Consider the following 69,037-nt stretch of genomic DNA (forward strand, 5'->3'; position numbering starts at 1 on the left):
CAGACCCAAGAATCTCAGAAACCTGTAGGAGGATCAGTACAAACAAAGCCATATCCAAGCATCAAATAGTAAAAGTGATGAAAACCAAAAATCAAAAAAATACTGAAGACAGTGGGAAGAAAAGGCACTTTTCATACAAGGTACAAGGTTCTTGCAAGGATGAGAAAATCCCTCACTTCTCAGCAAAAACAGTGGAGGCCAGAAGACAGTGGAGCAACTTCTTTAAAATTCTGAAAGAAAATTTGCCAACCCAGAATCCTATACCTGTGAAAAAAAATCCTTCAAAACATGTTGAGGTAAAAACCTGTTCAGAAGAGCAAAAGCTGGAAGAAATCCTCCCCTGCAGATGCGCACCGCAGGCAACGTGCACGGATGTGCTTTAGGTTGACTAGGATGAGGCCAGTAGACCCTGACCTGCAGGAGGGAGTAGAGGGCATGGGGGAAGGTAAAGGAGCAGGTAAATATCAAAGACACATCCTCGTTCTTCTGTAATCGACTCGTAAGACCACTAACCTTTAAAATGGGTTACTTGGTGACTAGGTCACGTAGGAACATGTGATCACTGTGGCTGCCCCAATTCTCTTGGTTTTTAAGTGTGATTCTGAACTATAGTAGTGAAAGGAGTTGCTTGTGACAGGACTGAACTTGTGGCCTCGCCCGGCTTGTCCCTAGGCCTTAAGGTCACTCCCACCACATGGCCACCGATCGGCTCTGGGTCCATAGACTTGTAAGTTCTGTCCACAACTCTGAGACCCCACTTGGTCTTCATCCTGGGAGGGGATTTCATTAACATGGTGTCTGAGTTGTCCAAAGCCTCCATGGCAGGAATCACCTGTATCCACCTCCAGCAGGCACAGGAGGACCCACACAGAAGCAGAGGGTGCCCCTGGGAGCTGCCTGGGATGGAGGGAGTAGCTCTGCCCTGAGAGATGGCTCATCCCCCTACCATGTGACACCACCATAGAAGAAAGCACTGTGGCCAATCCGTCAAGAGAACAGACTGGAGTGTGAGGAAGAACGTGCCATGCACACTCCTGCCCACTGCTTGCCAAGTGCAGGAGCATTCTGGAATTTCACGCCAGCTCCTCACTTTCCCCCACACTGCCTCTGCAGGGGTGAGACTGATCAGACCCTCAGAGTGGGAGAGGAACCAGACATGAGTAGCTCAGGCCCCCTCCGTGATGGGTCCTCCTGGGCTCCGTCTGCAGAGGAGGTGGCCTGTGGTCACTAGTGCTTCTCGTGTGAAGTGGGCACTTCTGAGGTGTGGTGTCAGGAAGCTCACTGTGGTCACACGCCTGAGCCATGCTCTGCAGAGGCCGATGTGGCTGATGTTTTCATCCATCTTCTCTGTCCCAGCTGGTTCAGGACTTCAGGATGAGTCACGTATTGAACCCTGAGCCCAGTGTAATTTGGCACAGTGGTAACAACCATGGATTCCAGAGTGAAACTAAGCAGTCCAGATCCCTGCGTCTCTGCAGTGGCGTGGAGACGCACCCATCATGCAAATGATCTAGGACTTGCATGATCTGTAAAATGGGGTATCGGCCACCCTGAATGCTGGCAAAGATGAATGGGATAACCTCGTAAGATGCCAATCACAGCCTGGCACAGCGCTAGATTTCTGTGCATTATTGTTCCCCCAATAATCATCATTATTATTCCACAATATGGAGCCCAGGAGCTTGGCTCTCGTTACTTGGGAAGACCCTGATGATGACTGAGCTTCTCAGTCTAAACGGGCCCCTGGTGCAGTGAGTGTGACTGTGCTTGTGTGAGTTCCAGACGGCATTTACAACGGGGGGACCTTGAACATCCATGAGGCGGGCCCCTGGCCTCACTGACAGCCCTTCACCAGCTAACCCCGGCTCTGTTTCCAGGAAACACACGGTCTGCTGAATGATAGGGCACCCCCAGCTGAAAGAGTTTCCTGAACTGAGTAACCTCAACAAGAAAACCCAGAAAGATCAACCGGAGAGGGCAGAGGAGGAAAAACCACCCATGAGGAAGATGCCAGGGGGCTTGTTGCCAGGATGCCGGTGGCCTGGGTATAAAGGCCACCCAAGGAAGCAGGCTCCAGACCAGCCCTGTCCTCTGCGCCCCCCATCTGTCCACACTCCATCATGTGCCACACCAGCTGCTCTTCAGGCTGCCCGATGGCCTGCCCTGGCTCCCCATGCTGCGTCCCCAGCACCTGCTACCCACCCCGGGGCTGTGGGACCTCCTGCTGCTGCTCAGCCCCCTGTGTGGCTCTGCTGTGCCGGCCCCTGTGTGGGGTGTCCACCTGCTGCCAGCCGGCTTGCTGTGTGCCCAGCCCCTGCCAGGTGGCCTGCTGTGTGTCCGTGAGCTGCAAGCCTGTTTTGTGTGTGGCTTCCTTCTGCTTAACCTCCGGGTGCTGCCAGCCCTCCTGCCCCACCCTGGTCTATAGACCGGTCACCTGCAGCACCCCCACCTGCTGCTGAGTGAGTGGCCTCCTAGGACCCTTGTAGGTGTGAGGTCGGAAGCCAGCAGGCTCTCTGAACTCCTGCCAGGCCGTCCCCACATCCTCTCACAGCAGACTTTCGTCACCTGACCAGACCACCTGCCTCCTTTGCAGCACGGTCATTAGATCCCGACCAGTGAGTCCATGTGCTTTTCTACAGTTTCCCCAGGTTCTCAGCCTGGGTTATCCACAGGGCCCTCTGCACTGTCTGACTTTGGGTCTCTTGCAAATATCTCATAAATACCAGATGCTGAGCGCTCACCTGAGTCTGTGTGATGCCTTCTCCTCAGCATCTTTGCCACACTCCTTCTTCAGGAGGTTTCTTCCCCAGGATTCTGGAAAGTTCCTTCCCTGCAGAGAAGGCGCAGGTACCAGATGACTGCTGGGCCTGGTGAGCAACCTCCCAACAGCACCGTCTCGGGCTAGTGGGCCACGCTCCTGAGCTTGGCCTGATGGGAACCCCCAACCCGTCACATCAGGCGTCCTTTTGTCCCACTTTGTTCCTTAAATTTATGAGGTCAGTTCTTACTCTCTTCTGGGTGAGATTGAGGACAAATCACTAATTTTGTAGTTTGATCCATTTTAGGTAAAACAGGCCTTCTGCTTATTAGCTGGTATGTGCAACCCACTGTTGTCAAGAAATTAAAATATTAAACTGAATTTAAATCTATAGCTACTCCTTCATCCAACTGGATGGGAAAGAGGTTTGTGGTGTTGATAAACAAAAAATCAAGCTTTTAAGGAATTAAAGTGAGCTTTACTCAGAAATTTTACCGAGGACTATAGAAGAGCGAGGTTTCTAGCCCAGGGGCAGCTCTGTCAGAGGCTCGGCTCCCTGTTTCAGCTCACACCAGCCCGGGGGCAGCTCTGTCAGAGGCTCGGCTCCCTGTTTCAGCTCACACCAGCCCGGGGGCAGCTCTGTCAGAGGCTCGGCTCCCTGTTTCAGCTCACACCAGCCCGGGGGCAGCTCTGTCAGAGGCTCGGCTCCCTGTTTCAGCTCACACCAGCCTGGGGGCAGCTCTGTCAGAGGCGCTGTTTCAGCTCACACCAGCCTGGGGGCAGCTCTGTCAGAGGCGCTGTTTCAGCTCACAGTTCATATGCAATTGGTGGGAAGTCAGCACGTGCAGATCACATCAAACTGGCTCAGAAGCTGCATCGAAGCAGAATCCCATCCAGGTTTGGGGGCAGGAGCACATCTGGTTATGGACCGCGGAGGCGTCATCGCTCGCCCTGTAAGACATTATCTTGTGTGCAGGAAAAGGCAAGGACTAGCATCGTTTATCTTTTAAAGAATGTGGTGACTCAGGCAAGAGACATCAGGGGCCATGTGCTCTGTCTTGTTTTGTCTCAAAACCATCTCTGGAGAGCTGAGATGTGAGACACTGGGGCTTTGTGAAGTTTTGCTGGCAAGAAAAGCCAGCACACAGGGCTTCTTACGTTTGCTACTTGGTCTCACGAGTTCCCACTTTTGGTCATAAATCAACTGCCTGGTTGCATTTATAAGACCAGTGTTTATCATCCCATGTGGCTAGGAAAGTTCTTTCCTAGGAAGATCGATAGTCTACAGTTGTAGTTGTAAGGAATGAGTGCTGGGCTGAGCGTTTATTTTTGCATATTTATTGGAAAGCACGCTTCGAATCGCATCTATTTTTAAATTAGCATGATCTGTGTTTTTTTCCTAATGCGATGTTTTCCTGCACCTAACACGACACCTTAATAGGACAATTACAAGGATACTGCAATCATTCATAACAGCACATATTTAATTACGTCAAACTGAGTTACAGGTAGGAAAAAAATGTGATAACCATTTCACAAAACCAGAACATACGTTTGTATGTTTTTTCATTAACTGTATTCTTTCATTTTATAAATTTTTGTATCCATACTTATTAGAGTCTTCTCCATGAAAAGAGCTGATCACAAATGTTTTTAGAGAAGAATTCAGAACCATAGCTGTGGATGACAAAAACTTGGAATAGCCATGGTGAAAAGTTGATGGAAGTTTCCAACTGACAAGGAAATGTAGCATTTTAAGATAATAATCAGAATCATACTGACAGTGTCACATCAGGACTATCAGACTTTTAAATTTCACATAATCTTTAGAATACTCACATTAATAACATTTCCATACAAACATAACTTTAGAAAAGATTTAACATAATCGAAATTATGACACTTTAGATTTTTTATGAATTTATATAATTTTTGAAACATTTTTATCAACAACATTCCCATAAATGTAACTGAAAAAAGATCTAGTATAACTTATTATTTTACAATATTTTCCATACAATTTACCAAATAAGTCCTGGAGAAACCTGTCAAAGATGTAAAAAGTTTTAAAACATTTGATCAAAACAGAATTACAGGTCATTTTAAAATAATAGATATTTATTTAACCACAGTGTTAATCAAAAGTCCTCAAAAGCAATATAGAAAGTGCCATGGAACAATTCAGATACATCAAGAAAAACCAAGTTACAGAATCAAGTGATACTGGAGGAAAAATGCTGCTTTTCTAAACTTTCAGGATAAATATTTCAGTGTCAGGCCACATAGCAGAGTTAGAATTGCAGGAAAAAGTTAAAGGAGCTGATAAAAAGTTGAAGGAAAGAATTATCATCCCAGGTCTTCTCAAGAGAAGAAAAAGCTGAAGGTAATGACGGATGACTTGAAAATCACATGTGGCAGGGTACAGCAGAAGCTGGATTTCTGAGGCATACATCTAAGAAGTTTTAAAAAGAAACCGATTTCAGAATTAAAAACCAAAACCTCTTGTAATTTTTTTTTTTTTTTTTTTGAGGCGGAGTCTCGCTCTGTCGCCCGGACTGGAGTGCAGTGGCCAGATCTCAGCTCACTGCAAGCTCCGCCTCCCGGGTTTACGCCATTCTCCTGCCTCAGCCTCCCGAGTAGCTGGGACTACAGGCGCCCGCCACCTCGCCCAGCTAGTTTTTGTATTTTTAGTAGAGACGGGGTTTCACGGTGTTAGCCAGGATGGTCTCGATCTCCTGACCTCGTGATCCGCCCGTCTCGGCCTCCCAAAGTGCTGGGATTATAGGCTTGAGCCACCGCGCCCGGCCTGTAATTTTATTAACAGCAAATCAATCCTTTAAGAAAACCTTGTTGCTTTAACATACGGGATCAACATTTTTAGTTTTATGTTAGTATCTGTTTTAATATCAATGCTCAATCTGTAGAAAAACTATTATAAATAATTTCATTTTAACTATAGCCAACCTAATCATATACAAAATTCCTTTCATAAATTCTCTTTTCAAGAGCTTTATCGTGACTTACACAGACCAGTTGGAACATGCCCGGATTTTCTGCTTTGTCCTAGTCTTCCTTATTCTTTTTTTTTTTTTTTTTTTTTGAGACTGAGTCTCTCTCTGTCGCCCAGGCTGGAGTGCAGTGGCCGGATCTCAGCTCACTGCAAGCTCCGCCTCCCGGGTTTACGCCATTCTCCTGCCTCAGCCTCCCGAGTAGCTGGGACTACAGGCGCCCACCACCGCGCCCGGCTAGTTTTTGTATTTTTAGTAGAGACGGGGTTTCACCATGTTAGCCAGGATGGTCTCGATCTCCTGACCTCGTGATCCGCCCGTCTCGGCCTCCCAAAGTGCTGGGATTACAGGCTTGAGCCACCGCGCCTGGCCGTCTTCCTTATTCTTAAATAACCAGTCATTTTGCTTAAGGATAAAAATTCACTGTATAAGATTTTTCTCATACAAAATTATTCTCTTTTCTTGTTAATCTTCCTTACCAAAAACACGTCTTCATATCCATAACTTTCTTCACGTTTCTTTCTCCTGCTTGCTGGTCACTTTCTACCTTGTTTCGTGTTTCCTTCCTAAATCCATATTTTGAAACAACTTTTAAATAACCTTTGAATTTGGCAAAGTATTCTTTTTCTCAATAAGGAACACCATTTTTATGCCTTTCTTATAATTGTTTCTTCTTAAAGCACATCTTATTTTTGGCAGTTTTTATACATATAATTATATATACTAATTAAAATTTTGAGTTCCTAGTAATCTTAAACTTTATTGAAAACCTAGGAAACAAGAAATTTTAAATTTTCTGTCACATAACAGTATTTAACATATAAGAACAACTTTTGCATTTTTAGAAACATGTTTTCTTATAATGTAAATTTTTAAATTGAAAATGACTCAGGCATGTAATGTGTATCTATTATTTAATTTAACATAATTTTTAGATTTCAAATTATACAAAGTTTATAGATGTTTATCTCATTTACATTTGCCTAATTTATTTTTAACAATTGTGAAAACTGACAGACAACCTTAGTCATTGTTTCAAGTTATTTCCTTGTTAATCATTTTTATACCCTGTGAATATGGTTTCACCTAAATAAGAAACTTAAATGTATGGGGATTTTGTTGATAACTCAGAAGATACAGTTGTTTTCATTAAGCCAACAAGATTAAATTAGTCTTACTTATAAAACATGACACAAAAATCATTCTGGTTTTGGCTGGGTTTATAGTCTTCTAAACTTTATGTTAAATTCTGACATCTTAAAATATTTATTAGAGACAAATGTAAAACTGTCTAATGAGTAAATCCAGGCAAAAACATATGCTGACAATTTTGAAGACATTTTAATTTTTACTTTAGTTACTTTAAAACCAGCTTATTTATTAAAGATTTACTTAGGTCATGTGAACTTGGAAAATAGACTTGATAATTTATGAGTGCTCATTTATTGAAAAGTCAATTTGATATCATGTAGACACAATATATAACATAATAATACATGTACATATACATAAACACATTCAAACAAACACACAAATAAAGATCTTATACTTTTCATTTTAGAATTTTAGTCATGAACTAGTAATATGCATTGGTTTATAAAGAATGGTTGGATCCAAATTATATTTCTGACAAAACTGAGACCTATTTACATGGCTAAACTTTGTTTGCCCAATAGATAATCCAATGAAGTCTGTGGGTCAAAATTTTGGATAAAGCGGTTTCCCTGGCAGTTTGAATTTTTAAACTTCTTTTATTCTTTCCTTCAGTTTCAAACAAGTTTAGGGTTAACTTTTCAATATTTATATTTCAGCTAGAACTGGCTGAATTGTATAAGAAAAAGTCTACAGGCAGCCTTGAATTAGTAATACCGTAAGAAGTTAATTTTTTCTCAACACCAGTAGAAAAGTCAACAGATTCAAAGTAGGCAGAAAAAAAAATAGAGCACTCAGAGGAGTCTACTTGGGGGACCATCAGGGAGTGTCGCCCTGTCTTCCCCCCGAGCATCTGCACAGATTCTGGCCTCAAACGTGGGTGTGTCAGACCCAAGCCATGGTGGTCCCCTCTTCAGAGAGCTCCGTCCACCTCTGGGGATCTCTGTGGATTGTCTCTTGGCCTGTAGGAGGTCACAGGCCCCAGGCACTTCCCTCAGAACTCCTTTCCCAGCTTCTAGCCCCATTTCCCTGGACTCTTCACCCTCATTGGGGGCTGGAGCTGGAGGGCACGTTGACATCCAGGGGCTGCTGTGACAGAGCCCCACGCCGGCCACGTGACACGGCAGAAGCTCACGTCTCACAGTTCTGGAGGGATGAAGTCAGAGGCGAAGGCGTTAGTGGGGCCGGTTCCTTCTACGGTGGTGAAGGAGAGTCTGTGCCAGTCTGGGGGATGGCTCTCTTCTGTTTTCTGGGCCTGTTGTTTTCTTTGGCATCCTTGGCTTGCAGGGGCATTGCCCAATCTCTGTCTCCATTATCACATGGCGTTCTCCCTGTGCCCGTTTGTGTGCAATTTTTGCCTTTTTATGAAAACAGAAGTGGTGTTGGCTCAGGGTCTCCTCCAATGACTTCACTTCAACTTGACTACATCTGCAAAGATCCTGTTTCCACGTAAGGTCATGTTTACAGTATGAGGGATTAGCATTAGCATCCAACATATACCTTTTCTTTCTTTTTTCCTTTTTTTTTTTTTTTTTTTTTTAATTTGGAGAGGGTCTTGCCTGGTCACCCAGGCTGGAGTGCAGTGGTGCGATCATAGCTCACTGCAGCCTTGACCTCCCAGGCTCAAGCCGTCTTCCCACCAAAGTAGCTGGGGCTATAGGTGCATGCCACCATGTTCAGCTAAATTTTATTTTATTTTATTTTGTAGAGGTGGGGTCTCACTGTGTTGCCTGGGCTGCTCTCGAACTCCCGGGCTCAAGTGATCCTCCCTCCTCGGCCTCCCGTGGTGCTGGGATGACAGATACGCGCCGCTGCGTCTGGACCAACATGTCTTTTTTTAAGGGGACAAGGGGACACTATTCAGCCCAGGAAAGGGGTCGGCGCAAAGCCGTGAGAGCAGCACGGGCTCCTCTGTGTATCCGTGGGCTGTGGCATCTTTCATCGTGGTTCCTTGGGAAGGAAGAGTCCACTGAGAATCTGTGTGGCTGGGTCTCTTCAGGACACAGCCCGAGCCCGCTGCACACACAGCAAGGCCCAGCACTGGGCCTGAGGGTGGCCCAGCTCTCATCCAGGCACTGAGGCTGTTGCAGAAGGAGGGAGTCCTGCGTGGGGGATGCCTGGGCTAATTCCAGGAATGGGAAGCCTGGCCCCAAAAAACAAGGGCTGCCCTGATAGAGCCAGCCTGGTCCCTGGGGCGTGAGTGTGGGTCACACAGGAGAAAGGGTGTGGGCGTGTCCTGGGTGTGAGTGGGATTTGCCTGGAGGGGGTGCTGTCCTCAGTAGAAGGGGGCTGTTGGCACACGTGGGTACCAGGGGAGCCTTCTGGGAACCAAGAAATCAGCTAAGAGGAGCACTGGCCAGTGTACCCCTCCCGCTGAGAGGCCCATATCTAGAAAGTTCCGTTACCAGGATGCCCTGTGTTGACAAGCATATGAGGTCCAAGAGGACTCCTTAGAGGTGCCCCTCCACAGACCGCTGCTCGTCCCTCCTCCCAGGCCAGCAGCCTCGCACAGGGGCTGTGCTCTCACCCTTACAACTGGGCGAGGGCGCCTGCAGGCTGGAGGGTCCCTGATCATACCCTGATGGGCATGCACTGGCCACGTCCTCGCCTTACAGACACCCTCCCCCTGTCCCCAGGGGCCGTCCGGCTCTGTCCAGCAGGTGGTGGAGGGGGCTTTGTGGTTTCCTGTGGTTTCACGGGATGCCTTTGAAGGCAGCAACTGCCTCTGACTCAGTGGGTCCTGCATCTCGCTCACAGCTGGGAGGGGCACTCGGAGCTGTTGCTGTGCTGTGAATAACTTCACGCAGGTTCACAAGGGAGGGGGCCCGGCCGCTGCCGTCCTAGTCTCTCCTCTGCGTCTGACACAGCAGCTTGACTGTGTGGGCTCAGACAGCTGCATGCACACACGGCCACCAGCAGACCTGCGTGTCAGCTGCCACACAGAGCACAGGGTCCCAGGTGTCACAAGCTGTGCCCCGCTGGGGCTGTCCCTGGCTTTCCCCTCGGGAGCCATCAGGAGGCTCAGAGGCTCTCGTGCCCTGGAGGCTGTGGCCCTGGGTGCGTCTGCCCGTTGGCTGCACAGCGGCTCGGCCTCAGCAATGTTGGTGCCCCCTGTGCCGACTCCCCTGTACCTTAGACTCCCTTGTACCTTTGGTTAATGGTGAGGTGAAAGCGTCTCCCCATCTTTTTTAACTCTTTGTGCTCTGAAGGGGCTATGAAGGCCTTTGTCCACTTATTTATGGGGATGATCGTATTTTTCTTAATATTTGAATAAGCAAGTAATGGACATGGGTGGAATAAACTCTGGCAAACAGAGATTTGTGAGCCACTGCAGGTTTAAATTCAGCTACTTTCTGGTTAAAGGTTCCCTTAGGGTTTTTGTTCTGTCGCCTCTTCCCTGGGCCCTCCCAGCCTCCTGAGGAGGTGCTGACCTGGCTGGTCTCACTGGTGCCCTCATCACTCTCCAGTGCTAGGGGTCCACTGAGACTACAGCCTTATCTCCCACTGTCCTAAGTGTTCGTCGATAAGGTGTCTTTTTGCTCTGTCTCCTCACCCAGGCCTTAAACCCTGAGTAGGATGAGTGATGTCCAAGTGACCCCAGAGCCCCTCTTGGGGTCCACGGAATTGCTGGTGCTTCAGAGCACACAGGGTGGCCCTCAGGCTCTCGGGGAAGCCCTCTGTGTGGGCACCTTCTCCACGGCCCACACACCAGGAGGCCAGCATGGTGCCTGGGGCTTCAGGTCCCAACTGAATGGGATTTCTTCTTCTGCCCGACTCAGCTTTAGCTTGGACTGGCAGGGGACAGGCGTGGACAGGTGGTCCAAAGCTCACCAGAGGCCGAGACCGCTCAGCTCTGCTCCCCTCCCTGGCTCAGCTTGGAGGATCATCCCCTGTGGGCAGGGCATGGCTTCGGCTGCAGGAAGGGTGTGGAGATGATCACATCTGCTTTCAAATCCTGCTGTCTCTTGGGTGTTTGATCTCAGAATGAGAGACATTGTCCTGTCTGCCTTCAACAGGACAGTGGTCCCACACCCCAAATTTGGAGTAGGCAAAGGGGCTCAGGGGAAGAGCAGAAAGTACACACCAGCCCGTATTTCCTGACTCAAGAATTTATTGATTAGAGCAATTCTTTGTCACATTGGGTGCAAACAACACATTTGGAGAAGGGGGCTCCAGAAGGCCACAGTTCCCCTGCTGAGGGATTTGTGGGTTGTCTCCTCCCAGAGAGGGAGGAGGGAAGTGTGATGTGCTCAAAATCCCCTTCAGGCAGCAACTATGTGGCTGCTGATGGAGCTGGTGGATTCTAAGGACTCCAGGGGCTCCTGAGACTGGAGAATCCTGCTTGACAGCAAAGACACAGTCAGTAGATGAGCGAGGATTGAGCACTCAGCAGCTGGACTTCTCGCCTGAGCAGAGGCCTCAGCAGGCCGGGAGGGAGCACATAGGGCGGCAGAGGAGGGACACGCAGGAGGCTGGGCGGCAGCAGCTGGGCTGGCAGGAGGAGGCAGGCACGCAGCAGGTGGACCTGCACACGGGGCGGCAGAGGAGGGACACAGAGGAGGAGGGTCTGCAGCAGGAGGTGGTACAGCAAGCCGGCTGGCAGCTAGACTGCTGGCAGCATGAAGTGGAAGCCCCAGAGCAGACGGGCACACAGGAGACAGGCTTGCAGCAGACAGGCACACAGCAGGCCCGCTGGCATGGGGAGGAGGTGCAGCAAGCTGGCTGGCAGCTAGTCTGCTGGTAACATGAAGAGGAATCCTCAGAGCAGATGGGCACACAGCACACAGGCTTGCAGCAGACAGGCACACAGCAGGCCTGCTGGCAGGAGGAAGAGGCACAGCAAGCTGGCTGGCAGCTAGATTGCTGGCAGCATGAAGAAGCAACCCCATAGCAGATGGGCACACAGCAGACGGGCTTGCAGCAGACGGGCACACAGCAGGATTGCTGGCAGGGGGGGGAGGTGCAGCAAGCCGGCTGACAGCTAGACTGCTGGCAGCACAAGGGTGTGCAGGAGCTGGTGCAGCCTGATTGGCAGGGGCTGGGCTCACAGGCCGCCTGGCAGCAGGGGCTGGACACACAGCTCACTGGGGTGCAGACCAGGGTCAGGCAGGAGGCCGGGGTGCAGCAGCTGGGGGCACAGCACGGGGGCTCGCAGCAGCTCTCTGGGCAGTCATCCACCTGCCAGGAGTCAGAGTAAGCGCTGGAGCAGACGGACATGGTGGACGCGGCCATGCTGGGGTGGGAGGAGATGAGCTGGGGGAGGTGTGAGTGAGTGAGTGTGTGAGTGAGCGAGTGAGTGAGCTGCTCAGGGCTGTGGGGCTTTTAAATCCCTCCCTGGCGTGTGTTGTCCTGACAGGAGGCTCCAGAAGCTTCTCTTCCTTGTTGGTGTTTAGAGCTGGTGGCTGGAGATGCGTCATTTGTGCTGGTTTATCTCTTTGTTTTCCCCTCATTAAACTTGTGTGTATGTTGCAGGGCTCTGTTTCTTCATCGGTTTTTATTTTGGCCCCAGAAATGTGGTGGAAAATATTTCAAGAAAGCTTTTGTTGAGTTGAGGTTTTAGAGATGAACGTTTCTCCAAAGGGAGCAATTCTGGTTCCACCTATCCTGTTTCTGGACTGATTAGATATATTTTATTACTTTTAGCATCTTAAAACATAAACATGGAGAAAAATGTGCACCTCGTATGAAATAAAAATGGCACAGAGGATAAGAGGAAGCTGGCCAAGCATGGTGACTCATGCCTGTAATCCCAGCACTTTGGGAAGCTGAGGTGGATGGATCGTGAGGTAGGAGTTTGAGACCAGCCTGGCCAGCATGGTGAAACCCTGTCTCTACTGAAAATAGAAAAAATTAGTCAAGCATGGTGGCATGTGCCTGTAGTCCCAGCTACTCAGGAGGCTGAGGCAGGAGAATTGCTTGAACCCAGCAGGCGGAGGTTGCAGTGTGCTGAGATCACACCATTGCACTCCAGCCTGGGTGACAGAGCGAGACTCTTTCTCAAAAAAAAAAAAAAAAAAAAGGGAAGCTAAGTGGACCTCCCTTCAATCCCTCACACTTTGTCAGGAGAATGCTCAGCGATTCAGAGATTCAGTGTCTGGTGGATCCACACTTCATCTTTGTCTCTTCAGCTCTTCCATGCCATCCTCAGAGTCCTCTCTTTGTTTTATTTGAAGCTGCACTCTGTATTATTTCAATTTTCGTTGTGCCTTGGTGAAAGATCGAGTACTTTTTCATATATGGTGATTTTAGGACATACATTTTAAGATTCCTTGCTTGTCTGAAAATATATCAACTTTATCCTCACGTTTATAATGATAGTTTAGCTGGGTATAAAATTCTGGTTTTAAATTACTTTTCCTCAAAACGGTGAACAAATGTCACCATTTCTTTGTGATGTCCAGTGCTGCTGGTGACAGTCTGATGCTGGTCATTTATTGTTTTTTCGTTTCTCTGTCTCTTTCCTTAACTCTCTGGGAGCATTTGGCTTTCTTTTTATTATTCTAAAATGTCACGTTTTTGTTTCTAGGCTTATGCATTATTTTACTTTCTGTGGTTAGAACTTATTGAGCCTTTCAATATAAAGACTCATCTCAGAAGTGTTTTTCCATTTTTAATAATAATTTCATCTTTCCTGGTCTCTCATTTTATGACTTTTTATTTTCATCTAGTGATGAAGGAAATATATCACCTATTCACTCTGATGATGTTGTTTTGAGTTTTTAAATGTTTTTTCCTTGTTTCATTGGACATCAGATAAAGTCTACCCATTGGTGGCAGTTCATTCAGCTTTCTGAATAAAAGACTATTTTATTCCAGTGTATTAGTGTCCTGCTCCAATTTACTCCCTAACCTGTTTCTGTCTGTTTGTCTTTTCTACAAATATATGAAAGACCTTACTGAGCCTCTCTTTATTGTTAAATAATTTTGATTTCTTTTTTTTTAATAACTCGTTAAATATCCTTTCAGTGATTATTAGTACGGATGTGTGAGAACTGTGTGCTTAATCCACTTTCTGGGACTGAAGGACTTGGCGCTGCTTTCAGGAGATGATAGGAAAGCCAGGAAGTCCAGGGTGACATCGTATTAGTGGGTGCACTACAGACACACACAGTGTACATGTGGTCTTTTTATGTCAGCCACAACATGAGGTACAACTTTGGAGCCCTGCACTCATTGGAGACATGACTTTTTGGATCATGGAACTTTCCACGGGGGGCCAGCAGGGCAGCTTCTGTGGACAGTCAAATGATCAAACCATTTCTTTTTTTTTTTTTTTTTTGAGACGGAGTCTTGCTCTGTCACCCCAGCTGGAGTGCAGTGGCCGGATCTCAGCTCACTGCCAGCTCCGCCTCCTGAGTTCAAGCCATTCTCCTGCCTCAGTCTCCTGAGTAGCTGGGACTACAGGCGCCTGCCACCACGCCCGGCTAATTTTTTGCATTTTTAGTAGAGATGGGGTTTTGCCATGTTAGCCAGGATGGTCTCCATCTCCTGACCTCGTGATTACGCCTGGGATTACAGGTGTGAGCCACCACGCCCGGCCCAAACCATTTCTTAAATCAAGCAGATGCTCTGGGGGATCTGAGTGAGCTGAGTGGCAGGGATTAAATGGCCCTGGTTGGAGGAGGGAGGTGCCAGGAGGGTACGTGAGTCTGCAGGGCAGGGTGGCCCACAGCCGGGTCTTCTGCAAGTGACACACATTTGAATTCTTCTTTTCTAAAACATAGTCTTTTGTTTTATTTGACTCCCTTTTGTCGTGGCTGGCTGCCCAGCACAATGCCGGAGATGCGATGACAGCAGCCGGCTGGTCTTATTTCCAAAGTTAACAGAAGTGCCTCCCTCCGCACTAAGCCAATGTTTGCTAGTTTGTAGCACAGCCTTGGTCTCGTGCATGCAGTGTTTTCCTACTTTAGTTTATTGTGAATTTTGCCTCAGGCTTTTAAGGAAGGAATGAGTTTGTTCGCGCGTGTGTGTGTGTGCGCGTGTGTGTGTGTATTAATCTACTGAGAGTTCCAGTGGCTTTTCTGCTTCTATTTTATGAGTATAATGATATCATTTGTAACTTGAGCTATCTAAGATAAACATTGCTTGATAATGGCTTATGATCCCTTTTTCCCCAGCTTTATTGAGATATAATTGACAAGAATCATATAAATTCAAGGTGTACAGCATGACGTCTTGATCACACATTGTGTGATGATTACCACGGTCAAGCTAATTAATATGTCCATCACCCCACATAGTTACCTTTATTTTGTGATGAGACATTTAAAATGGACTCTTAGAAGATTTCAGTGTTACTATGTTGCATTCTGTGTTACAGTCAACTGTCCTCATGCTGCACACGAGGTTTCCGGAACTGACTCATCTTGCACAGCCGAAGCTGTATCCTGTCACCAGCATGTCCCCACTCCCTGCACCCCCAGCCCCTCAAACCACCACTCTACTCTCTGAGTGAGGTCTGCAGTATTTGTCTTTCTGTGGCCTGGGTCACTTCAGCTAGCATCGTGTCTGCAGGTTCATCCATGCTGCCACAGATGACAGGATCTCCCTCCTCTCTGTGGCTGAGTCATATTCCCTCATGCATATGCAGCACATTTTCTTATCCACTCATCTGTTGATGGGCACTTAGGTCGCTTCCACATCTTGGCTGTTGGGAAGAGTGCTGCCGTTAGCATGGCAGTGCAGGTATCTGAGATCCGGCTTCGATTTGTCTTGTATAAATACACAGAAGTGGGATTGCTCACCCCATGGTAGTTCCATTTTTAATTTTTTGAGGAACTTCTGTACTTATTCCCATAATGGCTGCACATAGTGGCTTAGTTTGTTAATGTAGGCTCATAGACTCTCTTACATTATTTTTTAAAATGACATTGGTCTACAGTCCTCTCTCTCTCACTGTTGCTCCTGATTTTGGCATCAAGTTGTCACCAGTCGTACTAGAGGAATCCAGAGGACCTCTGGCTTCTTCTGACCTCTGGAATATTTCAAGTGTCACAGAGAAGTCTTTATATTGAAGACTGATGGTATACACCTTTGAACCATCTGAGTCTGCCTTCTGAAGAATGACCTTTTTCAATACCACGTCCATATTTTCCTGGATATCATTGTATTAAATTTTTTGTTTTGTTATTCAGTGTAGGTAATTTATATTTTGTAGAACACAGTACATTTCATTTATATTTCCAAATTTTAGGATAAATATACCCATACTATTTTCTTATACTGAAAAAGGAAAATCTCTGAATCCGTGAGCATACTTCTTTTTCCATCTTTCATGTCTGCTTATTTTTATTAGACTTTATTTTATTTAGATTTTCGTTGATGGACGTCTGTGGATTTTTGTGGACATTTGGAAAGAGGGGGTCATGTTTCTTCTTGTTGGAGATTGCTTAGTAAAAGTTTCAGAAAGCATCGTGGGTGGTAAACTATCCAGCTCCCTGTTGTTTAAGAACAGCCTTCCCACTGGGTGCGGTGGCTCAAGCCTATAATCCCAGCACTTTGGGAGGCCGAGACGGGCGGATCACGAGGTCAGGAGTTCGAGACCATCCTGGCTAACACGGTGAAACCCCGTCTCTACTAAAAAATACAAAAAGCTAGCCGGGCGAGGTGGCTGGTGCCTGTAGTCCCAGCTACTCAGGAGGCTGAGGCAGGAGAATGGCGTGAACCCGGGAGGCGGAGCTTGCAGTGAGCTGAGATTCAGCCACTGCACTCCAGCCCGGGCGACAGAGTGAGACTCCGTCTCAAAAAAAAAAAAAAAAAAAAAAAAAAAAGAACAGCCTTCCCGCTGACACCTGCCACAGCAGAGTCTAGGTGCGGAATTTCTTCCCTCCACCTTGGTAGAGGCTGGGCCACCAATGGGTCTCGTATTTGCATAACTTTGATCTTCTTGTGAAGCCTTTCCTTTGTCTAGAACCTGGCACTATTGTCTCCTTCTTATACTTCATTCATTTCACCAGACCCCTCCCCCAATGCTGTCATCAGCTGTGTCCATCCCCTCGGTCCCATCTTCATTTAGTTGAAGGAACTTTTATTCCCATATGGGTTTGATGATTTTCTTCCATTCTTGGATTTTCTCCCCACTGTGATCCTGGTTAGGATCACAGACCCTGGGTCTCCTGGGCTCTTCCCACTCAGATCTCAGGCTCTTCTTGGCTTTATCTCTGTCCTTCTGCATTGGGTTTGGGTCAATCCTTGCCTGAACTTGGGTCACTGTATCAGCAATTCTGCTTTCAGGGTCTATTATGCAGACCATCATTGAGTTTCATGTGTGTTTAGAGTGTCGTGCTTTCAGTCTCCTGGAACTTGGGGTGTTTTCCTTTCTCCTCTTCCTCCTCCTTTTTGGTAGCACCCTGTTCTTGTTTCATGGAGTGACAGCCTCTTTGTTTCCTCGCATCTGCATCATCGTTTGTTCCGACTTTCCTTCTCTGTCATGCTATGATTTCCTCACATGTCTGAGGACCCTTAGTTGTTGTTCACATTTTTAAGTGAGGGTCGAGATTGTTTGGCACTCATTGCTGAAAAGTTTTCTGCACATAGATACACATATTCTGCACCCAGAGCTGATGCTGGGGCTCTGATGAGGGGGGCCTTGTTCATCGCTGATTGGACATGGGGGCTCCAGTTTATCTTGGCATCCAGAGCTTCCTGGGGTGTGGCCTCTTCCTCTCCAGCTTGGGACCTAGGCTGGGAGTCTCCTGGGCCAGCTCCACCCTTCCTGGTTCTCCTGCTGGTTGCCGGGCAAGGAATGGCTTTTCTTCAGAACTTGACCCATCAGTTAAAGACCACTGAGTGCCCACAGTCATCCTCATATATGGTCCCTTTGCTAGGGTCTCCGGGAAAACTCATTTGTCTTCAGAGTCCTTCTTCTGCTTTTCTTTCTGTTGGATTTAAAGTCAATAGAACCTGGTCTTTTTGTCTTGCCTTTCCCAGAAAATCCTGACTGACTTGGTCTGTGGATGGCATGCCTCCGTTTTCTACCACTGCTCTGGCACCATTCATTTTTATTTGGATGAAGGCGAGGTAGAGGCATTGGCCAGTGGCCATCCCAAACGGAGGGCTGAGGCTATTTGTTTTTAACACACTGACTGAGAGAAAATTCACAAGCCATGGAGTTCACCCACTGCAGGTGCACAGTCCATTGGTTTTTAGTAAATTCCCAGGGTTTCTCAGCCATCACCAATATGTAATTTTATAACATTCCCACTCCAAAAACCACACCCATAAGCAATCTCTCCTCATGAGCCCCTCCCCTAGCCTTGGTCACCCACTCATTTTCTTCCTTTCTCTGTGGATTTGCCTGTTCTGAGTCTTTTATACAAATAGAATCCCACTACATGTGGCCTCTCGCTGAGCATCGTGCTTTCAAGGCTCATGCATGTTGTAGCCTGTGTCAGTATTTGATCCGTTTTCATGGCTGAATAATATTCCACATGGGAATGGGCTGCGTTTTGCTTGTGTGGATAGGCTGTGTTTTGCTTGTCCGTTCATCCTCTGATGGACATTTGGGCTCTTACCACTTCCTGGCTACTGTCAGTGGTGCTGTGTACATGGGCACACAAATCTGTGTGGATGTTTGTTTCATTCCTCCAAGGTAGATGCCTAGAGCTAGACTGACAGGGTCACAGGGTCACACAGTGAGTGACATTTTGAGGATCTGTTTTCCAAGGTGCCTTCACTGGGGGTTGAAGCTCTGATGAGGCAGGAGAACATCGAATGGGGACCCAGAGCAGGGGTCAGAGCTGAGACGCCCCGACCAGGAGGTGTCCTCCCTGGGGATGGCCAGATAGGCTGGGTCCTTCTGGTGCCTCGGACAAGGGCAGGTGGGGGACAATGACAAATGTGGAGGAGATCAGAGAGCCAGCCCTGGGCCCTCCTCCTGGCTCTCTGTTCTCACCTGAGGCCATCAGTGGGCACAGGGAGGTGGGGCTCAGACACGCATGTGTGGGGATCTCCTCCCCAGGATGGCCCTGGAGCCCTAGGATGAAGTCTTGGCCCCCGCCAGCTACCCCAAAAACCAGGGCAGGAAGCAAACATCTGTCCCTGGAGGCCCTATTTGTCCTTTCATGGGGACCTGGCTTTGCTTCCAAGGAGGTGGACAAGGCTTTGTCAGTTTGGCCTCCAGCCCTGGAAATGGCTGCTGCTGGGTGGTCTGTCCTGGGTGGTCTGCCTCAAGGGGAGTGAGGGAGGTGGCTGTGCTGACCACAGTGAACTCTGTCAGACGGGACTCCAGGAGGTCCCAATGCTGGGGCTGGAGGCCTCTGGCATTGACATGCAAGGGTCATTTTCTGGAGCCGGACCTGGTCTCTCAAATGTGCACAGCAACCTGGTGGAAAGAGTGTGGCGGCTCATACCACTCGCCCAACGTGGCATCTGGGATGGAGGGTGGCAGGCAGAGCTAAGGGCTATTTCAGAGAGAGAGCTGGGAGGTTGGGGGTGTGGGGACAGGGTCCTCGGGATCAGAGTCCAGGACCACGGGACCAGGAGGGAGCCAGGACCCTGAATCTCTAGGCGAGGCCGCATGGGGTAGGGGGCTGCAGGCTTGGTTAGTGGGTGCCATGGTCTCTGCCCATCTGTGCTCTCGCCAGCGATGCCTGAGCAATGGGTATTCAAGAACCCCATGAAGAACCCCAGGCTGCTGGGCTCAAGTCCTGGGGAGGGGTGGTCCCATGTCTTACTGTGGAGGAGACGAGGGCTGCAGGGACGGGCACTGTGGTCCATAGCTGGTCTCCCCAGGGGTGAGGCTGCTGGGTGGAGCCAGGCCCTGGGTGGGCTACCCTAGTCCTGGGGGGCAGCCATGGAGCTGGGGAGGGTGAATGTGGCTCAGGGTCCCAGAGCTGCTGCCAGGGTCCACTTTGTCCCAAAACTCCTGGCCTTGGTTCCAGAGGCAGCTTCCCTAAGATGGTCTGGTGGGTCACGTGCTGGGGTTGGGGGCCCATAGGGCTAAGAGGGAGCCTGGCCTTCAGGGTTCACAGAGGCCAGCACCAGGCGCATTGTTTCCTGCCTCATCCCACGCCCCTCGGGGGTCCACAGACAGGATCAAAGGTCAACAGAGACAGAGGGGTGGAACCAGGCCTGCTGGGGGTCAGGACTCTCCCTGCAGTCAGGGGTGGCATCACTTCCCACCTCACCCTGTGCCCCCCGGTGGTCCACAGACAGGACAGAGGTTGGTATGAGACAGAGGTGGCTTTATTAGAACTCAGAGGGGCTACTGCCCAGGGTGGAACCAGGCCTGCTGGGGGTTAGTTCTGCAGAACTTGGGTCTGGGGAAGCAGCCGGGGTCCCCCATGCAGCCAGCATCTGGGAAGGACTGGGGGAGCATCCTGGTCCCTAAGACAAAGGGCCTGCCCCATATTCTGAGGGTGTCAATGCCAGAGAGGGAGGAGCTGGCTGGGACCGCTGGGAGGTCAGCCCCAGGTGGGAAGGGACTCTGGATGACATTCAGCGCCATCAGCAGCTGGACTTCTGGCCAGAGCAGAGGCTGTAGCAGGCCGGGCGGGAGCATGTGGGGCGGCAGAGGAGGGACACGCAGGAGGCCGGGTAGCAGGAGCTGGGCTGGCAGGAGGAGGCAGGGGCACAGCAGGAGGAGATGGGCACGCAGCAGGCAGACCTGCACACGGGGCGGCAGAGGAGGGACACAGAGGAGGAGGGTCTGCAGCAGGAGGTGGTGCAGTAAGCCGGCTGGCAGCTAGACTGCTGGCAGCATGACGTGGAAGCCCCAGAGCAGACAGGCACACAGCAGAGGGACTTGCAGCAGACAGGCTTGGAGCAGACAGGCACACAGGAGGACTGCTGACATGGGGAGGAGGTGCAGCAAGCTGTTTGGCAGCTAGACTGCTGGCAGCATGAAGAGGAATCCTCAGAGCAGGTGGGCACGCAGCAGATGGGCTTGCAGCAGATGGTCACGCAGCACACCTGCTGGTATGGGGAGGAGCTGCAGCAAACTGGCTGGCAGCTAGACTGCTGGCAGCATGAAGAGGAAGGCTCAGAGCAGGTGGGCACACAGCACACAGTCTTGCAGCAGACAGGCACGCAGCAGGCCTGCTGGCAGGGGGAGGAGGTGCAGCAAGCCGACTGGCAGCTAGACTGCTGGCAGCACGAGGGTGTGCAGGAGCTGGCGCAGCCTGATTGGCAGGGGCTGGGCTCACAGGCCGCCTGGCAGCAGGGGCTGGACACACAGCTCACTGGGGTGCAGACCAGGGTCAGGCAGGAGGCCGGGGTGCAGCAGCTGGGGGCACAGCACGGGGGCTCGCAGCAGCTCTCTGGGCAGTCATCCACCTGCCAGGAGTCGGTGCAGGTGCTGGAGCAGATGGACATGGTGGACGCGGCCATGCTGGGGTGGGGAGGAGGTGAGCTGGGGGAGGTGTGAGTGAGTGAGTGTGTGAGTGAGCGTGTGTCTGAGCCTGTCGGCTGCTGGGGCTTTTATATGCCCAGAGCCTGTTTTTCCCAGCAGGAGACTCAGCAACGCCCTCCCCTTCCGTGTTGGTGTTTGGAGCTGGAGGACCCTCATTATTTCTGCTTCCCTTGCCATGACTTGTCCTCACTCTGTTCCTAACACTTGGCTGGTCCTGGGCAGGGCCTGCACCCCTGGCTGAGCCTGTCCCCGGGAACACCAGGAGGGAGGGTGCAGCCTCTCTGGGGCTGACCTGGTCACTTCCACCTGGCAGGTCCCGTGACTGTGCCCGGTGTGGGACCTGGGGGATGTCCAGCCTCTGTCTGCAGGGACCTCACAGGGTGGGCTGGTGTGGCTGCAATCGGGAGAGCTAGGACGAGGTGCCTGTGCTGGGAAAATGTGCTTGAGGACAGTGCTTCCTGGTAGGCTCTGGGATTTTCTGAGATCTTGATGTCTGCCAAGGGTAGGAGGAGAGGGAGGACCTCTCTTCCCCTGAGAAGGAAACATGACATTCCAGCAAGGCCTCTGGACAGTCAAGTCATTAGGAGGCCAAGGCTTGGGGACTGGCCTTTGGGTCTGGACTGCTGTCTCCTGGAACCCTGGTCAGGTGTCCTGAGAGGGGCGGGTGCAGGTCAGGGTCTGAGGGTGGGGAGGCGCCTCCACCTTGGAGAGGCAGGTGTGGAGTGAGGGTTGTGTGGTGAGTGGCGGACACTCGGGGTTGGCAAAGCTGTCCTATGCTCAGGAGGTCACCGGGCAGGGCTGGCCCTAACCCTGGGGCGGAGACCGTCACAGGCAAGCTCCTCTGTCCCAGGGCCCGAGCCCAGTACAGCCTGAGGCTGGTTCTGACCAGGAACTACCAACATCTCCCAATGTCCTTCCAGCCTCTTCTGGATGAGAAAAGAGTTCGATGGGGACACAGTCAGTCGCACTGCCCAGACGCCTGGGAGCTTTACTGAAGACAAGAGGCTTACTCTGTGTTTGCACCTTGGCTGAAGCCACATGCCAAGAAATTGAAATGTGGTGTGAATTTGTGGTATCTGTAGGTGACATGATTGTACACCTAGGATCAGAGTGACTGTCCCGGGCCATGCTCACCAAAGGGCTAGATGAGAGACAAAGTCACTGCACCCAGCAGCCCCTACCTGTACCCCTGCCGTGACAGTGAGAAAATACAATGGGAAAGGAAGCCCATCAGCCTGGCAGACCCAAGTATAAAATGCCCAGTGGGGGGCCAGGCGCGGTGGCTCACGCCTGTAATCCCAGCACTTTCAGAGGCTGAGGCGGGTGGATCACGAGGTCAGGAGATCGAGACCATCCTGGCTAACACGGTGAAACCCCATCTCTACTGAAAATGCAAAAAATCAGCTGGGCGAGGCAGCGGGCCCCTGTAGTCTCAGCTACTTGGGAGGCTGAGGCAGGAGAATGGCGGGAACCCAGGAGGCGGAGCTTGCAGTGAGCCGAGACCATACCACTGCACTCCAGCCTGGGCGACTGAGGAAGACTCTGTCTCAAAAAAAAAAAAAAAAAAAGCCCAGTGGGCATGTTAGAGGGTCAGATGTGAACGAAAGCGTAAACCTTGACCAGAGCACCTACAACGTATGTCTCCTGGAAACCCGGCATGGCTGGGCACTGGAGAGTGGTCCACATGCCTCAGCTTAGCTCAGCATCCACGACGTTCCCATCACAGCCCCGAAGAAATCGTTGGGTATACAAATAAAGATATGAACAGCCAGAAAGTACTTGCAATCTCCATGACAGATGGAAGATGAATGTGAAAAATTTAAAGTCCTTACCACTAAAACAGAATAAGATACAAAAGAATTGAATACAAGATTAAAAATTTTAAATTTCCAATAATCCTTAATGAGATGAACAGCTAGTTGATCTCATTAATAACTAAAGTTTCTCAGATTTAAACACACACCTCCCACCTGTAAGAGCAAACAAGATTTAAAATGCTGATAGTATCCAGTACTGTGGCACTCAGGGGCTTCATCCTTAGAAACCCTTGGCAGGTGTAATTTTATTTAAACTGTGATCAACCATAATATAAAATTTACCATTTTACCCATTTTAAAGTGTGCAATTCAGTGACATTTAGTACAGCTACAATGTTGTGCAACCATCCCCACTGCCTAGTTCCAGAACACTATCTTCGCTTCAGAAGGAACCCCCATGGTATTAAGCAGCCACGCCCAGCCCCTGGCAACCACTGCTATTCTGCTTTATTCCAACCACTACTATCCTGCTTGTCTCTATATGGATTTGTCTGTTTTGCACATTTCGTATAGATAGAGTCATAGAATACGTGGTCTCTGTGTCTAGCTTCGTTCACTGAGCATGTTTTCAAGGTACACCCGTGTTGGGGTATGCTTCAGAATGCCAATTCCTTTTTATGGCTGAATCATAGTCCGTCATAATGACACCACATTTCATTTATCCGTTCATCTGCTGATGGACTTTTGGGTTCTTTTCAACTTTTGGCTACTGTGAATAGTGCTTCTATAAACATTCTTTTTTTTTTTTTTTTTTTTTTTTTTTTTTTTTTTTTTTTGAGTCGGAGTCTCACTCTGTCGCCCAGGCTGGAGTGCAGTGGCCGGATCTCAGTTCACTGCAAGCTCCGCCTCCCGGGTTCACGCCATTCTCCTGCCTCAGCCTCCCGAGTAGCTGGGACTACAGGCTCCCGCCACCTCGCCCGGCTAGTTTTTTTGTATTTTTTAGTAGAGATGGGGTTTCACTGTTAGCCAGGGTGGTCTCGATCTCCTGACCTTGTGATCCGCCCGTCTCGGCCTCCCAAAGTGCTGGGATTACCGGCTTGAGCCACCGCGCCCGGCCTTTTTTTTTTTTTTTTTTTTGGAGACAGAGTGTCCTTCTGTCACCCAGGCTGGAGTGCAGTGGCACCATCTCAGCTCACTGCCACCTCCACCTCCCGGGTTCAAGTGATTCTCCTGCCTCAGCCTCCCAAGTAGTTGGGATTACAGGTGTGTACCACCATACCTGGCTAATTTTTTATATTTTTGGTGGAGGTGGGGTTTCACCATGTTGGCCAGGCTGGTCTTGAACTCCTGACCTCAAGTGATCCTCCCACCTCGGCCTCCCGAAGTGCTGGGATTACAGACATGAGCCATCGTGCCTGGCTCTATAAACATTCCTGTACACGTTTTTGTTTGAACACCTCTTTTTAATTCTGTTGGGTATATACCTAGGAGCGGGAACTGATGAGTTGTATAGAATTCCATGTTTACATTTTGAGGACCTGTCAGACTGTTTTTCACAGCATTTGTACCATTTTATATTCTCACTAGCAATATATAAGCATTCCAGTTTCTCTTTGTCCTCGTCAACATCTGCTACCTTCTATTTGTTGGTGTATGTGTTAAATTATAACCACCTTAGTGGGTGTGAAGTATCAACAGCATGTCATTGTGCTGTGGATTTACATTTCCCTAATGACCAATAATATTGGGCTTATTTTCCTGCGTGTATTGGCCATTGGCATATCTTCCTTGGAGAAATGTCTATTTAAAGGACTTTGCCTATTAAATTGGGTTGACTTTTTGTTGTTGATTTGAAAGAGTTCTTTATATATTCTGGATGTTAGCTCCTTATCAGAATTATGATTTACAAGCATGTTCTCCCCTTGTATGGGTTGTTTTCCTCTCTTCGTAGTGTCCTTTGATGCACAAAACTTTTTAATTTTGGTGACATCCAATTTATCTATTTTTCCTTTTATTGCTTGTGCTTCTGGTGTCGTATCTAAAAAACCGTTGCCCAATATAAGGTCATGCATATTTACTCTTATGTTTCCTTCTAGGAGTTTTATGGCTTTATCTCATACATGTAGGGCTTTGATCCATTTTTAGTTAATTTGTTGGTGTGAGATATAGTGCAGCTTTATGATTTCATGTGTAGATATCCAGTTGTCCCAGCACCATTAAAACAATTAGAGACAGGGTGTTGCTCTTTTGCCCAGGCTGGAGTGCAGTGGCACAGTCATAACTCACTGCAGCCTCAAACTCCTGGACTCAAGTGATCCTCCCACCTCAGTTTCCCAGGTAGCTGGGACTGCAGGTGCACACCACCATACTTCGCTAATTAAAAAAATTTTTTTTTTAGGGACCAGGTTCTTGCTATGTTACCCAGGCTGGTCTCGAACTCTTGGCCTCAAACAATCCTCTCATCTCAACCTCCCGAGTAGTTGGGATTACAGGCATAAGCCATCATTTTATAACATTTATGTACCTAACATCAGTTACAAACATTTATGTACCTAACAATTATAAACATTTATGTACCTAACATCAGACCCCCAAAATATATCAAGCATAAATGGACAGAATTGAAGACAGAAACAGGCAATTGCAGCTCAACAATAATATTTGAAGACTTCAGTAAGTCACTTCCACTGATTAAAAAATTTTTTTTAAATAGAACTAGATCAAAGATCAATAACAAAAGAGAGAACTTGAAGAACACTATAAACAAGCTAGATCTAATATGGCCGTATATAAAACACTCAACCCAACAACAGCAGAATACACATTCTTCCCGAATACACATTCTTCTCAGTTCTCCAGATTAGACCATATGTGAGTCCAAAAAACAAGTCTCAATAAATTTAAAACTATTGAAAACCATAATGTATCTTCTCTGACCACAATGGAAATTAGAAATCAATAACAAAAGGAAAACTGGAAAATTCACAAATATGTGGCAATTAAACAACACACACTCAAACAACCAGTTGATCAAAGAAGAAATCAAAAGAGAAGTTAGAAAATACTATGGGATAAATGACGGTGATTATGTAACAACCCAAAACTTATGGGATATGGCAAAACAGTTTATGGAAGGAAATTTATAGCTATAAATGCTTATGTTAAAAAACAAGAAAGATCTCAATTCAGTAATTTAACTTCACACCTTAAGGAACCAGGAAAAGGAAGAGCAAACTAAACCCAAACCTAGAAGAAGGAAGAAAATAAAGATTATATGTAGAATAAAGGGAACAAATAAAGAAATTGAGAATAGAAAAACAATAGAATCAATGAAGCCTAAAATTAGTTTTTTGAAAGCAACAATAAAATTTACAAACATTTAACTAGACTAAGAAAAAAGAGAAGGCTCTAATTATTAAAATCAGAAATGAAAACAGGAATATCACTACCAACCTATATAAATAAAGAAGACTGTAAGAGAATATGTGAACAATTGTACACTAACACATAATATCAAAAAAATTTATTCCATTTAAGCATGCTTAGTGATATTACATACATTTGTAATGTAGATAACCTAGATGTAACGAATAAATTCCTATTAACATACAAACTACCCAAACTGACACCTTTATTAGTGTTCTTTATTTCTTTTCTTCTTTTTCTTTTTGAGATGGAGTCCCACACTGTTGCCTGGGCTGGAGTGCAGTGGCACGTTCTCGGCTCACTGCAACCTCTGCCTCCCAGGTTCAACTGATTCTCCTACCTCAGCCTCCAAAGTAGCTGGGATTACAGGTGCCCACCACCATACTTGGCACTTTTTTTTTTGCATTTTTAGTAGAGATGGAGTTTCACTATGTTGGCCAGGCTGGTCTCGAACCCCTGACCTTGCAACCTGCCTACCTCAGCCTTCCAAAGTGCTGGGATTACAGGTGTGATCCACTGTGCCCAGCCAGTTCTTTCTTTCTTTCTTTCTTTTTTTATTTTTATTTTTGAGATGGAGTCTCGCTCTGTCACCCAGGCTGGAGTGCAGTGGCTGGATCTCGGCTCACTGCAAGCTCCACCTCCTGGGTTCACGCCATTCTCCTGCCTCAGCCTCCCGAGTAGCTGGGACTACAGGCACCTGCCACCTCGCCCGGCTAGTTTTTTGCATTTTTTAGTAGAGACGGGGTTTCACCATGTTAGCCAGGATGGTCTCCATCTCCTGACCTCGTGATCCATCCATCTCGGCCTCCCAAAGTGCTGGGATTACAGGCTTGAGCCACCGTGCCCGGTCGACTCTTTATTTCTTAATATGGCTTCAAGTTACTGTCTAGTACCCTTTGGTTTTATCCTGAGCTGTCATTTTTTTGTAGGGCAGGCCTACTGGCAATGAACTCTCTCAATATTTATTTATTCAGAAGTGTCCTAATTTCTCCTTTAGTTTCGAAGAACCATTTCACTGGACATAGACTTCTTGGTGGACAGTTTTTTCTCTTTCAGCACTTTAAGTACATCATCCCATTGCCTTCTGTTCTTTACGGTTTTTTATGAGAAATTGGCTGTTAATCTTCTCTCTTCCTGCTCTCAAGATTCTTTTTTTGTCTTTGGCTTTCAATAATTTAATTTGGTATTTCTGTGTGGCTCTTTTTGAGTTTATTCTACTTGAATCTCATGGAGCTTCTTGAATGTGTAGATTCATAAGTTTCATCATATTTGGGAAGTTTTTGGCCATTATTACTTCAAATATTTAAAAAATTATTGTAGCAAAATACACATGAAATTTATCCCATTTTAAGTGTACCGTTCAGTGATATTAAACACATTCATAATGCAGTGCAGTCAGCGCCACCATCTGTCCTCATACCTTTCATCTTGGAAAACTGAAACTCTGTCCCCATCAAACACTAACTCCACATTCCTCCTCCCCCGGAGCCCCTGGCAACCACCATTTTACTTTCTGTCTCTACCATTTTTCTTCAGATATTTTTGAGTGCTCCATTCTCTCTCTGCTCTTCTTCTGACCCTGCTGTTAAGTGTGCTGTTGGTATGTTTGATGTTGTCCTACAGGCCAGTTAAACTCTATTCATTTTTTAAATTCTTTTGTTTTTGTTTGTTTTGAGATGGAGTCTCACTCTGTCATTCAGGCTGGAGTGCAGTGGCATGATCTTGGCTCACTGCAACCTCTGCTTCCCTAGTTCAAGTGATTCTCCTGCCTCAGGCTCCAGAGTAGCTGAGATTACAGGCATGAGCCACCACGCCCAGCTATTAATTAATTTATTTTATTTTTCTGTTTGCTGTTCTCAAACTCCCAACTTCAAATGATCTGCCTTCCTCAGCCTCCCGAAGTGCTGGGATTACAGGTGTGAGCCATCATGCTCGGCCTCTTTTGGTTTTTATGCCCTTCAGACTGGAGTATTTCACATGACCTGGTCTCTAATTTTTCCTTCTGTCTGCTCAAATCTGCTGTGGAACTTCTCTAGCAAAATTTTCATATCAGTTATACTTTTCAACTCCAGAAGTTCTATTTGATTCCTCAGTATAATCTCTCTCTTTATGGATATTCTCTCTTGGTTGAGATGTTGTTTTCTTCTCTTTGTTCTTTTGCCATGGTTTCCTTTAGCTCCTTGAGTATATTTAAGAGAGTTAATGGAAAGACTTTGTCTAGTAAATTCAATCCTGGGCTGCTTCAAGGACATTTTTTACTAACTGGCTTTTTTTTTTTTTTTTTTTTCTGTGAATGAACGGTACATTCTTGCTTCTTTGCATGCCTCATAATTTTTGTTGAAAACTCGACATTTAGAATATTATAATTTGATAATTCTGGATGGCAGATTCTCTCTCTTTCCTGTGGTTTGTTGTTGCTGGTTGCATGACTAGTAGTTTTTTGTTTTGTTTTTAAGTGACTTTCCTAAACTATTTTAGTAATGACTATACTCTTTGTCATGAAGGGGGTCACTATTCCATTTGCTTAGTGCTCAGATAGTAATTTGACAGAGTTTCTTAAACACCTGGAGTCAAAAGATGTTTTTTTCCCAGTCTTTGTAGCTGGGCTCTGTGTGTTGGTTCACACCCTCAGTGCTCACCTGGGCGGTTTGCAACTCTGCCTTCCCCTTCACTTCCTGTCTTCCCCTTCACTTCCTGCCTTCCCCTTCACTTCCTGCCTTCCCCTTCACTTCCTGCCTTCCCCTTCACTTCCTGCCTTCCCCTTCACTTCCTGCTTACTCAGAGCCTGCAGTTCAGCCAGAGGTGAGCACTGAGAGCTTCTCAGGTCTTTTCTGTGCCCCGTCATGGGCATGCGTGGGGGCCTTGTAGACTCCCAAGAATATGTGGAATCTTCCAACGCCCTTATTCCCCAAAGTGTCTAATTTCTCAGCTCTTCCTCCCAGGTTTTTTGGGGTGTCCATTGTTTTCCCAACAGATATTCTTTGCCCAGGTGGCAGTGACTGGTTCATTTACCTTTAAATGTTCTGACCAAGCCTCTGTGTAGCTGCTTCTCTGGCTGGAGGGAATCTGAGTTGGTAAAAGAAGGCAAGCCCTGTGTGTTAGTCCTTCTGGAAGCCGTCACTGCTGTGCTCCTCTCCTGCCTTGTTCTTTTAGATCTTTGGAGAAAAAATTATTTACCTTCACGTTTAACTTCCCCAGTGCTTGTTCCCCCTCTGCCTACCACAGGATGCCCCTACCCCCAGAACATGACTGGAAAACACCTCATCAAGGTCTCCAAGAACTCCCATTCCGAAATCCTGAATTGGTTTCTATCACTGTGAGTGTGCGTACTACGGACCCTGAAGCCCTAGGTCACTCTTCATACCACTCAGGAAGCCTGTGCAAGACACTCCTGACCTCCTCGACAGCCCTGTGGCCCCCACTTTTCCTGCACCCATCCCTGTGCAGCCTGTCTCTTCCAGCACAGTTGCCTGGCCTGCGCTCCATCCCCACCTTCCCCGTCTGGAAGCAAGCCATGCCTCCTGCGGTGGGACCAGTGAGAATTCCCATTAGGAGCCAGGCACTGGGGACAACAGGATGCCTAAACAGGAACCATTTGGTGGGTGTCTGAGGTCTCTGGACAGCGTTGTTCAGCGGGTGAAGGGGTCCATGTGAGCAGAATTTCCCTGAGGGCTGTGTCTGTCCAAATGTCCATCCTTGCAGTTTATGGACAGGGAGTGCCTGCCCCAGCCAGGCGCCACTGGGGTCTTTAAGGCACAGGTGGCCTCACTGCCACCCTCACTCCTGCCTCAAGGGCCAAAGCCAGAGACCCCTGTTATGGGCTGACTTGTGATTCCCCCGAATTCACATGTTGAAGTCCTAAGTTAAAATTAGGTCCTATGGGTGGGCCCGAATCCAATGACTGGTGTCCTCGTGAGAAGAGGAGATGAGGGCAGAGACACACACAGAGGGACAGCCCCATGAGGACACAGGGAGGAGACTGTGTCTTCAAGCCCAGGAGAGAGGCTTCGGGAACCAGCCCTGCCACACCTGGGCCTCGATTTCCAGCCCCAGGACTGTGAGGGACCCCGTGTGTGGCTCGAGCCCGCAGCCCATGGACTTTGTCACAGCAGCCTGAGCTGACACATGCAGCCCCCTCGGGTGTGGGGGTCCTTTGTGCCCACAGAGTACGGCTGAGGCCCCCAAACCCGACTGTGTTCTCCTAAGGCAAGAAGAGTGGGCAGCATTGCAGGCCCGGGTCACGGGGCAGGGGGCGCGGGTGAGGACTGGAGGGGACAGTATGGCTCTGGCCATCTGCCTGTCTCCTGTGGCAGGAGCTAAGAACCTGCCCCCAGGAGGCTCCTTCCTGCTCTCTGGTCTGGACACATTCCCACACTGTCCTGGGACTCATCTGTCATCAGCACCCTGAGACCTTCCTGTTCCCATGGGCCCTCCGCCCACCCAGCCCAGCACAGGGAGCTCTGGAGTCCACGTCTCTTTTCTCCGCTCTGCATCCCAGCAGCAAGCCCAGGGTTGGAGCAGGGGCTGTCCTGAGTGTCTGTGAGTGTGCGCAGGAGGCCAGGATGGCCAAGCTGTCTCCGAGTGGAACTCCTGAGCACTGGGACAGCTGGAGCCCAAGCCTCCACACCCACCCCCCACTGCCCTTCTCCCACCTCCCAGCACAACTGGAGCCTGCCAGCCCCTGGGACAGCTCCAACCCTTGCCGTGGGAAGGAGCTGCTTCTACCCATGGTGAGTGGGGCGTTGGCCCGAGCCATGTGGTGTCCGTGGGACTCAGTCAGTGAGCAAAGCTTTTGGGCCCCACAGGACCTGGGAGGGGAGCCGGACAGCAGAACATGCCACAAGGTGGACAAGAGCTTCCAGGTGTCACACAAGAGTCCCCCACGGTCCCCCAGCTGGAGATGTAAGGAGATCCACGGGGCCCAGCTCCCCAGAGCCAGGCCAAGCCCCACTCTGCCCCATCCCGCCCTGGGTGCGGAGAGTCAGCACAGAGTCAGCTGGAGCTGCAGAGGCTTTATTGGTGCTCAGAGGCAGAGGGTGACACTCCTGGGTGCGAGACCCGGGTCAGGAGGGCCCGTACCTGACCAGCAGAGGGTCGTGGTCTGCAGCCAGGAAGCGCCATGAGGAGCAGTCAGGGCTCGCCCGCCCCTGGGGAGGTCAGGGAGGAGCCAGTGAGCATCTCAGACCCCACCCCTGGGCTGGGTGGCTGTGGGTGGGGCTGCTCCTTCTCTATGTTGAGCTGTGCTGAGGCTGGATGGGGTGGGAGGTCAGGGGCTTCCAAGGACTGGAAGAGAGGTGAGGCCTGAGCCTGGCTAGCCCTAGGGGACATGGCCATCAGCAGCTGGACTTCTGGCCTGAGAAGAGCCTTCAGCAGGCCGGGCGGGAGCACGTGGGGTGGCAGAGGAGGGACACACAGGAGGCTCGACGGCAACAGCTGGGCTGGCAGGAGGAGGTGGGGGCACAGCAGGAGGGCACAGGCACACAGCAGATGGGCCTACACACAGGGCGGCAGAGGAGGGATACGGAGGAGGGTCTGCAGCAGGAGGTGGTGCAGCAAGCCGGCTGGCAGCTAGACTGCTGGCAGCATGGAGAGGAAGTGCCAGAGCAGACAGGCACACAGCAGATGGGTTTGCAGCAGACAGACTTGCAGCAGACGGGCACACAGCAGGATTGCTGGCAGGAGGAGGAGGTGCAGCAAATCGGCTGGCAGCTAGACTGCTGGCAACATGAAGAAGGCACACAACACACAGGTTTACAGCACATGGGCTTGCAGCAGACGGGCAAGCAGCAGGCCTGCTGACACGGGGAGGAGGTGCAGCAATCCGGCTGGCAGCTAGACTGCTGGCAGCACAAGGGTGTGCAGGAGCTGGTGCAGCCTGATTGGCAGGGATTGGGCTCACAGGCTGCCTGGCAGCAGGGGCTGGACACACAGCTCACTGGGGTGCAGACCAGGGTCAGGCAGGGAGCCGGGGCGCAGCAGCTAGGGGTACAGCAGGGGGGCTCACAGCAGCTCTCTGGGCAGTCGTCCACCTGCCAGGAGTCGGTGCAGGCGCTGGAGCAGAGGGACATGGTGGACGCGGCCATGCTGGGGTGGGGAGGAGGTGAGCTGGGGGAGGTGTGAGTGTGGGAGTGTGTGAGGTTCTTGCGGCTCTCTGGCTTTTATACCCCTCCTGGCCTTGTTGTTCCAGGGCCCACAGCCTCCCCTTCCTTGTACCTGAGAGGCAGCGTCTGTTATGATTAGGGGTGTTTGTTTGCTGGTGGTATTGCCCAGCTCCCAAATCTCCTTTCACACCTGGGCTATAGCCTGTCACATGTGGAACCTCAGGGGCAGGGGTAGGGGTGGGACTGATCCCAGCTGGCTTCTGGAGGCAAGGAGGGCTGTGGGCATCCAGCAGGTGGGATGTGGGTGGGATGTGCCTGGGGCCATCCTTGGTTGCTGGGGCATCATCCAGCACCTGCTGGGAGGTGCTGGGGCACCACCCAGCAGCCTCAGGACACGGGCTCCCTCTGCAGGAAGCCAGCCCTTAGGAATTGTTTCCCGTGGTGCAAACTCCTCCTCTAGCATGGTCCTTCCCCTGCTGCACGACACAGGACTCGCCAATTTCTAATCCCCGTGGCCTCTGTGCCTCCTGCCCTCTGTTCGTTGCCCACCTTGTCCTTTGCTTGGGAGGCAGCAGGACTGTTCCAGGGCCAGGATCGTGGGCTCAGCCTGCTCCTTGTTCAGACACAATGACAGCATCCTGGGCTGTGGTTTTGGGTTCTGAACCTGTGAAGTGGCTGTGCTAGGTAGCAGGCGACCGCCAGCCTCACCACTGCTGGAGCCATCTCCTCTGTGTGCCCGGCACTGCAAGCATCTTCTTCTCACCAGCCCTGCCCACAGGCCCCATCGCACACCCCCAGGTCAGCCACAGGCAACTCTCAAGGCAGCACAATATTTGATGATGAATTGTTGTCACCACAGGGTATCATGAAGTCCCGAGCTTCTCGCCTTCTTAAATGGCCCTGATCACTTTCCAGGAACACTGCTACCCACCAGCTAATTATAATATTGATTGTGATTTCATATTTTTATTTAAAAATTCAAGTACACATATGCATAGTCCATTGTAAAATAAGACATATTACACGATGTTGAGTAGAATGTCTTTGTTGCTCTGAATCTGGCAAAGCTGGAAACGACCTCTCATTCTAAAAATAATGCTAACCTTCCGGGTCAGACCTGTCCCCACAGGGCTTCTTTCTAAAATAAGACAGAAGTTGACCAGCTATGGCCAGCGGCCACACCCCACCAGGGCTGCCCAGGTTGTAAGAAGCAGGCTGTGGAGACAGGGGTGGCTCTTCAGTCTTATGCAAAGTGTGATGTCCCAGGGAGAGAGTCCTCCAACTCTTGTCCCTCGGGGCATCTCCTCTTTGAAGTGGGTCCTCACTGAAGAGGCAGAAGCAGCCGGTAGAAGCACAGGATCACTGGAGCAGCCGGAGAGAAGGTGCAGCAGTGGCCAGTGAGCACCACAGTGGTGGCCCTGAACATTCCTTTCCCCGTCCCCATCACTGGAGGAGTTAGAGCCCGAAACAGGGAGAAGGGGAGCAAGGAAGGAGAGGCCATGCCCCTCCCCACGGCCTTCCCCGAGGCCCACTCAGACGTGCGTGTGGGAAAGCTGGGGATAGGACTGGGTTTCAGATGGGAAAGAAAAGTTTGAACTGGTCCATTTGGGGCTGTGGATTTGGTTCTGCTCTTAAAGGCTATAATAGCTTTATGATGCGCTTCAATCATCGATAGGTCAAGTCCCATTATCAACATTTCTTTTTGTAAAAACAGATTTCTTTTTTGTAGAGACCAGGGTCTTGCTATGTTGCCCAACTGGTCTTGAACTCCTCGGCTTAAGTGATCCTCCTGCCTCGGCCTCCCAAATTGCTGAAACTACAGGCATGAGCCACCATCCCTGGCCCATCATCAGTATTTCTGTGCCAAGTCTCCTAACTTTTCTTGCTCATTTTCTTTGCTGTCCTCAGCTCCCATTATTCAAAGATAAGTTTCATGTGGGCAGGAAGTGTGTTTATCTTGTTCACCACTCAATCTCTGAGGGCCTAAAATAATGCCTGGAATAGGGAAGATCCTTCATAAAAATGGGCTGAAATAATAAATGTTTTTGGAGAAACTATTGAAGAGTAATTCTGAGCTCTGAGAATGATTCCACTGTGCCACGTTTTTCTTACACTGTATAAAACTCTCTGTCAAGTTCTGTTTTTGTGTGTGGGGAATTGGCTTACATCAGACTGGCCATCTAGCTGAGAAAAATTAGGAAACCTGGTTTAACAAACAAAATCTGTATTTGAGGGCACCAGGAGGCACCAAGACAGCTGAGACTTGAGTGAGTGAATCACCATTAGAGGGAAAGTGCACCGAAGTGAGCCCAATATTTCTTGTGGATTTTCTTATTGAGGCATTTACTGATTCACAGACCACAGCCGTGAGGCTGAGGCTGAGCACAGCTTTGAGTGGGTCTCATGCAACTGGAAGACAAAAACACAGAGTTCAGGACCTGAGAAGGGGGAGGGATTCTGGTAAAACAACAACAACAAAAACAGACTTTCAGTTGGAAATAGTGAATATAAGTGAAAGATTACTCCCTGGGATGAAGGAAAAACCAGAAAGAAGAATGAAGCCCACCTTTAAATCAGCTCATATTCAACTCATGTAATTTGTCCGTAGCCTAACTGCCTCCCAGAAACTAAAGTGATCTCTTCTGGAGACAGCAGCATCAACAGAGGCTCAAATCATCTCAGAAATTTTCATGAAGTCCTGGATTCAGTCAAAAATTACTAGGGATACTAGAAGACAAACCAACTGACCAAAGGACCAAGAGGAAAAAACAAACAAGAGAAACAGATACATGGGGCCTTTAGTTATTAGAAGTGTCAAACTGGAATTTAAAGTAGTGCTGATTAGCTTGCTCGGGAAAACAGAGGACAAATGGAGAATTTTGGTGTCAAACTAGATTTATGAAATGGAATCAAACAGAAATTCTGGAAATGAACATAATAGCTGAAATTAAGAACGAAGTAGATTAGCTAGACAACATATTAGACAAACCTAAAGAGAAGATTAGTGAAGAAAGGGAGATGAGGAAATGTCAAGCTTGAGTACAGAGATGGGAAAGAAAAGAGGGAAATAAAGAAAGTGGAGTAATAAGCATGCCCTTATGTTGTAAATAATTATGAATATAAATGGTTGAAATCATAGAAGGAGATGAGTAAAATAAGGGTAGTAAAATATTGGAAGGTATAACAGACAAGAAGTTTAAAGTGACGAAAAACATTAACCCATAGGTGCAAAAAGCGTTTAAGAATCTTTAACAAGGTGAATACAAAGGAAACTATACTTGTGCATATTGGGGCAGAAATCCAAAGACAGAGAAAAATTTAAAAACAGCCAGGGGGGAAAAAAATACTACCTTTAAAGAAGCAATAGTAACATTTACAGATGACTTCTTAGTAGAAATGATGGAAGCCAGAGGATGATGGAATGATATATTTACTGTCTGAGAGAAAAGAAGCACCCAACTAGAATTCTACACCTGGGAAGAAGATCCTCAAAAATGAGGACAGGAAAATGACGTTCTCTGGATGCTGACAGGATGTGTCACCAGCAGGATCTGCACTAAGGAAAATAAAAAGATAATTAGGCAGAATGAAAATGATCGCAGATGGAAGCAAGAAGTCAAAAAGGAAATGAAGTGTAACAAAAGAAGGACACGTGGGGAAATCTAAATGAAAATTTACTGTATAAGATGTCTTAGAAGTTGTAAAATATTTATAGAAATAAAATACATGGCAAGAAGATCACAAAATTCAGGAGGGGGCTACATGAAGTTAAAGTGATCTTAGTACACTATACTCTCTGGGAAATAATGTAAGATCTAATTTACATTAGACTTTAAAAAGTCATAGATTCATGTTGTAATCTCCACTAGAGTAATCAAAGAATATACAACTCAGGAGGAAGGAGATGAGTGTAGTGGGTTGAATCTTGCCTCCCCAAAAGTCATATCCACCCAGAACCTTGCTGTGTGAGGCTGGTCTTGCATTGCTATAAAGAAATATTTGAGATTGGGTCATTTACAAAGAGAAAAGTTTAGTTGGCTCATGGTTCTGCAGGTTGCACAGGAAGCATGGTGCTGGCATCTGCTCAGCTTCTATGGAGGCCTCAGGGAGCTTTACTCACGGTGGAAGGTGAAGGGGGAGTGGGCATGTCACATGGCAAAAGCAGCAGCAAGAGAAAGAGAGTGGAGGATGGGAAGTGCTACACACTTAAACAACCAGATCTTGCCAGAGCTCCTTCACTACCGCAAGGACAGCAGTAAGTTATGAGGGATCCACTTCCATGGCCCAGATGGCTCCCCCCAGGCCCCACCTCCAACAGTGGAGATCACATTTCACAATGAGATTTGGCAGGGCCATAGAACCAAACCATATCACTCACAATGTGACCTTAAGTAGAAATAGGGTCTTTGCAGATGTTGTTAAAATGAGGTCATACCAGGTTATAGTGAACCTTACATCCAATGACTAGTGTCTTCATAAGAGAAAGGAGAAGGAAGTTCAAACACACACACAAAGGGGAGAAGTCATATGACAACCAAGGCAAAGACTGGCATGAGGCAGCTAGAAGCCAAGGGACGCCAGAGTTTGCTGGGAGCACCAGAAACTAGAAGGGGCAAGGACAGATTCTCCCTTGGAGCTCAGAGAAAGCATGGCTCTGTGGATACCTTCATTTCAGGTGCCTGGCCCTCAGAACTGCGAGATAATACATTTCCACCCTTATAAGTCACTTTTTTGGTGGTGTTTGCTGTGGCAACCCTAGGAACTAATACGGTGAACGGAACATGGGGGAATAACAATCTCAAAACACTAGATCCACAAACAGTAAAGCAAGGAGATAAAAGGGAGTAGATTCCTTGCATAAGCAAAAACCAAAATGATATGGGAGGTTTAAGCTCAAGCGTATCAGCAAAGCCCCACATTCTTGCCAGTCCTGCACAGCAGATGTGTTGTTACTTTAGTCAACACAGCTGTATAGAGAGAGTCACTGGGGTTTAAGTTTGCATTGTCCTGATGACTCATGATGTGGAGCGTGTTTTCATGTATTTATTTGCCATCTGTATCTGCTCTTTAGTGAAGGGTCTATTTAAGTCAATTATTATATGGCAAAATACTAAGCACCATGGGGTTCCATGCATATAACATTTTGGAAAAGGTGATAGTAAAGGGACCAAAAAAAATCTGTGGCTGCCAGGGGCTAGGATGGGGATATGAAATGACTACAAAGGGCCATGAGGGAAATTTATGGGATGATGAGAGGAGTCTCTGTATTGATTGAGTTGGTGGAGACACAACTGTCTATTTGTCAAGACACCAAATCCACACAACAGGAGAAAAAAAAAATACAAATATCCTATATTGATTAAATAACTTGAATCTAAAATTAAAAGCTTTCCTACAGAGCCAACTACAGACCCAACTACTTTCACTGCTGAATGTTCTCAAACACCTGGGAGAGAAATAATACCAGTCTTAAATTTGTCAGCTTGTTTTATTAGGCCGCCATAATTTTCCAGACCTTAGGAAGTAAGGCCTGAAGTATTGGCCTCTAGTGAGAGCAACTGAGGAATGTTATGTGCTGCCCTGGGGGTCACATGGTGACCTGGGGACATGATGGCCCTACTGAGGAGGGGCAAGTCACGGGCCAGGAAAGGAGCCTGATGAGGAAGCCACTGTCATATAGAAGCTGGAGCAGACTGATCAGCAGGGGCTGGGCCCACAGGACATTATGTAGTGATTAAAGTCCATCCATCAATAAGATATACCAATTATAAATATATACACATTTAACATCAGATCACCGATGTATATGAAACAAAAATGGACAGACTTGAAGAAAGAAATAGACAGTTCCAGTTCTACAATAAGAGTTTGAGATTTCAATAAGCCATTCCTCTAATTAAAAAAGCATAAAATAACAGAACTAAATTTTTGTTCAATAAGGAAATAGAGAACTTGAAAAATGACATAAACCTATTAGGTCTAACAGATATATGCAAAAGCACACAACCCAACCACAGCAGAAAACTCACTCTCCTCAAGTTCACATGGGACATTCTTCAGATTAGACTATACCTTAGGCCACAAAACTAGCCTCAATAATCTAAATTGACTTAAATCATACAGAGTATCTTCTCTGATTACAATGGAAAGAAACTAGAAATCAGTAACAAAAGAAAAGCTGGAATTCACAAATATGTGTAAACTAAACAGCACACTTTCAAACAACCAATTGGTCAAAGGAGAATTCAAAGAGAAGATAGAAAACTCTTGGAAAGGAAAGAAAAAGAAATCACAGTAAACCAAAACTTATGAGATGCAATGAAAGCAGTACATAGAGGGAAATTGATAGCTATGAATGCTTACATTAAAAAAATAGAAACATCTCCAATCATTAACTTTACACCTTAAGGAACTAGAAAAAGAGCAAACTGAATCCAAATTTAGCAGAAGGTAGAAAATAAAGTCCAGAGCACAGATAAATGGAATAGAAATTTTAAAAATCAATAGAGAGAATCAATAAACAAAAAAGTTGGTTCTTTGAGAAGAGCAGCAGATTTAACAAACTTCTATCTAGACTGATTAAAGGAAGACAGATTCAAATAACTAAAATCGTAAATGAAAATGGTAACATCACTACTGACCTTACATTAATAAAAATAATTATAAAGGAATACTATGAATATTTGTACCCAACAAATTAGATATCCAAGATGTAATGGAGAAACTCCTATAAACACACAAACTACCAACATGGCTGCCTTTGCTGTTGGTCTTTCTTCATTCATATTGCTTCAGGTTACTATCTACTGTCCTTTTACTTCAGCCTGAATTAGCATTTCTTGTAAGGCACAGCTTTCAGAAATGAGCTCTCTCAGGTTTGATTTACCTCAAAATGTGTTACTTCTTCACTTTTGAAGGATCACTTTGCCAGATGCAGTTGTCTTTTTGGTTATTGGGTGCTCCCTATCCCTGTGCCCAAACCCAGCATGTTAAATATGTCATCCCACTGCCTTCTGGCCTCCATGGTTTCTGATGAGAAGTCCGCTGTTAGTCTTCTGTCCCACTGCTTTCTAGATTCTCTCTTTGTTTTGACTTCTGAGAGTTTGATTATACTGTGTTTCTATGTGAATCTCTTTCAGTTAGATTGATGTGTTTCCTCAATTTTGGAAGTTTGGGCCATTATTACTTCAGCTATTTTTTCTGCTCCCACTGTCTCCCCTCCAACTGGAAATCCTGCTAAGTGTGTTGGTATGCTTGATAGTGTCCCACAGGTCTTTTCAGATTTGTTTTTTTCTTCATTCTCTCATCTGCTCCTCATTTTCTCATCTACTCCTCAGACTAGAATACTTTAATGGATCTATCTTCATGTTCACTAATTCTTATAGATGCTAAAATCTGCTGTTGAAACCATATCATGAGTTATTTATTTCAGTGATTGTACTTTCCAATTCCAGAATTTCTATTTAATTTCTTTTTCAAATTCCTCCTATCTCTTTATTGATATTCTCTATTTGGTGAGGCATTAGTCTCCTGGTTTATCTTAATTCATTGTCTGTGATTTTATTTAGTATTTTGAACATGTTTAAGAGAGTTGATTGAAAGACTTTGTCTAGTAAGTCCAATTCTGGGCTTCCTCAGGGAGATTTTCCATTGATTGCTTTTCCTCCTCATGAGTAGCTCATATTTCTTGCTGCTTTTGCATGGCACATGCCTCTGGTGAAAACTGGACAGTGACTATTACAGTGGGATATTTCTGGGTATCAGGTTCTCCTCCCTCTGAGCAGTTTGCTGTTGCTGATTGTTGTGGATTGTGGTTGTTTTTGTTTGTTTCTGTCAGTTTTAAAAATAGTTTCTTCATCATGTGTGCTCACTGTTCTGTTAGCTTAGTGCTGAGATAGTAATTTGACAGAGAGTTCCTTAAACCCCTGGAAACAAAAAGTATTTTTCTTTAGGGTTTGTAGCTGGGCTCTGTGTGTTGGTCCACACCCTCAGCACTCAGCTGGGGAGTTTGCAACTCTGCCTTCCCCTTCATTTCCTGCTTGCACCTTCACTTCCTGCTTGCTCAGCGCCTGAAGTTCAGCCAGAGGTGAGCATTGAGAGCTTCTCAGCTCTTTTCTGAGCCATTACCCCATCATAGACATGCATGGGGGCTTTCTGGACTCTTAAAAATATGTGGAATCTCCTAACTCCCTTATTCCTCAAAGCATGTCATCTCCCAGCTTTTCCTCCCAGGCATTTTGGGAGTTTTCAATGTTTTCCCAACTGATCATTTTTGACTTAGGTGTCAGTGACTTGTTCATTTACCTTTAAACGTTGTAACACACACCCTGCATATAGCTGTTCCTCTGCCTTGAAAAAGTCTGAGTTGGTGAAATAAGGCAAGCCCTGTGTGTTAGTCCTTCAGGGAGCCGCCAGATGGGTCGAAACAGACAACTGCACTGCCTTGCAAACAAGGTCCCCTCTGCTTCCCTGGCAGCAGCACCCCGCACCAGGAACTCCGGCTGCTGTCTTCCTGACTGTCACCCAGCTGGGGATGGGGGATGGGGCAAGGGGAAGTTAAAATCCACAAGGCTCTCCTATTGGGCTCTGTTGCTTTTACTTGGTTATGTGTTCCCTTGCATGCTGCAAACCTTCTACTGTTTTCCAGAGTTCAGAAAAAGTTGATTTTACCAGGTAGTGTTTGTCTGTTTTTGTTTGTGTATTAGTCCTTTTTCACACTGCTGTAAAGATACTATCCAAGATTGAGTAATGAATAAAAGAAAGAGCTTTGATTGACTCACAGTTCCACATGGCTGGGGAGGCCTCAGGAAACTTACAGTCATGGCGGAAGGCAATGGGGAAGCAAGGACCTTCTTCACATGGTGGCAGGAGAGAGAAAAAAGTGAGACCAGGAAAAACTGCTTTATAAAACTGTCAGATCTGGTGGATCACGAGGTCGGGAGACCGAGACCATCCTGGTTAACATGGTGAAACCGTCTCTACTAAAAAATACAAAAAATTAGCTGGGCGTGGTGTTGGGTGCCTGTAGTCTCAGTTACTGGGGAGGCCAAGGCAGGAGAATGGCGTGAACCTGGGAGGCAGAGCTTACAGTGAGCTGAGATCGCACCACTGCACTCCAGCCTGGGTGACAGAGCGAGACTTGTCTCAAAACAAAAACAAAAACAAAAAACACCCAAAAAACAAAAAAACTATCAGATCTGGTGAGAACTCACTCACTATCCCGAGAACAGCATGGGGGAAGCCATCTCCATGATCCAATCACCAGGTTTCTCCATCAACACCTGGGGATGACAGTTCAAGATGAGATTTGGGTGGGGACACAAAGTCCAACCAGATCTGTTTGTTTTGCCAGTTTCTGATGTTCCGTGGAGGGACAGGCCCTTACAGTTACCCACTGCACCATTCCCTCTGTCATCGGTCTTAGCAGGCAGTTTGGACACTCTTTTTGAGGGCATTTCTAAGTATCTTTATGAATTCAAAATCTGCTAACACTCCAGCTTAGAAGTGCCACTTTTAGGAATTTAGGCAAACACGTACCTGAGTGTGGAAAGGCCTATGGTGGAAACACCCACAGAAGTGTCGTTTGTAATAATTAACAACTGGAGAGACATTCAGGGCCATCCACCTGGCATTGCAGCCATCAAGTGCAGCGTGTCCGCACTTTGGAACACTGCGCACCTAGCTGAAGAAAACCATAAGATATTTTTCTTTATTAAATAGGCAAAGAAAGAATAATGTGTGCCCCTGACATTGTGATTGTATAGCTGTTAAGAAGTAAAGACTCGGGGCCTCTTGCAGGCAACCTGGTGACAGCCACACCTCGCCAGCGTCCCTTGCCTGCAGTTGCATTTCTAGGAGTCTGTTCTCAGATTGGCTCTATCCTGTTTGAAACCACATCTGGCTACATCTGGACCTGTGTGTCTGTGTGTTTCTCTTGCCCTCTGGTCTGCATGTGTCCCCACGCTGTCCCGGACTTCCTCTGCCATTGGGGCCTTCCTGTTCCCACCGCCCCTCCACCCACCCAGCCCAGCACAGGGAATTCTGGAGGCTGTGTCTCTGTTCTCTGTTCTGCATCCCAGCGGCAAGCCTGGGGCTGGAGCAGAGGGTGTCCCTGAGTGTCTGTGAACATGCACAGGAGGCCAGGATGCCCAAGCTGTCCATGAGTGGAACTCCCTGAGCATTGGGATAGCTGGAGCCCAAGTCTCCCCCCATGTCTCACCTACCAGCACAGCTGGGGCCTGCCACCTGCCAGGAGTCAGTGCAAGTGCTAGAGCAATGAACATGGTGGACGTGGCCATGCGGGGGGTGCAGAAGAGGTGAGCTGGGGGAGGAATGAGTGAGTGAGTGGGTGAGTGAGTGAGGTGCTTGGGGCTCTTGGGGTTTTAGAGACCCTCCCCATGTGTGTTTTCTGGCAGGGCTCCCCACTGCACCTTCCTTTCCTGGTTGCTTTTCCTGGTGGGTGTCTAGGCTGTGGCACGTGTTCCTCCTAGGAACTTTTAGTACAGCCTTGGGGCTGTGTTGAATTGGCTGGGCTGTTCGGCCCCAGGAGCAAAAGTCAGACAAAAAATACACCTGAGTGGGCAGGTATGGCTGGAGCAGAGGCTGAGGCTTGGGCGGACACCTGCTGCCTTAGGGCTGCTTGGTGTGGTCATACCACAGACTCTGTGCGCTGCCTGCACTGAGCCAGGCATCTGGTACACAGCTGCATTGCCATGGTGTCTCGTTCTCACTGGTGAGCGGAACTCTAGGAGCGGGTGCTGACCAGGGTCTTGCTTCCATGTACACAAAGCCAGGCTTGCCCCACTGATCTGAGAACAGGGACTGGAGGAGTTGTGGGAGGTGGAGGAGGTGGCTGTGAAGCTCTGAAAGGCACCTGGCAGGGAGGAGGAGGCAGGGCCAGGCAGCATGGTGAGGGGCTGGGGACCCCGGGTCGGGGGTTGACGGGCTCTGAAAGGTAAGAGCCCCGTGGCTGCATGCCTGTGACATTTGGGCCAGTGTCTCAGCCTCGTGTCTGTGATTGTGTAGAGGGTGGTGTGGGGTGGAGAAGGGAGATGCCCACCCCCAAGGCAATGTCCTGGCAGAGAAAAAGAATGGTAAGATCTCTCCCCACTTTAGAGACAAAAGGGCACCGTGAGAGCATCCACCTCCCCTGGGGTTTGTTCCCTGCTGTTGCGTCGTTGGAGCAGAGGTTATCCTGGCAGGGATCTGGGGCAGCTGCCTTTGCCTGCATCAAACAGATGCGGCCTTGGGCTGGAGAGCCTAAACGTGCATGCACTGACACATAGGAAGCCCCGTTGGGAGGCGCCGGCTGACACACTGCACTTTGCCCAGGCGCTGCCGACCTATCTCTGTGGAGATAGGGTGGTCTCCGTGTGGCCGCCGCTGCGGGATGTGGCTCTGCAGGGACACCCTGTTGCTCAAGCACCTCCTGACAGTGGCTTTGGCGTCCCTGGTGGCCCCGCCTGAAGCAGCTGTCTCATGGGAGTGTTTTCCTTGATGAAGACCTCACAGCAGCCTCCAGAATGCTCAGGACCTGGTCCTGGGAGGACGCTCCTGGGTTAAATGAGACGAGAACATCAGGGTCACCAGGGCAGTGCACAGACCACTCTGATTCCAGTTTGGGGGGCTTTTTGGGAAATGTGGATATGACTGTTGCATGACGCTCTGCTTCTTTTGATAACTATATATATATAGAAGTTGGCCGTCCTCAGCTGCACTCCTGGCGGGCAGGCGGGAGAAGGCTTTCACTCCCAGGAGGCTCTGCAGTGGCACCCAGGGGAAGCACCGCCATGTGGTACCACACTGAATTTCAAATGGTTCCACAAAAACCGGAATAAGTGTTTTAAAAAACAAACCTTTTATCATGGAATTAATGACATCTGGTTAATCTGGGTGGTGGGATCCCCGCTGTCATTCATTCTACGATAAAAGTTTCTTTAATCCCCCAGGTATATCTCTGGAAAATACGCTAAGAGGAAGGATCCCATCCACTTATTTAGACAAGCTGCTAAGGCGTGTCCCCAGGCCAGAGAGCGCTGCCTCGCTTGGCACCTGCGCGGCCTGGGCTTTCCCCCGCAGCCTGCGCACTGGCGCTCCCGTGTGTGTGCGGCTCCGGTGAGCGCACGGCCCTCGTTCAGGGCCTCCCCGTGGTGCGGCGCTGGCGCCATTCACCTCCGTTCCCTCGTGGATGGATATTTAGGTGGTTTCTAATTTTTCATGGTAACAAACAGTGCCGCTTTCGTACATGCGCCGGCGACTTTTCAGCACTGCAGATGGCAGGGTCCAGGAGGGCCTCTCACGTGGTAAGATATGGCCTCGCCTCTTCCCAAAGCAGTGGGGCCAATCCCCCAATTCCACAGCCAGCTGGAGCTCCTGCCTGCCACGGCCCGTGAGCGACGGGTGTGTCCAGCCTTTTCCTCCGGGACAGGTGGGGTGAGGTGCCTGGGGTTCCTGTCGGCAGGACCCTGCCTCCCAGGGGTGCCAACGTCTCGGGTTCCAGGGCCGTTTGGGCCGCTGTGTGGGAGTAGCCTGTCCATGCCTATTTCCTCCCGGGAGTTTATGCCTTTGCCTCATTGAAATCTCCTCAGTCCAGTGTCTTCTCTCACACCGTGGCTTCCTTTGTCACTGGTTTTCTGCTTTGGTCTTGTGGCGTAGAGAGGTTGCCGTCTGTTTATGGAGTTAAGTGCATCAGGGTTTTCTTGAACTCTTGCTCTGCGTGTCTCATTGGAGAAGTCTGTCATGCATTCAACTGTCTGCTGGTGATGGTCCCTGCAGCCCAACATCCCTGGGCAGGCCCGGTCAGAGGGGAGAGGGACTCGCAGGAATGTCCAGGAGTCCCGCCGCATGGCCCTACCAGGAACCGAGCCTGGAACTGGGAGGAGAGGAGGGCAGACCAGGGGCTCTGTTCCACCCTCGCCCAGGCCCTGGGATTGGTCACTCACGAATAGCAGAGGTTTCTTGGACTCCCTGTCTGTGAGGGACCCACCCACACAGCCCCCCTGGGGAGGGTGCCTGTTGTAGAGCCGGGCTCCCTCCAGCCACTGTGACTACTGGTCGTGTCTCTGGGTGCTGTCCCCACAGAGGTGATGCAAAGTGTACAACGCAGGCCAACTCAGGGCTGCCTGACATCAGTGCGGACAGCCATCCCCAGCTCAGACTGTGCGCTGGGCTTGAATGCGTGTGGAGGGGGCAGTGATGCTGGCTGCACGGATCATGAATCAGTCAAAGCAGCGAGGTGGGGACTTGGTGCTGTGCACAGAGCAAGATGGGGGAGCTGAGGTCCCCAGAAACAGACACCAAGCACCCCAACAGACACTAGAGAGGGAGCTCATGGGGTCACCAGGTGAGGGACCTACAGCGGGATGGGCAAGCCCAGCAGAACAGGGGCCATCCCTATGCGTCTGGGCAGGGTGGGAGGAGGAGAGGCCTGAGCTGGAGCCGTGTGGACCCCTGACCCAGGTCGGGGGAGCAGAGCCACAGGGCCTTGAAGAACCTGGCCAGGTCTGCCCTGGGAGAGATTAGGGACAAGCCTTGAAAATCACAAGTCACACACCTAAACGACATGCAGGACGTGCATTTCACAGGCAGGGGGCGATGGGTCTTGGGGAATGTCCCAGTCAGCAGCAAGCATTCCACCCCCATCCCATCCCTCCACCCACTCCATGATGCTTTTGTCTCCATCAAGATCCTTGGGGAATGCTGCATGTCCCTCCACCCACCCCATGATGCTTTTGTCCCCATCGAGCCCCTTGTCTCCTGTGCAGGTGCAGCACCCCTCACTCTCCCCTTGCGTTGCTGCTAAACAGGCAGAACCCTCCAGTGGGTGGCACACAGGGGTGGTGACCAGGTCCGGAGGCTACGGTGCCCGGACCCCAGACCAGCTTCCCGGCAGGTGACCCTGCAGGGTGAGCTCTCCCAGGTGGCGCAGTGGGTGGGACGGTCCTGGGACCTGGAGAGCCCCACAGCCCAGGGCACGGCAGTGAATGACCAGGCTTAGGAAGACCCGGGCATGGGGGCTGAGCCAGGACTGAGCCTTCCTGGGAGTGGCCGTGAGTCCCACCTGGTGACCTCCCTGGAGGAGTTAGGCCACTGTCCCGTGTGACTTCTAGGTTAAGTCACTCACTCCTAGAAACAGTCATGGCTGGAGGAGACCAATGTCAGCTCAAAACCGTGTGTCTCCCCCAGGAGCATAACAGGAAAAGAGAATCAGGTGACCAAGGAGAGTTTATTGGGGAGCAGAAGGAGGTGCTGACAGGTTCAAGTCGAGGCCAAGTGACCCAGGGCAGAGAAGCTGGGAGGGAGGACAGGGGACCCAGCAGGCAGGTGGGTACCTGCTGGGAGGCAGGAGCTGGGGAACAGTGACGATGGAGGCTCCTGGGAGTAAGGAGGGGGAGGTCACCTCAGCACAAGGGAGACACGGGGACCCCGTCTCAGGTAGGGGCAGCCACCTAACCCAGGTCAGGACCTGAGCCGGCTGGCCCTAGTGGATGTGCCCATCAGCAGCTAGACTCCTGGCCTGAGAAGAGGGCTCAGCAGGCCGGGCAGGAGCATGCAGGGTGGCAGAGGAGGGACATGCAGGAGTCTGGGTGGCAGCAGCTGGGCTGGCAGGAGGAGGCAGGGGCACAGCAGGAGGAGATGGGCACGCAGCAGGTGGACCTGCACACAGGGCGGCAGAGAAGGGACACGCAGGAGGAGGGTCTGCAGCAGGAGATGGTGCAGCAAGCTGGCTGGCAGCTAGACTTCTGGCAGCAAGAAGAGGAAGACTTAGAGCAGACGGGCACGCAGTAGATGGGCTTGCAGCAGATGGGCACACAGCAGGCCTGTTGGCATGGGGAGGAGGTGCAGCAAGCTGACTGGCAGCTAGATTGCTGGCAGCATGGGGAGGAAGCTCCAGAGCACATGGACACACAGCACACGGGCTTGCAGCAGATGGGCACACAGCACACAGGCTTGCAGCAGATGGACTTGCAGCAGACAGGCACACTGCAGGCCTGTTGGCAGGGAGAGGAGGTGCAGCAAGCCAGCTGGCAGCTAGACTGCTGGCAGCATGAGGGTGTGCAGGAGCTTGTGCAGCCTGATTGGCAGGGGCTGAGCTCACAGCTCACTGGGGCACAGACCAGGGCCAGACAGGGGGGTGGGGCACAGCAGCTAGGGGTATAGCAGCTGGAGGCACAGCAGGGGGGCTCACAGCAGCTCTCCTGGCAATTGTCCACCTGCCAGGAGGAGCCGGTACAGGTGCTGGGGGAGGAGACTCGGCTGACACAGGCCACGTCACTGGAGCAGACAGACATGGTGGATGCAGCAATCACATATGTCCTGGTGCAGCAGGTGTCAGCCATGGTGGGTGCTGGGATGGGTGGTATGAGTGCTGGCGTGAGGTGTGTGTATTTGTGTGCCCTGGCTGCTGAGGTTTTATACCCTCCCTGGGTATTTTCCTCACAGGAGTCTCACAAGCATTCCTTTTCCTTGTTGTGGCTGAGACTTTGCCTCCAGGCAACCCTAATTAGTTTACTTGCTGTGGGATGTTACTGTGGTCCCAGGACTGCTGCATGTGGTTGGGTGATGCTGGCCACTTGCAGGTGTCTGTGCCCAGCAAACACACACAATGATGCTGAATGTCTGCTGGTGGAGCTGGGAGTCGAACAGTTCATGAGTTGGCGAGTCTGGAAAACCCGGCCCCACTTTCCTCCCCTCTTTGCCTGTGTGTCTTTGCTATTAGGGTATTTGGTACCGGGGTGGGGTGTGTTTTACCAGCAGATGCTCTCCACCTGTCCCAGAGTCCTGCTCCACTGAACAGTGGGTGTCTTGGCTGGGAATGCCCCCCTGGCTCCACACCCTGCCACCCCCACCTGCTCCATCTGCAAACTCTGGTGGGATGCCCCTGTATTAGTCCATTTTCACATCGCTGATAAAGACATACCCAAGACTGAGAAGAGAAAGGGTTTTAATTGGACTTACACTTCCACATGGCTGGGGAGGCCTCAGAACCTTGGTGGGAGGTGAAAGGCACTTCTTTCATGGTGGCAGCAAGAAAAAATAAGGAAGAGGCAAAAGCAGAAACCTCTGATAAACCCATCAGATCTCATGAGACTTATTCACTATCACTAGAATAGCACAGGAAAGACCGGCCTCCATGATTCAATTACCTCCCCTTGGGTTCCTCCCACAACATGCGGGAATTCTGGGAGATGCAATTCAAGTTGAGATTTGGGTAAGGACACAGCCAAACCATATCATTCTGTCTCTGGCCCCTCCAAATCTTATGTCTTCACATTTCAAAACCAATCATGCCTTCCCAACAGTCCCCCAAAGTCTTAACTCATTTCAGCATTAACCCAAAAGTCTACAGTCCAAAGTTTCATCTGAGACAAGGCAAGTTCCTTCCACCTGTGAGCCTGCAAAATCAAAAACAAGCTAGTTTCTTCCTAGATAAAATAGGGATACAATATTTACCAAATAGGTATTTGGTAAATACAGCCATTCCAAATGGCAGAAATTGACCAAAACAAAGGGGTTACAGGAACGTGCAAGTCCAAAACCCAGTAGGGCAGTCAAATTTTAAAGCTCCAAAATGGTCTCGTTTGACTCCAGGTCTCACATCCAGGTCATACTGATGCAAAAGGTGGGTTCTCATGGTCTCAGACAGCTCCACCCCTGTGGCTTTGCAGGGTGCAGCCTCCTTCCTGGCTGCTTTCACAGGCCGGCATTGAGTGTCAGCAGCTTTTCCAGGCACACGGTGCAAGGTGTCAGTAGATCTATCATTCTGGGGTCTGGAGGATGGTGGCTCTCCTATCACAGCTCTACTAGTCAGTACCCCAGTAGGGACTCTGTGTGGGGGCCCTGGCCCCACATTTCCCTTCCACACTGCCCTAGCAGAAGTGCTCCATGAGGGCTCCACCCGTGCAGCAAACTTCTGCCTCGGCATCCATGTGTTTCCATACATCTGAAATCTAACCTCAATTATTGACTTCTGTGCACTTGCAGGCTCAACACAACATGGAAGCTGCCAAGGCTTGGGGCTTCCACCCTCTGAAGTCACAGCCTAAGCTGTACATTGGCCCCTTTCAGCCATGGCCAGAGTGGCTGGGATGCAGGGCACCAAGTCCCCAGGCTGTACATAGCATGGGGACCCTGGACCTACAAAACCACTTTTTCCTCCTAGGCCTCTGGGCTTGTGATGGAAGGGGCTGCCATGAAGGTCTCTGACATGGCCTGGAGATATTTTCCTCATGGTCTTGGGGATTGACATTAGGCTTCTTGTTACTTATGCAAATTTCTGTATCCGGCTTGAATTTCTCCCTAGAAAATGGGTTTTTCTTTTCTATTGCATAGTCAGGCTGAAAATTTTTCAAACTTTTGTGCTCTGCTTTCCTTATAAAACTGAATACCTTTAACACCCCCCTCTCCCTGGTGTGCATCTCTCTCAAGGCCCATCCCAGATGTTCTTCTTAGTTCTTCTGCTTATCTCAGAATTATTAAACAATGCATATGCTCTCTTATTTCTTGCATTTTCAATTTCAGATATGATCTGATTTCCTATTGTGGAGGACAGCACTTTCTCTTGTTTATCACCAGGCCCATGAAAAGTTCCCCTCTTTCTATCCTCAGAAGGCAAGGGCAGATATTGATTTAAGTATCAATATTCGGTTAAATCAGTGTTCAGAATGTATATTATAATAAAGTAAGTATTGTTCATAGCCCAGTCTGAATAGTGGAACCAGATTAAATTTCCTTATTTGTACATGTTTTGTTTTTGTTTATGTTTTCCCCCTCTTGGAGTTAAAAATTGCTCCTCCCCAAACTCTGACTCATTCATCCCCATGCTCCACTCAAGAGGTTCAAATATAACAACCTATTAGCTTCATTTATTTTTTGGAAACATCTCTCTTAGAGCTCTCTTATTTGTGGACCAGTCTCTATTGACTGCTCCCTTAGCCTGGTACACAGGTTTCCTGGGATCTCCCTTCACTCTTGTCTTTGAATTTTCATTCATCTCTCTCTGATGTTGGATCCATTACTTCTTGGATGCCTTGTCTTTTTCTTTCTAGATTTATGCCCTTGTTTTGGTGGAGCACATCCTCCAGTAACTTTCTGAAAATGGTTGCAAGGAAGATATATTTTTGAGCCATAGCATGACTAAAAATGCTTTTATTCTGCTCTTCTATTTGATTGATAGCTTAGTTGGATATAATCTGAGTGGAACTGTTTCCCCTTAGAATATTTTGGGGAAGATGTGGAACATTTCCAGAATCCTCAATGATCCCTTGTGCTGTCTCTCTGTTAACCCCTCCTCCGTAAGTACTAGTTGCTGTTCTACCTTCTCTCATCATTGGTTAGCTTTGCCTGTTCTATGGAGCTCTTTTGTTTTATGGTTCCTTTTGTTCAGCACAATATCTGTGAGAAGCACCTTGTTGCTGCATACATCAGTACATCACTTTCTTTCTTTTTTTTTTTTTTGCTGCCCCATTGCATTAAATTCTACAATGTGTTATTTGTCCATTGTCTTTCACAGTGTTAGGGATTTGGATTATTTCCAGATTTTGGCTGCTATTAATAGTGCTGCTAGAAAAATTCTTGTAAACTTTTTCACTGATACTTTTACTAATTTCTCTTCATTTTGCTCCCCAAAGTGGAATTGCTCAGTCATAGATAGGCATATGTTGGATTAGCATATACCAACAACTTTCTTTTTTTTTTTTTTTTTTGATACGGAGTCTTGCTCTGTTGCCTGGGCTGGAGTGCAGTGGCCGGATCTCAGCTCACTGCAAGCTCTGCCTCCCGGGTTTACGCCATTCTCCTGCCTCAGCCTCCCGAGTAGCTGGGACTACAGGCACCCGCCACCTCACCCGGCTAGTTTTTTTTTTTTTTTTTTTTGTATTTTTTAGTAGAGACAAGGTTTCACCGTGTTAGCCAGGATGGTCTCGATCTCCTGACCTCGTGATCCGCCCGTCTCGGCCTCCCAAAGTGCTGGGATTACAGGCTTGAGCCACCGCGCCCGGCCATACCAACAACTTTCTAAAGAAATTTACATCCCCACTAGTTGATTTTATAATTCCATTTATTCTGTATCTTTACAAAATGAGGTTTATCAGTCTTTTAAAATTGGTTTATTTTGGAAAGTGTGTACGAATATTGCACTGTTGCACGAATGTGCATATCCCTGATGAGTAAAGCTGCTCATTGAACCTTGGATATCTTTTCTTGTGAGGTGCCTGTTCAGGGCATTTGCTTGCTTTTTAAAATATGGCTACTTGTGTTTCTTATTGATTTTCAGAAATTTATTACGTATTCTGAATATGAGTGATTGTATATTTGCAGCATGTCAGTGAATGTTCAATAACTGGCTTTTGTTTTTGTAACAAAAACCAAAACAGAAGTCCTGATTGACTGCATTTGCCAACATCCACATGTGAATACTCCCAACCCAGCTAAATCCAGGCTACCAAGACAACGTCACTTAACACAGAGATGGGAAGAGAGGGGTGCACATCAGCTCTCATGAGCCAGGGCATGCTGACTTTAGTGCACCACTGGATATGGGAATTGCAGATAACTCATCCAAGTCTGGGGTTTAAAAATAAAGTTTTTAAAAAGTCAGTTTTATTGAAGTATGATTCCATACTGTAAAATGTACCTATTTAAAGTTTTCATTTGATAAGATTTGAGAAAATATACACTCATGTAACCACTACCACAAGCAAGATCTGGATTTTCTATCATCTCCAAGTTTCCAGGTGTACTTTTCATGATCAATCCCCACCCTTCCTGACTCTGCCCCAGGAAACAACTGATCTCCTCTGTATCTCAAATAGGTTTGTCTTTCCTGGAATTTCATATAAATCAAATTCTATAGTACGATTGACCCATGTGTCGATGGACACATGGCTTGTGTGGCAAAAGCTTCTTTAAACATTTGTGAGCAAGTCTTTGTGATATGATTTCACTTTTCTTGGGTAAACACACAGGAGGTGGAGTGTGTGGGACATGTGAAGGGGGTGTGTGTCATGTTTACGACACCACCAAACTGTTTTTCAGAGGGATTGTTCCATTTCACATTCCCACCCCAGCAAATGTAGGAGAGTTCCATTTCCTGCACACATTTGCTGACACTCAGTATTGGTCGTCTATTTCAATTTGAGTCATGGTTATGGATGTGTTGTGGTATTAATCGTATCTTTTGATGAAGAGACGCTCTTAATTATGGTAAAATCCGATTTACTAATTTACTCTCTTATGTGTAGCATTTTTACCTCCTGTTCCCAAAGTCTCTGCCTACCACAATATCGTGAAGACATTCCCCTATATGTGCTTCTAGAGCTTCATTATTTTTATTTCATTTATTGTTTATTTACTAATTTTTAAATTGACAAATAATAATTGTGTGTATTTACTGGGTATAATGTGATGTTTTGATCTATAATGTGATGTTTGGATCTATGCATGCATTGTAGAAAGATTAAATCAAGGCCTGTAATCCCAGCACTTTGGAGGGCCAAGGCAGGTGGATGATGAGGTCAGGAGATCAAGACCATCCTGGCCAACATGGTGAACCTTGTCTTTACTAAAAATACAAAAATTAGCTGGGTGTGGTTGCGCACACCTGTAGTTCCAGCTACTCAGGAGACTGAGGCACAAGAATCGCTTAAACCCATAAGGCAGAGGCTGCAGTGAGCCGAGATCGTGTCACTGTACTCCAGCCTGGTGAGAGAGCAAGATTCTGTCTAAAAAAAAAAAAAAGAAGATTAAATCGAGCTACTTAACATAACCATCATCTTACCAACTTACCATTTTTCTGGTAAATTAAAAATGTATTCTTTTACCAATTTTGAAGTATGCAACACATTATTTTTATGTGTCACCATGCAATGCAATAGGTCACTAAAGCTTTTTCCTCCAGTGTGATGGAAATGTTGTTTCCTTTTATCAACATCTCCCTTTCCCCATTCCTCCCCTCTGGCAGCCCCCGGCCTCTGGTAACCACCTTTCTGCTCTCTGTTTCTAAGTTTGACAGTTTTAGATTCTAGACACAAATCATGTTGTTTGTCTTTCTGTGCCTGGCTTATTTCACTTAGCATAATGTCCTCCAGGTCCATTCAAGTTGTCACAAATGACAGGATTTTTCTCCTTTTCATGGCTGAATAGTATTCTGTTGTGTATATACGCCACATTTTCTTTATCCATTTGTCTATCGATGGACTTAGATTGATTCCATACCTAGGCTATTGTGAACATAGGAATGCAGACATCTCCCCAACAGAATAATTTCAGTTATTTTAGATATAAACCCAGAAGTGGGATTTGTGGATCATAGGGAAGGTCTATTTTTAGTTTTTTGAGGAACTGCTGTACTGTTTCCCGTAGTGGTTGTACTAATTTAGATTCCCACCAACAGTGTACAAGACTTCCCTCTTTTCTACATCCTCCCTAACACTTGTTCGCTTTCATCTTTTTGATAAGAGCCATTCTGACAAGTGTGAGGTGATGTCTCATTGCATCTTCAATGTGCATTTTCCTGATGACCAGTGATGTTGAGCATTTTAAAATATACCTGCTGTCCATTTAAATGGCTTCTTTTGAGAAATGTCTGTTTAGGTCTTTTGCTCATTTTTATTTATTTATGTAGTTACAGTTTTTTGAGCCAGGGTCTTGCTCTGTTGCCAGGCTGTTTTGTCCATTTTTAAATTGGGTTACTTATTTTCTTGCTACCGGGTTGAGTTCCTTATTGTGAGCAGTAGCCCCTTGTCAAATATATGGTTTGCAGATACTTTCTCCCAGTCCATGGATTGTTTCTTCACCCTATTGATTGTCTCCTTGGCTGTACAGCTTTTTCGTTTGATGCAATCCCATTTGTCTATGTTTTCTTTTGTTGGGTGTGTTTTTGGGGTCCTATTCAAGGAATAATTGCCTGGACCAATGTAATGGATATTTTCCACTATGCTTTCTTCTAGCAGTCTCACATTTCAGGTCTTATGCTGAGGTCTTCAGTGCATTTTGAGTTGATTTTTGCATATGATGTAAGATGAGGGTCCAATTTTAGTTTTCTGCACATGGATATTGAGTTTTCCCAACACCATTTATTGAAGAGTCTGACCTTTCCCCATCGTTTGTTCCTGGCACCTTTGCCAGAAATCAATTGACAACAAACACTTGGGTTTGTTTCTGGGATTTCTGTCCCATTCCATTGGTTGATATGTCTGTTTTTATGCCAGTCCCATGGTGTTTGGATTACAATAGCTTTAAAGTGTTTTGAAATTAGGGAGTGTGATGCCTCCAGCTTTGTTCTTCCTACTCAAAACTGTGTTGGCTGTTCAGAGTCTTTTATGGTTTCATATGAATTTTAGGATTGTTCTTTTCTATGTATTTGTAAAAATGATATTGAAATTATTAGAGATTGCATTGAATCTGTAGATAGCTTTAGGTAGTATGGACATTTTAACATTATTAATTCTTGTAATCCATGAATATGGGACATTGTTCCATTGATTTGTGTCTTCTCCAATTTCTTCTCCAATTTCTTTCATCAATGTTTTGTAGTTTTCAGTGTACAGATCTTTCACTTCCTTGCTTAAATATCTTTCTAAACTCTTTTTAATGCTATTGTTTCTTTATCTCTTTTTTGGATAATTGTTCATTGTTAGTATATAGAAATGCTATTAATTTTTGTATGTTGGTTTTGTAACTTGCAACTTTATTAAATTTGTTTATCAGTCCTAACAGTTTGAAGACTAACAGGTAGAGTCTTTACAAGAAAAGAAAACTACAGGCCAATGTCTTTGATAAATATAGATGCAAAAATCCTCAAAAAAAAAAAAAAAAAGACTAGCAAACTGAATTCAACAGCACATTAAAAAGATCATTCACTATAATCAAGTGAGATTTATCCCAGGGATGCAAGGATGGTTCAACATACATAAATCAATAAATGTGATACATCACACTAACATTAGGGACAAAAACCACACGATCATCTCAATAGATGCAAAAGAAGCATTTGAAAAAATTCAGTGTTCATTCATGATTAAAACTCTCAAGAAAATAGATATAGAAGAGATGTACCTCATCGTGATAAAGGCCATATGCAACAAGCCCACAGTTGATGCCATACTTAGTGGTGAAAAGCTGAAAGCTCTTTCTCTAAGATCAAAAACAAGGCAAGGATGCCCACTCTTGTCCTGGAAGTTCTAGCCAGAGCAATTAGGCAAGAAAAAGAAATAAAAGATACTAACATAGGAAAGAAAGAAGTGAGACTGTCTCTGCTGGTGATGTGATCTTATATAGAGATCTCATTATTTTATCTTTGACATTTAAGTCTAGGTTTCACCCCTAGTTAATTTTTGTGCATGGTGTCTCGGTCGTCGGTGAGATTGGCTATCTTATCCTATGATTTTTGGCCATTGGACATCTTATCCTATAATTGTGTATTTCCATCTCTTTTAGTCATTTCTTTTAATGTTTTCTTTATAAATTCTGAATTTGAATCCTTTATTACATACTGTTGGTGAAGGTAATCAGTGCTGGTTCAGAAACCAACAGAAGTCAGCATGTCAATGTCTTAAGTCCACAAAGCCTTCCCCACTCCTCACATTGCCATCCAAGCATGCCACGCCCCTACCTTGTGGACCCACTCTGGCACGTGAGCCTCCAAGATAGCCTGGCAAGGAAGAGAGGCAGCAGGGCTCTCTGAACCTGTGGCCAGGAAGTGGCAGACATCTCCTCATGAACGTTTAACCAATGGAAACTCATCGTGTGGCCCTAACTAACTGCAGGTGGCTGAAACCTGCCAACCCTTGTGCCCAGGAGGGAGACAGTGAGCCTGCAGACTACCCGAGATGCCCCACAGGTGGCTTCTCTGGATGCGATTGGTAGGAACTTTGGTTGTGTGCTTGTGCTTTTGTGTGCATTTTACTGCATTCAAGATTATCAGCATTTTCTCTAATGATTTGTGCCTTTTGCATTTTTGATGAGATATTGGTTCTTTCACCAAGGATGGCAGTAGGTATTGTTGACCAGGGACAAATAGTGAATGTCCAGGTGACAAAGGACAGTTTCAGCCACCGTCAGCTTCTGTGGTGCGGCCGAGAATGGCCCCTTGGAGGAGGCTGCCTCTCTCCGCTCAGACCCCCTGGTGCGCCCTTCCTCTGCGCGAGGCTCTGACGTTCCACCTTGGAAAGGAACTTGATGTTTCTCCCCCACAGCACACCTCCCTTGAAGTTCACACCCGGGGCGTGGGGGTGTGTTTGCACAGAAGCTCACATACCTGGATGCTTCCTGGGGCCATGCCCTGGGGGAAGAGCCAAGTCTGGGATCCGCAGAGGAGGATATGCTTCTCTGAGCAAGGCCCCTCTGTCTTGCTGTCTGTGGGATTCAGGTGCCTGTAGTTGGGGGGCTCACCACATGGTCCTCTTGGTGCCTCCTGGACAGCCAGAGGGAAGCCAGTGAGGCAAAGCCTGGCTGCCGACTTAGGGTGCAGCCCTGGTGCCAGGTGGGGTATGTGGGGGCTTATTCCTTGCTGGTGCTCCAGCCCCACGCCAGAGTTTCTGTGGCCACCACAGGGGAGGGACAGCTTGTTGCAGGTGCAGGACGGCTCTGCTCCTCGTGAAACCCACGATGGCCTGGCCTCACCCAGCCTCCTCCTCTGTCTCTACCCCCTCTGGAGCAGGAGTCCAAGGAAGCACCACCAGAAATGTGCCCAGCCCTGTCCTAGGACAGCATTGTCATCACTTGGGAAGGGCACCCTGGGGCCCCAAGACCACTCAGGGTGGCGATCCTCCAGGAGGACACAGGCCACAGAGGTCGTGGTACTCACAGCTGTGAGTTCCCACGGGAGAGGACACTGAGAAAGATCAGCCAAGAGAAAGATGCCTGGGACCAAGTCCAGGGGCACCAAGCTCAGCTTTGGAGGCCTCTCCTGGGGCAGGGGTCACACAGGACATGTCTCACTCCCCTTGCAAGCAGCTGGGACGCTGTGCGTGCGATGTTGGGGACGCCCTGCCTGGTGGTGTACCCAGGGATGGCTCACGTGAGCAACTTCTGCCTGGGCTGCACCAGAATTCCAGACTCCCAGCGGGGATGGGAGTGTTCTGCCTAAACGACGTGGTACAAACAGCTCAGGGCCAGTGAGGCGGGGCGGGGTAAGCCCCTCGGAAATCCCAGTTGCCATATTCCAGCCAAGGGCCAACCCGGCCAGCAGGCCTCGGGACGGCCGTCCCTGCCCATTGTGTGGACCTTTTCTGCACACATGGTCATGGAGTTTCCTTTCTGGAGCCAGGGGCTGGACACAACCCAGTTTCTGGGGAGCCCCCAGGGCAGCTCCACCCAGGGCAGGCGCTGCTGTTGGATCACTCACCTCTCCCATCCCTCAGGCCTGCCTACCCCTCGGACATCCATGTGGTGAGGTGGGGCGGGGCTGCCAGGACACCTGGGAAGGACAGGGACCTCGTGGCGTGGGAGCAGCCCGGGACCACCCATGGGTAGGGGGCAGCAGGCAGGGGTCTTTGGTTGTGAACAACAAGAATGAATTCCAGTTGTACTTTTTAGGAAAGGAATTTATTAGAAGGGTCTGACCTGCTCCCATGGTCAGGGAAGACAGAGAAAGAGGCCCAGGCCCACGGCAGGGGAGGAGCAGGGCTCGCCACTGAGCCAGGGCAGTGATGAGAAACCCACACCTGACACGTGTCTACCCTCGTTTCTCCCCACACCGGGTCATGGCCTGGGAGGACCCACTGACTTTGCTGGGTCACTGCCCACCTGTTGCTGGGGAGACAGGGCTGGGTACTGGGGGAAAGTCAAGACTTGGAGAAATAGCTGAGCTGCTGCTAGGAGGAGAAGTACACACTGGGTGGCCAGCTGACCACTGATGCCCACTGCAGGGCTCAGGAGCAGGATGTGGAGAGCCGTCAAGGGTAAAGAACCCAGGGGTGCAGGGGGCAGTGGGCACTCAGGCTTTGGATGATCTTAAGGAGATCACTCAGCAGCTAGACTTCTGGGTTGAGGTGGGGCCGCAGCAGGCCGGGTGGGAGCATGCAGGGCGGCAAAGGAGGGGCACACAGGAGGCCGGGCGGCAGCAGCTGGACTGGCAGGAGGAGGTGGGGGCACAGCAGGAGGAGACAGGCACGCAGCAGGCAGGCCTGCACACAGGGCGGCAGAGGAGGGACACGGAGGAGGAAGGTCTGCAGCAGGAGGTGGTGCAGCAAGCTGGCTGACAGCTAGACTGCTGGCAGCACAGAGAGGGAGCCCCAGAGCAGATGGGCACACAGCAGATGGGCTTGCAGCAGACGGGCACACAGCAGCCCTGCTGGTTTTGGGAGGAGGTGCAGCAAGCCGGCTGGCAGCTAGACTGCTGGCAGCATGAAGAGGAATCCTCAGAGCAGGTGGGCACACAGCAGACGGGCACACAGCAGGCCTGCTGGCAGGGGGAGGAGGTGCAGCAATCTGACTGGCAGCTAGACTGCTGGCAGCACGAGGGTGTGCAGGAGCTGGTGCAGCCTGATTGGCAGGGGCTGGGCTCACAGGCTGCCTGGCAGCAGGGGCTGGACACAGAGTTCACAGAGCTAGACTGCTGACAGCACAAAGAGGAAATCCCAGAGCAGATGGGCTTGCAGCAGACGGGCACACAGCAGGCCTGCTGGCAGGGGGAGGAGGTGCAGCAAGCTGGCTGGCAGCTAGACTGCTGGCAGCATGAAGAAGAAGCCCCACTGCAGACGGGCACACAGCACACAGGCTTGCAGCAGACAGTCTTGCAGCAGACAGGCACGCAGCAGGCCTGCTGGCAGGGGGAGGAGGTGCAGCAAGCCGGCTGGCAGCTAGACTGCTGGCAGCACGAGGACGTGCAGGAGCTGGTGCAGCCTGATTGGCAGGGGCTGGGCTCACAGGCTGCTGGACAGCAGGGGCTGGACACACAGCTCACTGGGGTGCAGACCAGGGTCAGGCAGGGGGCCGGGGCACAGCAGCTGGGGGCGCAGCAGGGGGGCTCACAGCAGCTCTCTGGGCAGTTGTCCACCTGCCAGGAGTCAGGGCAAGAGTCACAAGGACCAGGAAGGCAGACACGGCTGCCATAGCTCATGTTGCTGGAGCAGACGGACATGGTGGACGCGGCCATGCTGGGGGTTGAGCTGGAGGAGATGGGAGTGAGTGGGTGAGTGAGTGGGTAAGGGAGTGGGTGAGTGAGTGCGTGTGCTAGGTGCTCAGGGATGTTGGCTTTTATATCTGTCCCTGGCCTGTTGTCCCAGCTGGAGTGTCAACAACTCCCGCGCCTTCCTTGTTTGTGTTTACAACCTAGAGAACTCTTATTAGTGCGAGTTTCATGTTTAGTCCTATGAGATGCCATTCAGTTTGTGAAGTCCAGAGTCTGTATTTGGGTCTGTTGACACACCATCACCTCCTTTGGCTCCAGAGCGTAATACTGAAGTAGACAGGGTATAATGTCTGGAAATAGAGTGTCACGGGGGCCTGTGCTGGCTGCAGGAGAGATCCATTCACCCTAATCCCAGTGTCTGGGCCATCGCCAGGGGACTCTGCTTGTCTGGGTGGCAGTGGCTTCTGGAATGCCAGGCTAGAGAAGCCCTAGTCAATGATGGCATGAGGGTGGAACGTTCCTAGAAGTGACTCCCCACACTCTCTCTGTTGTGTGAAGTCCCCCTCAAGGGCTTTAGAGCAAGTAGCAAATGGGAAAGGGTGGACAGTGGTGTGAGCCATTTGCTGTCAGGTTCACAGTCCTTCCTAGGGGGCTGTGCACCCCCTCTTCCATATGGGCATTTAGGGAGGCCCCAGATCCCTGTATGGGGCCTCCCATCTCCATTTGCTTTTATCCCGAACACTGCGACCCTGTGAGTCTAACCCAGAACATCTAATGCATCTCCTCGGCAAAAAGCACAGCCACTCGTGACAGCACTGCTGTGTGAGAGGCAGAGAGCACTGCTTTTGCTTCCAGTGTATTTTCTTGATTGCTAACTAAGTCCTTGGTCACCCCAGCTAGACATCTGATCTAAGTCTCCATTTCTTCTGCAAATAATATCCAATTGGCCATCATGTCTTTTTGGTTCTTTCTGCTAAATGTTTCCAATTTTATCTGATACTTTTACTTCTCAAGCATTCATTTATTCACTATGCAGAGATTGCACCAGGTGCTGAGAATGTGAAGGTGAAGGGGCAGTAGCCCTGACTGTGGGCCCCACTGGGGGGGAGGTGGGCTGCTTGTGCCTGGTGATGTCAGTGACGACTGGGCAGAGCCCAGCATGCATGGGGCCCAGAGGAGTGGCCCCTTTCCAGGTGAGCGGGCTCCAGGGGCCCTTCTGGTGGGGTTCGATGCCCAGGGAAGTCTCAGAGGCTTGGGGTGTTCTGTGTCTCTCTCTGCATTTCCCAGTCCAGGCCTCTTAACTCCTAGGGGATTTAAGAAAACTACAAAAGGCCTCAGAGGTCTAGAAAGTCAGTTACATGGTGGGATGAATTGTCTTTCTGTATATTTTGAACTATAAAAATAATACAAATGTGAGCATGGCCTGGTTCCTCCAGAGGTACAGGATCTGGTCCTATAGGATGGAAGTCCGTTGAGAGAGAGAGAGAGAGAGAGAGAATGGGGGCCTCTGCTTCCATCTGGGACAAAGTAGCTGTGTCAGACATATACTCCTGCTGAGAACAACTTGAAAAGCTGAACAAAATGTTTTAAAAATGATTCCTTGAAAGCTCTCATAAAAGAGCTGTTGAAGAAACTCAAGGTAATAGAATGACATCTTTAAAGGGCTGAAAGAAAATCACTGCAAACCTAGAATTCTAGACCAGGAAGAACATTGTTCAAAGGTGAAAGTGAAACAAAACATTTCTGGATAACAACTGAGCAAATGGAACATGAGCAGACCCCTCTACAGTAACTGTGAACGGGAACTTTTCAGGCAGGATGACTGAAAGATAAAAATGCAGGAAGGAACCAGGAGGATCTGAAAGGGTAATATTATTACATTTATAATGTCTTGTGGGGTCTAAACTAGAAGCAGAGAAGTAATGCATGATGACATTAACAATAAAAGGTGAGAAGGATAAATGGAGTGAAAGTTTTCTAAGGTTTCAGGATTGCTTCGGAAGTGGTAGAAATGCTGATGTATGAATGCTGACACTTGAATAATGTAAGAATGTGTGCTATAATCTCTAAAGTGACCACTGAAGAGAGAGCAACAACTATGTATACACAATAATGTTAGAAGTAAGGCTCAGAGTCGTAAGGAAAAATGGGCACTTAGACAAAGGATTTCTCAGCAAAGCAAATTTACTTCTGTGCAGAAGGGTGTTTCCCATATGGCTGGTTGCCACAAGAGCACACAGAACAAAAGACACTAGAAGTTTTTATTCCTAACATGACCCCTGCCCCATGTCCTTTCCTCATTGGCTGGGGTTGGACTGCACAATTTAAACTAGACCCGATTGGCTAAACATTTAAACTTTCTTAGATAAGGTGGATGCGTAATGGGAGACATGGGAGAGGAGGAAGGGGTCATCTGCAGCAAACTAGAGAGCCAGTCTTTTCCTAAACACGGAATGGAACGTGAGCTGGTGCTGATAACACCACTGATGCTGCGGCATGCCTGGGCATGTAGTAAAGTCAGAAAGTAGAAAAGGAGAAGAAAGAGAGGGGGCGGGGTACTAGGAATTAAAGAATAAAAGGTTGAGCACACTGTTTGAAGAGAAGCCTTGCCATATCTTATGAATAATGAATAGAACAGAAGAAGGAAAATAAATAATAAAAATACTTGATTAATCCAAAATAGACAGGAAGTGATTTTTAAAAGAATCATTAAAATTTGGGACAAATAGAAATTGTACAATCAGATGGTAGATAGAGATAAAGTAAATCATCAGTCAATAAGTTAAAGTATCAGATATTCTAATTAAAATATGTTGTTGATCTGAACAAAAAATAGAAAACCTCACTACATGCTGCTTACAAGATACAGAACCTGAATACAAGAGTACAGAGACCAGGTGCTGTGGCTCCTGCCTGTAATCCCAACACTGTGAGAGCCCAGGGCAGTCGGATCACCTGAGGTCAGGAGTTCGAGACCAGCCTGGCCAACATGGTATAAAGCCCCATCTTTACTAAAAATACGAAATTAGCTGGGCATGGTGGTGGGCACCAGTAATCTCAGCTACCTGGGAGGGTCAGGCAGGAGAATCGCTTGAACCCATGAGGTGGAAGTTGCAGTGAGCTGAGATCGCACCACTGCCCTCCAGCCTGGGCGACAAGAGTGATACTCCATCAAAAAAAAAAAAAAAAAAAAAAAAAAGAGAAAAAAGGAAAAGAGCACAGAAAGCTTGAAAGTAACAAAATGGAAGAAAATACACCATGCAAACACTAACTAAAATGCTAGTGTGACTTATGAATATCAGAAAAAGTAGATTTTAGACCAATAGAGATGAAGAAAGAAATGTATAAACCTAAAAGAGTCAACCTACCAGGAAGATGTAACAATTCTAAATTTGGATGTATCTAATTACATAGCTTAAAACATAAAATTAAAAAATTAAAATAAAAAACCTTTTTAATTTTTTAATTGGCAGAGCTAAAAGTAGAAACAGAGAAAAAGGAAAATCATGGTGGGGGATGTTAATACACCTGTCGATAATGGTAGGAAAGGAAAGAAAAATCATCTCAGAGTAGAAAGGGCTCTTCTAAGTTTTGAGTAAAACACTGAAGCCATTTAAAAAACTGATAAAACTAATCACATAAAAATTTTTAAATTGCAGGAGAGTAAACATCATAAACCAAGTCAAAAGACAAACAACAATATGGGAAACACATTTCCTATTCATATATCAGAGAAAGGGCTAATTTACTTAATATCCAAGGAGCTCCCACAAGTTAAGATCAATAACAGCAACATAACAGAAAATGAGCAAAGGATACAGAGGGACAACTGAAAGAAATATACATGGTTCTTAAATGTGAAAACATGCTCAGCCCCATTTAAAATGAGATAAAACAAATTTAATGGCCATATATCATTTTTTATATTGGAAAAAATGAAAACCATTGGTGTTCCCACTATGGGTTAATGAGGGTATGGGCAGACTACCCAGATGACTTGCTGCTGGGCTGAGGATGGTTCCACAGCTTTGGCTGGCAGTTTGCTGCTATGCATCAGAATTCAAAACCTCATGCCTTTGAGCCTGAATCACTAGGCTAACATCCTGTAGATACTCCTGGGTAGATACACGGTATGTGCAAAGGTATCACAGCCATGAGATTGTCCAGACAGTGGGAGACAGACTCTAGGATGGCCCACGTCCCTCACCTTCTGGTGGTCATTGGCTGTGTGCCCCACACCCCTTGAGTGTGGGTGGGCCTGTGACATGTGTATAGACACAAAGAGCACAGAGAGGGTGATGGGATGTGCATGATCCCATTACGTAAGGTCGTAATGCTCATCTTGGGAGGAACCTGTCGCCCTGGCTGGATGTGAAGAAGCCAGCACATTGTGAGCTGCCCATTGAGACCACATGGAAAGAGATGGTGGCAGCCTCCGGTTGACAGCTGGTGAGAAACTGAGGCACTTAGTCCAAGAAGCTGCAAGTAACTGAGTTCTGCCAACAATCACATGAGCTTGGAAGTGGATCTTTCTCCAATTGAACCTTCAGATGAGACACTCTGATACGGCCCTACAGAGACCCCAGTTTAACTGTGCCTGGACTCCTGACCCACAGAAACTGAGATGATAAATGTGTGTTATTTGAACCCACTAAGCTTGTGGTACTTTGTTACACAGCAATGGAAAATGAACACACAGACCAACAAGGAATTCTACGCAGCTGTAAATAAGAGAGAGATCATGATGTATTCATAGGAAAGGAGCTCCATGTTTACAAAAACATAGTGGGTAGAGTATGACATAATTTGTATTTTAAAAATTTATGTATACAGAGGCATTATATGTATGTGTATGTACATATCTGTTGACAATATACATAACAGAAAGAGGTGATGTTTTGCTTTCCTGGCTCAGCTCGCATATGGTAAACAGGTGTCCTTGTTACGTTCTCCTCATTGCTGCGCGTTCCTCCCTGATGCTGCGATTTTGTTTAAAGTGTCCCAATACAGTGCTGCTGTGCTGCTTGGTATCCAGAGCTCAGAAGGCCTCCAGCATGTCTTACAGTGAAAACACATGTGTTTAACCAACTTCATTCAGGCTCTATAGGGCCGTTGGCTGTGAGTTCAGTGTTGATAAATCAACTATATAGATTCAATAAGGTGTGTTTAGACAGAAGCACTCATAAGACATGTCTGCATTGATTGGTTGATGAGAATGTTGTGATCAGAGGCTCATGAGACCATAACCCTGTGCTTCCTGTAGGAGCACTGGTTCAGTATTTGGTTATTTGGTGCTGGTGGAGACTTTGTAGGACAGAACCTCTTGGAATAATGAGAATGAGTTGTGTGTGTGCATATGCAGAAGATGCAGACAGACAGAGACAGACAGAGACAGAGAGAGACAGAGAGAAAGAGAATAAATGGGTGAAAGTAGCTGCTTCCTGAGAGGAGAATTGAGTGACTGCTTGTATTCACTTAAGAAAATCACAGTCTGGCCAGGTGCAATGGCTCAGGCCTGTAATCCTAGCATGTTTGGGAGGCCAAGGTAGGTGGATCACTTGAGGTCAGGAGTTTGAGACCAGCCTGGTTTCACTAACATGGTGAAACCTTGTCTCTACTAAAAATACAAAAATTAGCCAGGCATGGTGGCTTATGCCTGTAATCCCAGCTACTCAGGAGACTGAGGCAGGAGAATTGCTTGAACCGGGTGGTGGAGGCTGCAGTGAGCTGAGATCGTACCACTGCACTCCAGCCTGGGCAACAGATTGAAACTCCATCTCAAAAAAAAAAAAAAAAAAAAAAAAAAATCACAGATCTGTAAGTTTGGAAAAAAAGAGGAGACTTTGTTTCTTCTAAAGGGGCGCAGCCTGCAAGAAAGCCATCCTGCAGGCTGGGAAGCACAGCTCTGGCCAAGACCAGAGCCAGGAGGAGGCACTTCAGAGTGGGAGGGGCTGGGGCAGGAGCTCCACGTTGACCAGGTTGGCTAAATACACGTGTGCAATAGGTTATGGAGGAATAGTGAATATTCATGAAGGAGGAGCCGAACAAACATGCATGTAACATACAACCTGTTTTCACTCTGGGGTTGTGAGAAACACACTCACCCGTCCAAATCCAAAGAATGGAAGTAGAGGCGTGAGGAACAGTGAAAGTGAGACTCTAATGGCGGTCTTGCATGACCAGGTGTCTGATGGGCAGGCACACCCAGCACAGTTTCAACAAGCAATTTATCCCCTAGTGTGCAGGTCCCTCCCCTGGTTCCTCGCAGCCTGAGTCCTGTGGGGTCGCAGTCTTCCTGGACGTCACCTAGGTTTCATTATCCCCTTATAAGGTTACATCCTGTCCCATTCCCCACTTTACGTTTTGATTTCTCAATGGCAAAAGTTTCTTTCCTTTTATCGGTTAACCGTTCCCCACTTTTTCTTCCAGCAGGCCTGGTTCCACCCTGGGCAGTAGCCCCTCTGAGTTCTAATAAAGCCGCCTCTGTCTCACACCAACCTCTGTCCTGTCTGTGGACCACCGGGGGGCACAGGGTGAAGTGGGAAGTGATGCCACCCCTGACTGCAGGGAGAGTCCTGACTCTTAGCAGGCCTGGTTCCACCCCTCTGTCTCTGTTGACCTTTGATCCTGTCTGTGGACCCCCGAGGGGCGTGGGATGAGGCAGGAAGCAATGCTGCCTGGTGCTGGCCTCTGTGAACCCTGAAGGCCAGGCTCCCTCTTAGCCCTATGGGCCCCCAACCCCAGCACGTGGCCTTCCAGCCCATCTTAGGGAAGCTGCCTCTGGAACCAAGGCCAGGAGTTTTGGGACAAAGTGGACCCTGGCAGCAGCTCTGGGACCCTGAGCCACATTCACCCTCCCCAGCTCCATGGCTGCCCCCCAGAACTGGGGTAGCCCACCCGGGGCCTAGCTTCACCCAGCAGCCTCACCCCTGTTGTTACCCCTGGGGAGACCAGCTATGGACCCCAGTGCCCGTCCCTGCAGCCCTCGTCTCCTCCACAGTAAGACATGGGACCACCCCTCCCCAGGACTTGAGCCCAGCAGCCTGGGGTTCTTCATGGGGTTCTTGAATACCCATTGCTCAGGCATCGCTGGCAAGAGCACAGATGGGCAGGGACCATGGCACCCACTAACCAAGCCTGCAGCCCCCCTGCCCCATGCGGCCTCGCCTAGAGATTCAGGGTCCTGGCTCCCTCCTGGTCCCGTGGTCCTGGACTCTGACCCTGAGGACCCTGTCCCCATACCCCCAACCTCCCAGGTCTCTCCCAAATAGCCCTTAGCTCTGCCTGCCACCTTCTGCTCTGGCACTCAGACATGGTACCGGCTGCCACGTTGGACGAGTGGTACGAGCCGCCACACTCTTTCTGCCTGGTTGCTGTGCGCATTTAAGAGCCCAGGTCTGGCTACTGCCCCAGCAAATGACCCTTGCATGTCAATGCCAGAGGCCTCCAGCCCCAGCACCAGGACCTCCCGGAGTCCCACCTGACAGAGTTCACTGTGGTCAGCACAGCCACCTCCCTCACTCCCCTCGAGGCAGACCACCCAGGACAGCCAGCAGCAGCCATCTCCAGGGCCAGAGGCCAAACCGACACAGCCTTGTCCACCTCTTTAGAAGCCAAGCCAGGTCCCCATGAAGGGACAAATGAGGGCCTCCAGGGACAGAGACGTTTGCTTCCTGCCCTGGCTCTCCGGGTGGCTGGCGGGGGCTGTGCCTTCATCCTAGGGCTCCAGGGCCATCCTGGGGAGGGGCTCCCCACACATGCATGTCTGAGTCTCACCCGCCTCACTGTGCCCACTGACGGCCACAGGGTCAGAACAGAGAGCCGGGAGGAGGGCCGGGGCTGGCTCCCTGACTTCCTCCATGTTTGTCATTGTCCCCACCTGCCCTCTTCCGAGGCACTGACAGGACCCAGCCTGTCTGGCCATCCCCAGGGAGGACACCTCCTGGTGTCCAGGTCTCACCTCTGACCCCTGCTCTGGGTCCTCATTCGATGTGTCTTCTTCTGCTTCATCAGAGCTTCAACCCCCAGTGAAAGCACCTTGGAAAACCCTCCCTCAAAATGGTCACTCACTGTGTGACCCTGTGACCCTGCCACTCCAGTTCTAGGCATCTACCCCAGAGGAATGAAACAAATGTCCACACACAGATTTGTGCAGCCGCGTACACAGCACCACTGACAACAGCCAAAGACTGGTGTACCCGTGTACACAGCATGACTAGCAGTAGCCAAGAAGTGCAAAGAGCCTAAATGTCCGTCAGAGGACAAAGCAAAACACAGCCCATCCACACAAGCAAAATATGGCCCATTCCCTTGGGGAATATTATTCAGCCATGAAAAGGAATCGAATACTGACACAGGCTACAACATACATGAGCCTTGAAAGCATGATGCTCAGTGAGAGCCCACATGTGGTGACATTCTATTTGGGTTTTTTTTATTTTATATTTATATTTTATATTTTATTTAGGTTATTGAACAGGTGGTGTTTGGTTACATGGATTAGTAATTTAGTGGTGATTTGTGAGATTTTGGTGCACCCATCATTCGAGCAGTATACATGGCACCCTATTTGTAGTTTTTTATCCCTCACCCCCTTCCCACCTTTTCCCCCTGAGTCCCCAAAGTCCATTCTTATGCCTTTGTATCCTCATAGCTTAGCTCCCACTTATGAATGAGAACATATGATGTTTGGTTTTCCATTCCTGAGTTACTTCACTTAGAATAATAATCTCCAATCTCATCCAGATCTCTGTGAATGCCATTAATTCATTTCTTTTTATTACTGAGTAGTATTCCATCGTATATATATATCTCAGTTTCTTTATCCACTCGTTGATTGATGGGAATTTGGGTTGGTTCCACATTTTTGCAATTGCGAATTGTGCTGCTGTAAACATGTGTGTGCAAGTATCATTTTTGTATAATGACTTCTTTTCCTCTGGGTAGATACCCAGTAGTGGATTTGCTGGATCAAATGGTAGATCTCCTTTTAGTTCTTTAAGGAATCTCCACACTGTTTTCCACAGTGGTTGTACTCATTTAAATTCTCACCAGGAGTGTAGAAGTGTTCCCTTGTCACCACATCCACGCCACTGTCTATTATTTTTCGATTTTTTGATTAGGGCCATTCTTGCAAGAGTCAGGTGGTGTCCCATTGTGGCTTTGATTTGCATTTCCTTCATCATTAGTGACCTTGAACTTTTTTCATATGTGCGTTGGCCATTTGTATATCTTCTTTTGAGAATTGTCCGTTGACGTCCTTAGCCCACTTTTTGATGGGATTATTTGTTTTTTTCTTGCTAATTTGTTTGAGTTTGTTGTAGGTTCTGGATATTAGTCCTTTGTCAGATGTATAGATTGTGAAGATTTTCTCCCACTCTGTGGGTTGTCTGTTTGCTCTGATGACTGTTTC

At 48.3% G+C, this 69,037-nt stretch overlaps 6 protein-coding genes across 11 annotated transcripts in view; 1 reads left to right on the forward strand and 5 right to left on the reverse strand.

The window, feature by feature from the left end:
* The window catches only part of LOC104659943 (keratin-associated protein 12-3), a 2,398-nt gene extending 1,578 nt beyond the window's left edge, over positions 1 to 820 (reverse strand). The window contains exon 1 of the mRNA XM_010360116.2: positions 636 to 820. Within this exon, the coding sequence (XP_010358418.2) occupies positions 636 to 820 (185 nt within the window). The remainder of the gene's footprint in view (positions 1 to 635) is intronic.
* A 1,261-nt stretch (positions 821 to 2,081) lies between these two features.
* Positions 2,082 to 2,516, forward strand: LOC104659944 (keratin-associated protein 12-4). The gene has a single exon (XM_010360117.2). It carries the CDS (start codon positions 2,121 to 2,123, stop codon positions 2,457 to 2,459), a length of 339 nt encoding a protein of 112 aa, XP_010358419.1. The 5' UTR covers positions 2,082 to 2,120; the 3' UTR covers positions 2,460 to 2,516.
* An 8,501-nt stretch (positions 2,517 to 11,017) lies between these two features.
* LOC104659945 (keratin-associated protein 10-3-like) lies at positions 11,018 to 12,150 on the reverse strand. Of its 2 annotated transcripts, none has more exons than XM_030914696.1 (2): positions 11,830 to 12,150; positions 11,018 to 11,733 (listed from the first exon to the last, which is right to left on the reverse strand). In XM_030914696.1, the coding sequence occupies exons 1-2, from the start codon at positions 12,148 to 12,150 to the stop codon at positions 11,338 to 11,340; spliced, it is 717 nt and encodes a 238-aa protein (XP_030770556.1). In that variant the 3' UTR covers positions 11,018 to 11,337. The 2 variants fall into 2 exon arrangements, with proteins under 2 accessions (XP_030770556.1, XP_030770557.1); XM_030914697.1 differs by having other exon boundaries at positions 11,018 to 11,610; positions 11,803 to 12,150.
* Positions 12,151 to 20,081: 7,931 nt separating this feature from the next.
* On the reverse strand, positions 20,082 to 21,298 carry LOC104659947 (keratin-associated protein 10-3-like). 3 transcript variants are annotated; one of them, XM_010360121.2, is made up of 2 exons: positions 20,926 to 21,298; positions 20,082 to 20,829 (listed from the first exon to the last, which is right to left on the reverse strand). In XM_010360121.2, the coding sequence occupies exons 1-2, from the start codon at positions 21,244 to 21,246 to the stop codon at positions 20,365 to 20,367; spliced, it is 786 nt and encodes a 261-aa protein (XP_010358423.1). In that variant the 5' UTR covers positions 21,247 to 21,298; the 3' UTR covers positions 20,082 to 20,364. The 3 variants fall into 3 exon arrangements, with proteins under 3 accessions (XP_010358423.1, XP_030770547.1, XP_010358424.1); XM_030914687.1 differs by having other exon boundaries at positions 20,313 to 20,703; positions 20,917 to 21,246; XM_010360122.2 differs by having other exon boundaries at positions 20,365 to 20,419; positions 20,531 to 21,288.
* A 10,519-nt stretch (positions 21,299 to 31,817) lies between these two features.
* On the reverse strand, positions 31,818 to 47,851 carry LOC104659948 (keratin-associated protein 10-3-like). Of its 2 annotated transcripts, none has more exons than XM_010360124.2 (2): positions 47,282 to 47,851; positions 31,818 to 32,387 (listed from the first exon to the last, which is right to left on the reverse strand). In XM_010360124.2, exons 1-2 carry the CDS (start codon positions 47,840 to 47,842, stop codon positions 31,818 to 31,820), a joined length of 1,131 nt encoding a protein of 376 aa, XP_010358426.1. In that variant the 5' UTR covers positions 47,843 to 47,851. The 2 variants fall into 2 exon arrangements, with proteins under 2 accessions (XP_010358426.1, XP_030770562.1); XM_030914702.1 differs by lacking the exon at positions 47,282 to 47,851 and having other exon boundaries at positions 31,818 to 32,123; positions 32,199 to 32,534.
* Positions 47,852 to 58,084: 10,233 nt separating this feature from the next.
* Positions 58,085 to 59,668, reverse strand: LOC104659949 (keratin-associated protein 10-7). Of its 2 annotated transcripts, XM_010360126.2 has the most exons (2): positions 59,173 to 59,658; positions 58,510 to 58,842 (listed from the first exon to the last, which is right to left on the reverse strand). In XM_010360126.2, the coding sequence occupies exons 1-2, from the start codon at positions 59,647 to 59,649 to the stop codon at positions 58,519 to 58,521; spliced, it is 801 nt and encodes a 266-aa protein (XP_010358428.1). In that variant the 5' UTR covers positions 59,650 to 59,658; the 3' UTR covers positions 58,510 to 58,518. The 2 variants fall into 2 exon arrangements, with proteins under 2 accessions (XP_010358427.2, XP_010358428.1); XM_010360125.2 differs by having other exon boundaries at positions 58,085 to 59,668.
* Between the last annotated feature and the right edge of the window lie 9,369 nt (positions 59,669 to 69,037).

This window comes from Rhinopithecus roxellana, chromosome 13, assembly GCF_007565055.1.
Source record: "Rhinopithecus roxellana isolate Shanxi Qingling chromosome 13, ASM756505v1, whole genome shotgun sequence".
NCBI classification, from domain to species: domain Eukaryota; kingdom Metazoa; phylum Chordata; class Mammalia; order Primates; family Cercopithecidae; genus Rhinopithecus; species Rhinopithecus roxellana.

Excerpts from the sequence above, each read along its gene's own strand:
- LOC104659948 (XM_010360124.2), bottom strand. The coding sequence starts at position 47,842 with ATGTCTGTCTGCTCCAGTGACGTGGCCTGTGTCAGCCGAGTCTCCTCC. Across the intron at positions 32,388-47,281 it reads GCTGCCAGAAGTCTAGCTGC|GTGAGCTGTGTGTCCAGCCC; the intron begins CAGCCAGCTTGC and ends GTCTGCACCCCA.
- LOC104659949 (XM_010360125.2), bottom strand. The coding sequence starts at position 59,649 with ATGGCCGCGTCCACCATGTCCGTCTGCTCCAGCAACATGAGCTATGGC.
- LOC104659947 (XM_010360121.2), bottom strand. The coding sequence starts at position 21,246 with ATGGCCGCGTCCACCATGTCCATCTGCTCCAGCACCTGCACCGACTCC. Across the intron at positions 20,830-20,925 it reads TGCCTGTCTGCTGCAAGACT|GTGTGCTGCGTGACCATCTG; the intron begins GTGTGCTGTGTG and ends CCATACCAGCAG.
- LOC104659945 (XM_030914696.1), bottom strand. The coding sequence starts at position 12,150 with ATGGCCGCGTCCACCATGTCCGTCTGCTCCAGCGCTTACTCTGACTCC. Across the intron at positions 11,734-11,829 it reads TGCCCGTCTGCTGCAAGCCC|GCCTGCTGTGTGCCTGTCTG; the intron begins GTCTGCTGTGTG and ends TCCTGCCAGCAG.
- LOC104659944 (XM_010360117.2), top strand. The coding sequence starts at position 2,121 with ATGTGCCACACCAGCTGCTCTTCAGGCTGCCCGATGGCCTGCCCTGGC.